Genomic DNA, 72,089 nt, shown 5'->3' with positions numbered 1-72,089 from the left:
ATTTGTAAACTAATTACTACAAAAAAAATCAAATAAGAAAAGAAATCAAATTGGCCTTACTCAAATACATCATTTTAACTTGAGAACTTTAGAAGAATCACCCAAATGTTCTCCAAATAACTCTAAGAAAACAAAGAGAAAGAAATTAGATTAGTCTTACTCGAGTAACTCAACCAAACAAACTTGTAATATGGATTTAAAAAGAAAAAACAACAAAAGAAAAAAAAATTAGATTATAAAAATATAAACATGAAGGACTTACTTCTTTTCTTTTTCAAAAGTAATCAATCTCCGGTTGTTATCAAAGCTTCCACCACATCAAGAAGCGAAGAAGCACGAGTCTCATCAATTACCCTTCCGCCAATGCTAAATGCTGATTCTAATGTCACAATAGTAGCTGGAATTGCAAGAACATCACAGGCCATCTTGCTAAGAACAGGAAGTTTTGGGCTATTCGCCTTCCACCAACCCAGTATGTCAAAATCATCTTTTCTTAGAAATACAGGCTCGTTCAAGTATGATTGCAATTCAGATTTTTGGCTGGCAAGAATAGTAGAAAAACGAGATTGTTAATACCATTTGTCAAAATCAAACAACTTATCATCATTATCTTGTACATCTGTATTTTTATTACTAGAACTAGAAGTCCCTTCTCCTATATTATCTCTAATATAACTGAAAGAATGAGCAAGGTCACCTTCATAGTCAACAAACAGATAAGCAATAGCATTACGAACTTTATCGATATATCTTTGACCACTTTCTCCATAAAGAGCATTATAATAATACTTTACTAAAACCAACTTAAATCTAGAATCAAGCACCACAGCAGTAGCTAGCACCAAGGAACATTCTTCCCAATATTTCTCAAATTTTGCTCTTATTAGAGTAGTCATTTCTCGAATAAAATCATGCTCATTAAGTTCCCATTGCCTTAACTTAAGATGAACATTACATATATCAGGAAAGAAAACATTTGCTGTGGGCAAATTAGAACCACTAAAATGACACCTGGCTTCATAATATTTTTTCAAACAACCATGAACAACACTAGCCACTTTCCTAATCATTTTCTAAAGGATCAACTTGTAATTTCTGTCCATTTGTTCTAAATGACAAAAATCATCCTTCAAAGGCAAAGCAGTTTCAAGCATCAAGAATGTAGAATTCCATCTATTTTGAACATCCATACCCACCCTTTTTTTATTTTTCACCTTGCATTGATTAACTGCATTCTCAAACTTTTGATAAGAAGGAGACTTTTTCAAGTATTTTAAAGTCTCCCGAATCTTATGAAGCACACGTCCAACAATAGCTAACCCATCTTGCAAAATTAAATTAAGAATATGTGTACAACATCGAATATAAAAAAGATCACCTCCTAAATAAAATAATAACTTATCCAACAGCCATGATTTCAAATATTTAACCACTGAATCATTTGATGAATCATTTGAAAATGCATTGTCAATAACAATAGAGGTCAGCTTCTTGTCAATGCTCCATTCTAAGATGATATCAGAAATAAATCTAAATATTATTTCACTATTATGAGGATATGGAACAGATTTAAAAGCAAGAATTTTCTTTTTCAATTCCCAATGTTCATTGACATAATGAGTTGTCAAACAGGCATAGGCAAAATTTTCGTGATCTGATGCCCAAATATCAGTAGTGAGTCTTATCTTACCATCAAAATCATCCAAATACTTATATACAGTTTTTCCTTTTCTTCTTTATAAACACTAATCACACCTCCAATGCCAATTGGATAACACAAACAGCAACATAAAATGGGCAAACAAAGCATAATAGTTAAAATTCTGATTTGAGATAAAAAGAATCCGTTTCCCTTAGTCATAATGGTATCTAAAAACTGTCTACTCAAAGTACTTAATTACGAAAATAGTGTGTAATTCTAATCACATATATATCTAACACAACTTAATTAGGCAAACAACAACTTAATTCTAATCATGGATATATCTAACACATAAAGACCTATTGATGCAGCCAATTGCAAAATCCAGAATATATATATATATATATATATATGTATATAGAAGCATGCCATGATGCCATGTCGTCTACACTATGCAGGAAATGACTTTGGGAACCAAGACAACCCAAGGTCGGCTACATTGACTTGCTATTAATTAAGAAAGCTATTGACTTCCTACTATATATATCAGGAAAGCTATTAATTAATCATGTATGGAATGACTAATTGTTTAATCAAGAATGAGCTGGTTATAGATCTGAATTAGAAAATATCAAGTGCAATCGTGTAGATGAAACAACCACCATATTTGAAAAAGACAAAATACTAGAATGGAGGCTTTCACCATCATTTTTAGAAACTTTTAGGGTATTGACAGATTTTAAAAAAAATTACCCATGAGGCTGTGAGAGAGAGAACTGGGCTGCTAGAAGCTTGGAAGAGCTGGAAATATGCTTCTTTGGAGCTGCAACCATCAGAGACAAAGAGCGTGTCACTAGCAGCCTCGCTAGTCTCTACTATGGCTTCGACAATCAACTGAAATGGATGACTGCGGACAATCTGGTGGAACTTGGATGCTCAGAAATGGCTTACTTGCATGAGAAAGAGAGAGATTGAGGGATTTCATCTTGGAAGCTTGCCCGTTTCATGGTGGACTGGAGTGACGGATTTCTTTTCACGGCGGATTGGCGGAGGTGGAGCAAAAGAGAGAAGAGAGTGAGAAGGAATGAGGGATGTGTGGCGGGGGTATTACATATTCGGGTTGGGAAAATTTGGGAATGAAAGAAGTATTATTGATCTGATGGTGTATATATATATTTAATTATTAATTTATGTAAATGAGTTTGGGTTGGATACGGGTCGAAATGGTATATTCCGTATCCGACCCATTTTTTATTAGATAAAATGGATTCGGGTTGGGGTAACGGACCTATATCCGTACTCGCACCTAAAAAAAGTTGACGGGTTTAGTACGAGTTTGGGTCCAGACCTAGACCGTTGACAGGCCCAGTACAAGGTCTATAAAGAAGATTGGTTAGAAGCTCGAGATACTTGACGTCGACAAATCTTGACATTACTTTTGGTGTTGGGTTAATTAGTAGGTCTATGGAGTCTCCACGCCAATCACATTGGCAGACAGCCAAAAGAATTTTAAGATACATTAAAGGTACACATTCTGATCGCATCTTTTATCCATATGCTAACAATTCTAGTCTTGTTGGTTTTACAGACAGTGATTGGGCTGGTGAGATGATTCAAAGGAGAAGTACATCAGGCTATGCCTTTTATTTAGGCAATGGTGTATTTTCATGATTTTCTAAAAAACAACAAGTGGTGGCTTTATCTACAGCAGAAGTGAAGTATATGGCAGCTGCACATAGTGCTACTCAAGCATTATGGTTGAGAAAAACCATTGGTTTTCTACTGCATGAACAAATTGGTCCTACCAAGATTTATTGTGATAGTAAATCTGCTATTGAGCTGTCAAAGAATTTAGTATTTCAAGGAAGAAACAAGGACATTGATATCAAATTTTACGTCATTCGTGAATTAGTTCAAGATTAGGAAATTGCCATTGACTATTATAAGAATGAGGATCAAGTGGCGAACATTTTCACGAAACCATTAAAGGTGGAGTTGTTACAAAGTTGAAGAAGATGCTTGGTATGATGCGATTTGATTAAATTTGTTTAAGGGAGGCAATGTAGGATTATTAAATCAAATCTGTTTAGAATTTAGTTTGTTGTTTAGTTGTGATTTTCTATTGGTAGTTTAGATTGCAATAGGATTTTGATACTTGGTAGTCTATATAAAGACTGTAGGTCTTGGTCTATCGATGTAAGAGAGAAAGAAAAGTTTGAAAGAGATAATAGTAAAAGAGCCTCCAGTTCTCTTTCTTCTTTTTTGTCTTTTGGTCTTGAGATTTATTTTGTCTATTTTTTATTTCATTCAATCGAGAAAGCCTTGCTGCTTATAAAATTATTTCCTCTCCAGTATAATATTTGGCCTTCCTCTATCGTAAGGGTGATTAGACAATTGAGAGCATGAAACATTGTTGAAGCTTTGTTGTTATATTTTTACTTCTCCAACTTATTGTTTTTGGGACTTGTGCTTATGACTCGTAGGTTTGTGGCTGTTTGTTCCTAAGGGTGATAATGGGGCAGGGTTGGGGCGGGAGATTAAACAATTGAGAGCATGAAACTTTGTTGTTATATTTTTCCTTCTGCAACTTATTGTTTTCGGGACTTATGCTTGTGACTAGTAGGTTTGTGGCTGTTTGTTCCTAAAGGTGGTAATGGGGTGGGGTTGGGGCAAGGAATCTATTGTCAAATAACTCCTCTCATCCCCTGCATTCCTGCCTCGATTTCCTCACGGTCCCCTACAGGGGAATAAATTAACTTATCATATTTAACAATCTGCTCATGTACGAGATAGTTTTATCATTTATTCTATCTCAAAATATTTAATAAAGACATGCTCAAGTACTCAATATTAGATCATTCAATTGTAAAGACCCAAAATTTTGCTTATTTTAATGGCTTAATAAATTGTCTATTCACCCGTTTTCTCCAAATAAATTTATTTTAACCATTTTAAATTCAATTTTATGGAACCATGTCTCATTACACTATTAAAACATCCTGTTAGCAAATTAATTTTTTTTCTGTGACTCGATTATTGAGGAATAAGTGAATATATATTTTTCGAGATAATATTTGATTCGACAGTGCAACAATCTTGGAGGATTAGGAATGATTACTAGTAGGTTAAGACAAGTTAATTGAGAGCTTAGATGTGATTGATTTAAATAAAGTTTTATTATGCGTACGTTGATAATTTCTCGAAAGTCGTACCGCACGACAAATTGGAGACTTGAGAAATTAATACTAGACTCGTGTGAGAACTCACAAATTTTCTTTTTTTAAACTCCTAATTCTAGCTTATTTAATTATTTATTTGGCCAATTGCTCTGAATATTATTTTCTAATCTTTTTAGATCTAATTACATGGATCTATAGCTTAGTTATATTTTTAAAGTGACTTGTTTCAATATTTAATTTTTGGAAGTTCGTTAAGTGTGAATAGTGAATGCACGGTTGGAAATAATAATTGAATCGAGAATACAATAAGCTTGAAAATTTGGAGACTTGTACCATAGTTTTAAAATAGGTATTTTATGTTTAAGTGTTCAAATGTTAGTTAGTTATACTATTGTTATAAGAATTTATTAGAAATTTCATTTTATTGCGCTTAAATTGGAAGTACGCATTTTTACGCACGCGATTAATTGATGGACTTAATACCATTACTTTTAGACTATTAAGAATGAATAATAATAGTATGAATACAAGTATATTAAAGGTTTAATGCACTAGTGAAACAAACTCGAGAGGAATTGAGCACGAAACGCGCGCGTGCGCGCACGAAAGAAGAGTTGACTTTTAGAGTAATTCTTGTCCACAAATTTATAAGTTTCACAAGGAAGCTTCTTCATCAGCAACGCCACTCTTCTTCTTCCTTGTTCTAGCAGTGCACCAAGAGAAGAAAAACAACCCAAAGCTCTCCAAATTTCTTGCTTCATTCCTTCATCAAATCTTCTCAAAATCATCACACAACTTCCACTTCACTTGGAGAGCAACTTAAGCTAGAAGAAGGGCATCATCTCACGGTTTTTCTTGGAGTTTTTTGTGACCAAAATTTCTAGTTTTATCATCTAAAGAGGTAACACACGATTGAACCTTCAAATTTTGATTTATGGAAGTTAGATTACACTCATGAGCTCTTGGATTCTCATGGGTAGCTAGTTATGTTGGAAAAATTGTTGGGTGGGCTCTATGAACTCCCACTCTTGGATTGATAGCTGATGTGATACTTGATGATGGATTTAATGTTGGTTTAGTGCTCAAATTGGTAGATTAATGGTGCATAGCTAGTATAAACTTCAAGGAGTGCGTGGATGTAAAGTTTCCAATTCTGCCCCTGTTATGATCGTGCCTCTTTTTGCAGAATTTTGAGGTTTTAATGGCTTATATATGATGTTTATATGTTGTATAGATGGTGTATAAAGTTTCATAAAAAAATATTGAGGTTTGGTTGGTCAAATGGATTAATCTCGCAAAGCTAGCAAACTTGGAAAAATTTCCCCGTAATGCTCAGACAGCCTTCTTGTTTCATCCATAACTCTGTGCTCCGACGTCAAAATCAAGTGCCGTCAGTGGCATTTGAAACTAGACATTCCCAGATTATCAACGGTATAAAATGTAACCCCTAATTCCACCTGAGTATCCCGTACCAACTGTTTAAAGATGACTGTCCTGTTTCTCTGTTTTCCTGGAACGAAATTCAGAAGTTGCAACTTGAGGCTCGAATTTGAGCTAGTTGTGTGCTGAATTTCAAAATGATTTCTTCTGTGAAATTATAGTTTTATGAATATATTTTCCAACGTCACCTACCATGCTCAATTTCGAGTTGAATTGAGTGATTTGTGATCAAAATACGAAACCTGCCCTGTTCTTGAAAACCCTAAATTTTGGGCAGAATTGATGCTAGACTTGGTGTGGACTTGCCGATTGAATTTCTTGGAGTTAAAACACTTACTAAATGTACCATGAATGTTCCTTAGGCTTTTCCTACACAAATGAACCATGTTTGAAGGATTTTCCTTGGCCAAATGTTTGGAATGGAAAACAAAAAGCTCAAGGCAGTTTTGCCTTAGGATTTTTCGAAACTTTGGTTGTTTGGTTGACTACCTTTCCGAAGGTATTTTTCCATGAAATTTGATAGAGGGATACCTTTTATATAGGAGTATTATATTGCTAAATTGGGTACCAATCTGAGTCCATTTCGCTGCTCGACTAAATTACCCAAGTTCATGACTCGAGTTTGGAAAACCCTTATTTCACAAGGGAATTTTGGTAACTTTGAGTTGCCATATCTTAGTGCTCAAAACTCCGTTTCTCATTCCGCTTGTTTTGTTGTAAACTTGGATTGCAACTCTAATAGAGTTCCAAATTTCAAGGGTTAGTTCAAATCAAGTAAATTTTGCCGAATTTTCAAAGTTGGCCAAAAACCAACCTAAACCTGTTTTCATTGCCCCAAAACAGCAACTTTGAGCTAAATTTTGGATACCTTTTATTTGGAATCCTGGAAAGGTGTCTTCTAGGAATTTTTAGTACTTTCTAAGAGTTTTCCAATGGTACCAAGTTTTCTAATTTTGGATTTGTAATGAGTGAGATACAAGTCTTTTCAAAGATCTCGTATCAAAACTGAAATTTCCGAATCTTAAGGAAATGGAGGTTTTCAAATTCTCCTTATTCCTTCGATATTACTTGAATGTTTTATACTTAATTTCAAAGATGAAAACTCGATTTCTCTTGTACTTTAAAACCCCACTTTTGAACCTTAGTTCGCGAGTAATTTAGGCTCATTTTAGGAAAATTTTCTAGGATTGTACAAGCGTACAATTTTTCTTGATAATTGGAGTTTATAAGTGATTATTCACTATTAATTACTCAGACTCGCACGAGGACCTTCAAGAGGATCTTACGGTGGACGCTTGAACTTCAAGTAACATTTCTCCTTGGTCGACTTGGTGAGTGTCAAGTGCATGAATTTTTTGCTAAGTGGTTAACTGTTTCTTATCCGTTATGTGAATTTGAAATTTTGAGACGAGTGAGTACGTTACCGCACTCGTTCTCTTTCGAATGAAATTATATTCGTATTTCGCTGTATGAATTCATATTCGACTTGTACATAGTAATGTGGATGTGATTCGTATTTGTAATTCTTATTTGGAATCGTCGATTGGAGCGATGCCTCATCGACCACTGAACAATTGTAAGTACCACACCGATTTGGTAGGAGGTATCTCTCGAATCGTCTCAGTATTCTAAACTATGCTAAGTCGATTCGAGCGATGCCTCATCGATCACGGAGCGATAGTAAGTATCACACCGGTTCGGGTGGGAGGTACCTCTCGAATCGTTTCAGAATTCTAAAGCATTCGAAGTCGATTAAAGCAGTGTCTCATCGACCTCAGAACGATAGTAAGTACCACACCAATTGGGTTGGAGGTACCTCTCGAATCGTCTCAGATCTATAAATTGAACGATAGTAAGTACCACACCGGTTTGGGTGGGAGATATCTCTCGAATGGTCTCAGTACCTAAACTACTGAACGATAGTAAGTACCACACCGATTTGGGTGAGAGGTACCTCTCGAATCGTTTCAGAAACATAAATGGAATAAGTGAAGTGCTACGAATTTGATTACCTACCCGGGTGACGGGGTGTCGTTACGAGAAGATATTAAATTAACCTTGGGCAAAGCAATTGAAAATTAGCTCCCGAGAGCTCTTTCATCCTACTCAAGTGTGTTTATTATAAATTATGAATTACTTGAATGTATTGCTTTCATTATTGTGTAAGTATTATTGCTACTGAATTACGTGTCTTTCATGTTTTCTTGGCCTCACGAGCATCCGCTCACCCCTTTAGATTTGTTTCCTTTAACAGGAGCCGAAATGGGAGGAATTATGAAGAAGCTTACTTGATAGCTCATTTGATTAGAATTTTGAATGTATTTGTTTAGACAACTTTTGGAAGTTGTATATTTTGGAAAAAGTAATTATAAGTTTGAAATTGTGATGTAAGATTGAATATTTACGCATGGAAATGACTTCGTACTTTTATTCCGATTTTCATTGTTAGTATTAGACTTTAAGTTTGAATTGAATTTGTATCGAGTCCTAGCGAGAGTTGGACAGGCGTTCCGCGGATATCCTTGAGTTCGCCCTTGGGAGATGTGGGGGTGTCACATCAATGAGTTGCAAATACTCATAACTAAAGAGGATTAACAACCTGTCAATACCCTGAAAATGATATTAAAACATCTGACTGAAATGTAATAGGACCAAGTCACAATTGTATGTTCACAATTATGTTATTAATTATATTATTAAATATAAAGAATTGAATTATAACTAAATTATTATATTGTGTATATATATGTATTATATATACATCTATAAATTTAAAAAAAATATATAATTTTTTTTTATATTTAGGAGACGGGACAGAGGATGGGGAGGGTATATGTTGCCTCACCTCCCGCCCTGTTCTAAGGCGGGGGCCATTTCTATCCTCGTGGGCACCCGTCCCGTTGACACCCTTATTTGTTCCTTCGTTTTTGTCTCAGAAAGTTCTTCATCCTTTGTTTGATTTATTTATTGATTTGTGAGATTCCAATGTTACTTCTACTGCATGATTTTTTGTGCTAACAAGTAATATCAGAGTCCTAAATTTAAGAGTTTGATCCTGGAGTATTTGTGGTGTATAAAGAGTGTGCAAAGTTTTTTGATAGAGGAGCCTATACCATTAAATGGTGCATAGGTTGTGATAAAGTACTTGAATATTGAAAAATTGGACCATGAGGGTTAGTATTGGAGTACTCGTTTGTTGATTGGAATTAGGGAAAAATGGCCCTAATTGGACAGAGGTATAAAAGGAGAGACTCTGTCGTGATTGTTGATATTGTGCAATGATCAAGAAAAAAAGGTCTTGTCAAATTGTTGATTATACACAATAGAATTTGATCAAGCTTGAAATCAGGAAAGCCAAGAAACTCAAGTAGGGAAGATACTTAAATCTTGTAAAGGTACATAAGATTGTTAATTTGTGAGTTGCCAAAGAAAGGGATTTTGTCAAAGAAAATATTTATTTGAATGAAGATTTGAATGTTGATTTTATTCACGGGATAGATAAAATTATGAAGAGTTGTGGAATTATTGGCGGAAGGACAGATATGATTTGTTTTTTTTTTTGGAAATTGCATGAATAATTATAATGTGAGAAAATATGGTGGTTCATTAGTGAATGGGTCAATATAGAGGAATTCTTTGACAAGGTAGAATTGGCAACAAAATTGTATGTGAAGTACAAGTTTAACCTAGTCCCACGTGTGAAGATGAATATGGGGAATAATCAAAAGTTGGAGTTATAAATTGTCTACACTACGATGGAACTTGCAAAGGCTATTCAAGCTAAAGATGGCATCAGACCCGATTACATGAAGAGCTTGATTTAAAGGAGGCAATATTGACAAAAAATATTAAATCAAGCTATTTAGAATTTTAATAGTTTTAGAAGTTGATTTGTTATTTGGTAACTAGATTAGCATTTGTTTCAAAGTTGGTTTAGAAAAGATAATTGGTTTACAAAATATAGTTGAGTTGCGTTTAGATATTAGTATTGAAATAGGTGTTATGGTTTTATGTGTCTATTTAAAAACTTGAGTCTGACTTTTGTTATTGAGAGAGTTGTGATATTTGAGTTATAAAATTATTTCCTTTCTAGCATAATACTTTGCCTTCCTCTGTCGTAAGGGTGATTAGACAATTGAGAGCATGAAACTTTGTTGAAGCTTTGTTGTTTTTTTTTTTTACTTCTCCAACATATTGTTTCCGGGACTTGTGCTTGTGACTAGTAGGTTTGTGGCTGTTTGTTCTTTCGATGTTTTGTCTCAGAAAGTTCTTCATCCTTTGTTTGATTTATTGATTGGTTTGTGAGATTTCAATGTTACTTCCGCTGCGTGGTTTTTTATGCTAACACTTTAAGCATCGGCCTTGTTTTGTGGCTTTATACTATAACTATTATGGAAAATAACAATGTTTCACCCATTTTGGTTTTGAAATTTATAGATTACTAGCTACTTGTTTTCTAATTTTTAGTTATTATTAATTTCCTTTTTCTTATAGTTAAGGCGTCTCCGCTCCTGACAATTAAACACTTTTTTGCAAATCTTTAAAATTGTTGACCATGCAGACTAACAATTAAGATAATTATATATATGCTTGTAACTTTTAAAACTAAAGTTGTTGTAGTGCTAGTAGAATGCTATTATTATGTTGTTATTATTAGCAAAACTATTAGGGCATTTACAATAGGGTGCAATAGAGCCTGTAATACCCTTTATTACACCCAACAATTATACTGTCTCTCATAGTAGGAGTGTAATAATCATGATACATATCATGGCCATTACATGCAGAATAGACATGTAAGAAGACAAAAAAACTGGTTGTGGGTCCCATTTGTTAAGTGTTTGGTATTTATTTAATAATTATATAATTATTTTTTAGAAAATAACAATGTATTATTTTTTAGAACCACAAAAATATAAATTATTTTGAAAAAATTAATAATATTATTTTTCAAAAATTTTGAGAGTAAATTTTTTTCAAAAGTTAATAAATTGTTTTCCAAAAATAATGAAATCATTGTTTAGAAAATAAATTTATTTATTTATGGGATAAGTATTATGAATTATTAAAATAAATATGTGATGGTGATTATGAGTCCATGCTATTATACTTCGTACAATGTAATCTATAGTGAGAGATAGCGTAATAAAGAAGGAATAGTAAAATGATGACGTGGCATATGAACTACACCTAATAGAGTGTAATCAATTGTGGATGCTCTTATATAAGTGATCATGTTTCTCATTCAAAGGGTATTTTTGTTATTTCATTACATCTATCTGTGAGGTTTCGACAATGATAGTGATTAGAGGGTAACTGTAATATGACCAAAACTCAAGGTTTAATCTATAGTTTGATCAAACGTGAAGGGAGATACCTTAAAAAAAATATACCGTAAAGGGAAGTAAATGTAATTAATCGTTAAAAATATGTTGCCCATCTCGATCTTGTAAAGTGCGGCTGTGGTAGGTTGTCGAAACCTCCAAAATAATACTGGTTTTTACTATCAAAACAAAGAAATTTTTGTAATACGATGGTAAAAACCAAGTCAAACCCAAGGAAAATTTAATTATAAATATCCTACAGGAAACTGAAATTAGGGAAGAATAGAAGGTTGAATCCAGAGTTTAATAAAAGGTTCAAAAAAATTAAAGAAATTAATCAATTTAAAATAATTCAATTCAAAGATTAAACATCCATTCTATTAACTCGGTTGATCATTGAAAAGCAAAATTATCCCCTCAATTCAAGTAAATAAATTCAATTGCCTCTAAAGCTAAAAGAAATTGAGATAGTTAGTGGTAAAATTAACAAGAAAAGCTTCCAATTAATTCCTTATTATCAAGCGAATTAAATATTGAAAAGCAATTTTCGTTCACTCAATAATAGTATTAAAACAAAGAATGTAAATTTAAGCTTAAATGATTTAATTTGTCTTATTTTCTATCAAATTAATTTACTTTGCATCTTGTTCTATCCCTAATAACAATTACCAATTGAAAGGAACTAGAAAACATGTATGCAATCATCAAAACTACATCAACAAGCAAGAAATAGTTATCAACTACACAAGAATTACAAGAAGGGAGAAACAAATACTTAAATATAAAGGAATTACAACTACTGAACATTACTTCTCAAAAATTGAGATGGAGAGATAGTTTTTCCCCCTGAACTGAACTAGAAAACTAGCAGCACATCCTTCTAAAGAAAATGTAGAGAAAGAAAGAAATAAAGGAATGAATAGGATGCTCCTGGTGTCTTCTATTACTCTCTATTTATAGTAAGAAAAGACCGCCGTAATGATAAGTTATCAAGGTTAAAAGATAAGAGATGAAACACTTGAAAAATCTTTTCAATCCCACCAAACATCTTTTCAAAAATTGGATTGCAACTGAACTCTTTTTTGATTGGCCAATGTGTAATCACTTGATAAGATTTCCAAAATTCAACTGTATTTCCTTACTGAGTGCTTCAAAGATATCTCCAAACATATCTCTCCTTAATTTCCACCACAATATCCTTGATTTTCCTTCATATCTTCCCAATTCAAGTTTTCGACATGTTTTCCTAAAAATCATAGAAAATATGAGTATAATTTGACAAATTCAGAGTAAAAACTAAGCAAATCATATCATAAATATATGCAAATAATGGATTTATCAAATTTCCCCACACTTAGCCTTTGATCGTCCTTGAGCAAAATTCAAATTTATTTTCTAAATAAAAGTTGTAATGCCATCAATAGTTAACAATAGGATTTTCAAAATATCATCACACATCATGAATACATTCTAAACAAATTAAAATTATCTATCAAGTATTTTCACTTGAACATAAAGAACCTGACATGCGCCGGGTATGCATACAACAATAAAGCTCAATACACAGTCAAATTTTGAATTTATAATCTCCTAAACTACCCCATATGTGATTTTCGACAAGTATACGGGTCGTGGGCGAGTTTAGGGTAATTAAGATCAAATCCACAGGGAAGACGAACAACTAGCGGCACTACTAAAGTTTCTCTATTATTTAGACTACCAACAAATTAAAATCAACAAATCTAAACTACTAATGGGAAGAAAATACAAATAAAAGCTCCTCGGGTAATGGAATCCCTATCTACTCATGCTAGTGCAACTTCTCGACTAATTGAGTACTAAAATCTTGGTTAAGTCATGGTGTAATTTCCTTGTTACGTGATACCTGCTTTCACCAGTATACCAAATGTACCTATAGTTAATCCATACCTACTTTTGTGGTTATGAAATCAACCATAAGCTGATTTGCTTTTATGAAATTACTACAAAACAAACCACAAAGGTGTACCTTTACTTCTGTGAATGTACTCCCTAGGTTTAATACTTCCATGATCTAGTGTCAAATTTCAATTTTCATTGCAAATCTATCATCTTGAGATTATCACAATCAATGGCCAGTTAATCATGATTTTGAGAACAAAAGTGCTAAATAACTCAATCAAGATAATAGCCCAAAATAATCAAGAAATCAACACAAAACAATAATAGATAGTTCAACCAAATACCCAAGGCATAAACTTTAAAACAACATCAACAATATAGTATCCAAACTAGTAGATTCACTAAATATGGAGTTAAATACAAGATAAAGAGTTTGGGAAAGAGGATAACCCTTGTCACTAGAGCCTCCACCATGCCCCTTCTTCATCTCAATCCTTGCTCAACTTTTACAAGAATGGATACATAATACAAATCCTAAACTAGTCCTACAAACTAAGAGAAATGGAAAAGGCTATGAATGTGGTGGATTTATGGCTTGCCTCAAAGGGCAAGACACAACCCCTTTTGTTTCTCTCTTTTGCTCCAAAGGTCTCTCCCTCTCTAAAACTTACTAGAAACTAAAGCTCCCCAAAAGCTCCCTTTATGGCTAAAGGCTTCTTTATTTATAATTTTCAACATTTCTCCAATCTTCCACAAGCAGCTTCATTTTGTCTTGAAGAGTAAAAAATATACAATTAAGTGACATAAAGTTGACAAGAATTGATATCTTGGACCAAATATGTAACTGTCAAAATGTCATAAATGCTGCAAGAAAAAAGGATGAAAAGCTGTGCAAGTTGCAGATTTTTCCCTCCAAAGTATCTGACACGATATCTGAAGCGAATTTCACTATCCGGTACCGTATACTGCCAAACACTCTTTTTCGAAAAATTTTCTGATGAGTATCTGGCGCAATTATCCAACTTCACTTCTTCAATCCGACGTAGTATACTACTCAACACTCTTTCTCTTGCAAAACATTCTAGCGGGTATCTGATTTGATATCTGACTCGAAATTCACTATTTGGCCCTGTATACTCTCATCCAATCCGGTGATGACTTTTTGTAAATGGCCCTGTATTGTCCTTGCTCCTTCATCCCTACTAAAATATGATAAACATTAACAATTAAAAAGGACGAATTCACAAGTCTTCTCAATGTTAGTCAAAGACATCAAATATTGCCAAAATAGTCACTCACATTATCCTATAAGCTCAGAATTAACTATAAATAAACTAAAATATGCAAAACTATTAGGTAAAACAGACACTTGTCATACCCTCACACTTGAACTATTGCTTGTCCTCAAGCAATGCAGAAAATTAACTCAAAACCAATGATTCAAAGTAGTGGAGTAGTATATAATGGAGACTCATGTGTAAAGGTACAAAAGAGATGATCACTATGTAAAGTTTGGATCCCAATTCTAGTACTCCATAATATCAAACAGAAGAAAACTTATCATACTAACATTTGATCAAATGCAATACAATGCATCATCCCTAATCTAATCATGCTTGTTATGCAACTAGCATAATTAACAAATGTAAAAATTAAACTTGTAACCACCCCTTAAAACTTATACAAACAAGGATAAGAAACTAAGAAAACTTTCACACTTTGATCACATGCTTTCTTTTTTTTTTTTCTTTTTTTTTTCATCAACCTTTACTCGAGTAGTGAACTTGTCTTTTGTCGTGAAGACAAACACTAATAGATGCATGCCCCCGGTTACTGGATCAAGTCACAAACTCTCGTTGTTTTGTATACTCTTAATTCTAAGACTGTTTTACACGAAGATCAACATTTGTAAATGCCAAACCCCGGTTACTAAGTATTTCGAATCATTGGAGTAAATGCATATGTGATCAATAATCATAATATTTTCATTTTCTTCTTTGTGAAAACAAAAACACATTACTTGATCCTTACAAAAACTAGAACTAAGGAAAAAATCACAAAAGAAGTTTCACATTCATCAATCATACCAATCACACAACTTACATAAACAGATCAAGAACAATACATTTCATGAACTTAAGGAAATCTCAATATGATAAACTGCACTTTATAAGACATTAAGTTTACCAAAAAATGAAAATTTTTTACCTACATAACAACAATCTCAAAACACCTTACACATAATCTCGTACAATAAGCACGACACAACCATCGACACTATTGGTACTAAAGTTTTTGAAAAAATTTTGACAAAGTTTTTCCTTATATTTGGGCCATTCTCCCTACCAGCAATCTCAAAATTCAACATTTCAAACCTACCAATACCACCAACTACCAAATTTTTTAACAAATATATCAATTTTCACATGAATACCAAGAGATGCATTCAATTCCAACCAACTTTACCCCCACACATAAATTACACATTGTCCTCAATGTGAATAGATAAAAGGAAAGAAAAGGAACACTCCCCTAGCATAGTAGGTGATTTGTCGTGGTTGGGCTTAATTGATTTCCAAATTTCTATGGAATATTCTCATTTTACTTTTATTCGTTAAACCTACAAAATGAAAACAAACACACTTAAAACACACCAAAAGATAAAAAATTTAACAAATTGTTGGGTTGCCTCCTAACAAGTGCTTGTTTATAGTCATCAGTTTGACTATTTTGCCTTATTGTCAAGGAGGTTTTGTCAAAGAGTAGTCCACCAACTCAGGTCGTGGTGGATCTATAAATGGTGGTTCTATTATATGAACCACATATCCAATAGATAAGAGAGTAGGAAGGAGTTTATCTATCCCAAATTTTTTATAGGTATCACGTTTTTTTGTACATTATTTGAGAACTCACCAAAAGATATGTCGTAGGAATTATTTGTGCAATCCTGTTTTTGGAACCTGTAGGTACTAAATATTCCTCAAGAGAGCTAACAAATGCATCATTCAAAGTTACCTCTTGAATTTCAAGATTAAGTCCAAAAACATTATCACAATGAATGGAAGTGATATCATAATCATTTTCTAAACACAAGTCACTTCCACATGTAATACCCGTACCATTGTCTCTAGAAGAAAATTGCATAGAATTAGATGAAATAACTTCACACAATTCATGTAATTGGTCATGTATTCTACCAAAGTGCAGAGTCAATTCTTCTATTCTATTCTCAATCTTAGCAAAACGGTCGGATATCACATTAGTTAGTTTTTTTATATCTAAATCGACTTTATTATCAAATTTTTCAATAGCTCGCTCCCAAGGTGGTTTAGATCCAAAGGTTATTTTTTAATGGTTTGATTTGAGTTGTTCATTAGCCTTTCTATAACTAAGTCCCATGATGATTTTGAATCATACTGGACAAGTTGGGGTTGAAAATCATAAAAATTGAGAAAATCATCATAAGCACAATGATCATACCAATCATAATCATGCAAATTACCCTAATTAAGATTATAGTGATCAACATAAGAAGTGCAATACCCAAATTCATCAAAATAACCCACATATTATGCTTGCATACATTGATAATTAGAATGGTAACCTCCATATAAGTCACAAACCACATTATTTGAATTTCAAACATTAACATTCCTATGCTGCTCAATCAAATACATCAAATTGTCCAATTTAGCATTTAATCTCAACATACCATCATCAAGGGACATACTTGCGTGATTATCATGAATTCCTCTATTGTTATAGTTTTGAAAGCTCGAAGGATTCAATTCTTCTGTTCCTTCTCTCAATCATTGTCCTCCAAAAGGATCTATCTTTCTCATTTCCTAAAAATACTTTCAAATATCTCAAAAGCAAGATTAGGTAGGAAAGATAGATACTAGTAACACACTTGATAAAAACAAAAACAAAACATATCAAAATAAAATACACACAAATAAACACACCAATACACAAACAGAAAAAAAGGACAAAAATAGCACAAGGGATCAAATAAAATATCTAAACTAATAGAATAACTCTTCACGTCGATATTGTCACAAATTTTCCCTGACAACGGCGTCGAAAACTTAACGTGCGCGGGGTATGTATACACCAATAAAGCTCAATACACAGTCAAGTTTTGAATTTATAATCCCCTAAACTACCTCATATGCGATTTTTTGCAAGTATACGGGTCGTGGACTAGTATAGGGTAATTAGAGTCGAATCCATGGGGAAGACGGATAACTACTGGCACTACTAAAGTTTCTCTATTATTAGACTACCAACAAATTAAAATCAACAAATCTAAACTACTAATGGGAAGAAAATACACCAACAACATAGTATCTAAAACTAGTCCCACAAACTAAGAGAAATGGAAAAGGCTATGAATGTGGTGGTTTTATGTCTTGCCTCAAAGGGCAAGACACAACCCATTTTGTTTCTCTTTTTTGTTCCAGGGCTCTCTCCCTCTCTAAAACTTACTAGAAACTGAAGCTCCCCAAAAGCCTCCTCTATGACTAAAGGCTTCTTTATTTATAATTTTCAAGATTTCTCCAATCTTCCACAAGAAGCCTCATTTTGTCTTGAAGAGTCAAAAAGATACAATTGAGCAGCCACGGATTTAAGGGGGGGCTGGTGGGGGCTTAAGCCCCCCCCCAAGCCGCCGGAAAACTCGTGTCCAATATCCCAGTGCTCCCAGCATCTCCTCATCTTCGTATTCACCCTGGCAAACCACACAGATTTCTTCAAAGCCTTCATCATCATCTGCAACTTCTTCTTGACGACGACTTCTTCTTCTGATCTTTAGTTGCTGGATTATGTTATCTTCTCGCAACCCACTACTTATCATAAGATTACCAGTACTATAACCATCGTCTTGCCCCATTAGTCCTTCCTCCTCCAAGCTGATCAAGTCATCCTCCGAAGCATAAGGAAAGAGATCATCTGCAAAAGAAATCAGTTCCCTTAAACTAGCGGTAGGATAGAGAGGTTGCAGAGCCATTAATTGCTGGTAGAGCGTGGAATTAGGTCTCTCATTATGGTCGAAATCCATTGCTGATTCCTCAGTCAGATCAGTAATCGGTGGTTCTTGAACGTGGCTAGTTGTACAACCCTGGGGAGTATTGCAGCAGTTTTGATATCTGAAGAATTGAGGAAGAAACAAAGGGCAAATTAACGGGAATCCGCAGAGAGGATGGAACGATTAAATTCAAGAAACAGGTTTTACTGCAAATATTGCTTATGTTTGTTTATATAGTGAGGATTTAACCGACGTTACAGAATCCGAAGTCAAGAAGGAAAGGGAATTTGTCTGGAGTTAGAGTATCTTCCCCACACGTAATATTTGTACTTTTAGCGCACTTTCCTCGCGAGACAATCGGATAAAAACGTGCATTTAGTATTCTTGTTGGCTAAAATGATTTCCTTTATTTGGTCCTTTATATTTTTCTGGATTGGTTTGTGAATTAAGGTAGTTAGTCACATAAGCAGGTGACTGCATGGATTGTCTCGCGACGAGATTTTAATTGTACTTTGCACCCCTGAACTATTTTCAAAATGATTTCAAGTGTTAATCAATAACAAATTTTTGGGTATGTAGAATTATATGTTTTTATTATTTTTATAATTATTGATTCCAAATTTTACTTATTAAATATATTTATTTTGTCACAAAAAAAATTTTTAATACATTTCAGCCCCCTCAAAAATAAATTTCTGGCTCCGTCCCTGCAATTGAGTGACATAAAATTGACAAGAATTGATGTTTTGGACCAAATATGTAGCTATCAAAATGTCGTAAATGCTGCAAGAAAGAAGGATGAAAAGCTGTGCCAGTTGCAGATTTTTCCCGCCAAAGTATCTGACGCGGTATCTAAAGCGAATTTTACTATCCGGCACCGTATCTGCTAAACACTCTTTTTCAAAAAATTCTCTGATGAGTATCTGGCGCAATTATCCGATTTCACTCTTTCAATCCGATGTTGTGTACTGCTTAACACTCCTTCTCTTGCAAAACATTCTAGCGGGTATCTGGTTTGATATCTGACTAGAAATTCACTTTTCGGTCCCGTATACTCTCATCCAATCCGATGATGACTTTTTGTAAACGGTCCCGTATTGTCCTTGCTCCTTCATCCCTACCAAAATATGATAAACATTAATAACTAAAAAGGATGAATTCACAAGTCTTCTCAATGTTACTCAAAGACATCAAATATTGCTAAATGGTTACTCATATTATCTTAGGAGTTCAGAATTAACTATAAATAAAGTAAAATATGCAAAATTATTAGGTAAAACAGACACTTGTCAGAACCAAATTCATAGACCTGATACAAGTAAGCACTCAACTCCTATGTGTCTGTAGAGTTAGTGTTTCGCTCAAATTCCTTTCAATGGAAACGATCTACCATAAGCTTGCATATTTTTTCATTCTCCACTACTTAGACTACATGCATTCCACAAATCATCAGGTCTTTCCAAAGGTTGTAATGGGGTTAGGAATGTGAAAAAAAGGGAAATAGAATTGGGGCAAAACAAGAAAGTAAAATAAAATGTTGTTTTTTGCAATGGACTTTTGTTTGTCAGGCTTGAACATGTTGTATAAGTAGGAATCTTTTGATTATTATGATTCAAAATCACCAATTCAACCGAACATTTAGCATAGACACATTTTATCTCACAAGCGAAGCTAAACATTAGATGTGGGCACATCTTATAAGGGAAAGTCTTCTGCCGATAAAATTTTGGACTAGTAAAAAATGGCTCCTTTCTACTTATCACAGAATGCGCTTGTGGCCTATAACAAAATGTCTTTAGCCAAAAAGAAATGAAATAAAGTTAAATTTTTCACAGGTAAATATTAAACGAAAATACAAAATGAATGAAAAATTAAGCATAATCGCTTGGATTGCCTCCCAAATAGCATCTTTCTTTAATTTCATTGGCTAGACATTGTCATGTCTCAATCAGAATGTAACTCAAACTTTTTTGCAGCTTTTGAAATTTCTTCATGGTCCATTGAGTGCAAGTTTTAATGCATCTTCACCCAATTCCTCATTACAAATTATTGCTAATTCAAGATGTTTGGATAAACTCTTCAATTCTAAAGTCGGGGCTTATTCAATAGAAGGCAAAACCCTTTCATGAGAACTAGGTAATAGCAAAGATAACTAACTTGCTTGGCAATTTGGGTAACGAGTGCAAAGACATAATTGCTTTTTTCATGTCTTCATTATTTTCCAGCTTTGCATCCTTATCCCTCTTGCTATGTTTCAATAAAAAATCCAACTCATCTTTCACAAAATTCTGCTCAAGATCATCTTGCACAATTGGATCAATGACATCAACATAAAAAACAGATTCAGAATTTTCTAGCTATTTCATAGCATCAAAAAAGTTAAATGTTACTATTTCTGTAGCAAATTCCAAGGATAACATATCCTGATGCACATCAATCTTAGTTCTTATCGTTTTTATGAATGGTTTACCTAAAAGTATAGAAGTTGAATTTGAAGCAAAATCATCATTCATGTCAATGATATAAAAATTTAAAGGAAAGATAATCTCATTTACTTGAACTAGAACATCATCAATAATGCCTTCAGAATATGAATTGGATCTATATGCTAATTGAATTATCACTCTTGTTTTCTTTAAAGGTCTTAAATTCAAAATCTTATAATTGGAAAGTGGCATTACATTTATTGAGGCTCTCAAGTCAAGCATAGCTTTTTCTATCTTATTATTGCCAATCACGCATAATATGGTAAACATACTTGAGTCTTTGCATTTCTGAGCCAATTTTCTTTGGATTATTGTAGGCACATTCTCACCAATACGTATTCTTTCATCATTTTCAGCTTCTTTTTGTTGGTGCATAGCTCCTTGAGAAACTTAGCATACCGTGGCACTTGCTTGATTGCATCCAATAATGGAATGTTATTTCAACCTTCCGAAAAGTCTCCAAAATCTCCTGCTCCATCTCTTCTTTCTTTGTTTTCACTAACCTGCCAGGAAAAGGAGGTGGAATCATAATTTTTGAATTGGGAACGATGGGTTAACTACTTACCTCTTTAGTTGGTACATCTAAGATTGCTGGTTTTTCTTCCTTTTTATTTCCTTAGTTACTACCAAATTTGGTGTGGTAGTCTGCACTTGCTTGCCATTTCGAAGAGTCATAGCACTAGCATTTTCTCTTAGATTAATTTTTGGTTGAGATGGCAGCTTCTTTTGGTTAGTTTCCATTTTATTCAATGCAAACTGCAAAATTTGGTTTCCCAAGTTTTGATGCTGGCTCTTGTTTCCTGTTGAAACATTTGTGTGTTAGTGGCTAAAGGTATCACAATTTCCTCTAAGGACATACCTGAGATTGATGCTTGTTTTGGAGCAGGTACCGGTTTATTGTAACCAAAAGTCTGATGTTGCGGTTGGTTATTAGGTTTTCCATATCCCAAGTTCATGCGGTCTCTCCAACCAAGAGTATATTGGTTTGAGTAGGGGTCATATTTTCGTGGTTGATTAAAAAACTCACTTACCACATTCACTTGAGGAATCATATCTTCTTGTACTTGTGGACACATATCATTGGAGTGATCTTGTACTGAATGAATGCCACATACCCTGGAGTTTTGAACCTATCCCACAACAACTTGTCTAACAAGAGAGGTTAGCTTTGAAAGTTGAGTCTCAATGTTAGAAATGCTTACCTCATTTATCTTTTTGGCATGTGGTCTACCCTTAATCCTAATTGTTGTGAGTTGGCCACCATTTTAGAGATTAATTCTCTTGTTTCTGCTAGGGTCTTTTCAATGAGGGCTCCTTCACTTGTAGTATCTATCATGGTTCGGTCCATATACAACAACCTTTCATCAAAGTATTGCGGCAACAATTGATCAGAAATTTGATGACGTCAGCAACTCGAGCATGGTTAATTAAATCTCTCCAAATACTCGTACAAAATCTATCCATTGTTTTGGAGAATCCCGTTAATTTCTTTTCAAATTGTTCCTACCCTTGAAATTGAAAAGAATTTTTCCAAGAACTTATTTTTTAAATCATTCCATGTTCTTATTGATTCTAAAGAAATACAGTAAAGCCAATCCTTCGCTTTTTTTGCCAATGAGAATGGGAAAGCTCACAATTTTATTTTTTCCTCGGTCACTCCTTGAACCTTCATGGTTGAAAAAACCACGTGGAATTCCTTCAAATGTTTGTGGGATCTTTACCTACAAGACCATAAAAGATAGACAATAAATGAATCAATCTCGATTTTAGTTCAAAAACCACCTCTATAGTAGGAAACTCAATGATAAAGGCTATTGGTTCATGTTAGGAGTTGCTAACTCCCTTAGTATCCTTTGTTTTGCCATTTCTTTCTGTTCAAAAATGGCTTTTTCTTCACTTTCAAGATCACTATTCAAAGGCATTAAGGATGGAAGATTTTTCTCGTGTCATTTTGCCTTCTTATTTGCCCTTGCTAACTTCTCAATCTCTGGATAAAAAATTAACTCAAATGTACAAGGAGATATTGGCATAAATCAGCTTCCTATTAAAGGAAATATAGATAAAAACCTCTCCTCTAATGGTGTCAAATTTTTGGTTAGTTGCCAAAACTTCCAAAACTATACTGATTTTTACTATCCAAACAAAGAAATTTTTATAATAAGATAATGAAAACTAGGTCAAACCCAAGGGAGATTTAATTCTAAATATCTTGCAAGAAACCCAAATCAGGGAAGAAAGGGGGATTGAATCAAGAGTTTAATATTAAATTTAGGAAAAATTAAAGAAACTAATCAATTAAAAATAGCTCAGTTCAAAGGTCATTCACTCCACTAACTCGGTTGATCATTGAAGTGTAAGATTATCCCTTCAATTCAAGTAAATAAATTTAATTGCATTTAAAGCTAAAGGAACTCGAGACATTCTGTGGTAAAATTAATCAGAAAAAGCTTCCAATTAATTCCTTGTTATCAAGCGAATTCAATATTGAAAGTCAACCCTCATTCACTCAATAATAGCATTAAAACAAAAAATGTAAGTTTATTCCAAACAACCATTCAAAAGCTTAAATTATTTAACTTGCCTTATTTTCTCCCTAGAAAATTAACATGAAAGGGGTAAACATTCAAATTATTTACTTTGCTTCTTGTTTTATCCCTAACATCAAATACTGATTGAAAGGAACTAGAACGCATGTATGCAAACATCAAAACTACTTCAACAAGCGAGAAATAGTAATCAATTAGATAAGAATTAAAACAAAAGAGAAACAAATGCTTGAATATAAAGGAATTACAAATCCTGAACGTTACTCCTAAAAAACTGAGGATGGAGATGGTAGTTTTTTCCTTGAACTAAACTAGAAACTAGCAACACATCCTTCTAAAGAAAATGCAAAGAAAAGAAAGAAACAAAGGAATGAATAGGACGCTCCTAGTGTCTTCTGTTTCTCCCTATTTATAGTTAAACAAATGCCCTAATGATAAGCTATCAAGGTTAAAGATAAGAGATGAGACATTTGAAAAGTCTTTCCAATCCCACCAAACTTCTTTTCAAAAATTGGATTACAATTGAGCTCTCTTTTGATTGGCTTGATAAGATTTCCAAAATTCAACTGTATTTCCTTGACAAGTGTTTTGAAAATATCTTTAAACATATTTCTGCTTAACTTCCACCACAATATCCTTGATTTTCCTCCCTGTCTTCCCAATTCAATCTTTTAACATGTTTTGCTGAAAATAATAAAAAATACACTTATAATTTGACAAAAATTCATAATAAATGCTAAGCTAATCATATCATAAATAGATGTAAATAATGGATTTATCTCAAAGCTTTTGGCAACATCAATGGGAAGCTGCCATGGTACCACTACTTTTGACCTTTTTGCCATCCAACCCTCATTCTTTCTTTTAGGTTTCAAAGGTAGCTTATTGTTAATCAATATTATTTTTTGTGTCATTTTTTTGTGTCATTTTACATTTCAAAAGGGATAATTTTAGGAACCTCCCTCGAGATTTCTAACAATATCACATAAATACCCTCTAATAGTAAAAATTACATTGATCTCCCCTTGATTGACATGTTTAATAGCAAAATTAGCCCATGTTATATAAAGTAACCTTAAAAGTGAAAGAAAAGTGCTGACACATAATTTTCTTCCAAATTTACCCTCTTTGTCTCTAGAAGAAAATAATTAACACTTTTGATGAGGAAAATGCCAATAAAAAAAAAAGCAAAAAGATTGCCACCAGTATGATCCTCTCAGGATAGCCAAAAAAAAAAAAAAAAAACAAAATGTTACACTTTTGACCATTGAGCCTAAGAAGAGCCATTGGTAGTGCAACAGATCTTTCATGCCAACATATAAGGCTGGTGAAAATGCCAAAAAAAATTCATGCCAACTTTAACTGAAGATATTCTGCAAACAAAGTCATTTGTGATCATCATCAAGTAGCATAGAGGTACGTTCATAAGTGTAGCATATAATCTTCTAAGAAGTTGAAATTATATCTATGACAAACATTAGGTGCCATTAACATGATAAATAATAGTCAATGCTTAGAAAACTTGTAAGTAGGTTTAATAAACCAAAAACAATTTTGTCTTTCACCTCTAGTGATTTTGGTGGAGCCTAAATTTTGGCATATTAGTCACTTTTTTTGCAGAAATCCTTCACCAAATGAAGTATCATGAACGGCTGAGCCTCTTGTTTCCTGATTTTTTAAAAGTTATTTTGGTTTTTCTTAGATAATGTTATTACAAGTGCTATTTGGTGCCAAGTAGCAAAAAAAAATTTTTTTTAAGCAATTTCTTTTTCTCATATTTTCAATATTTGTTGGCGTAGGTTTTTGAGGGCAATTTAGTCATTTGAAAGCTCCTGATGGTGACATTTGGTCATGTCTACATGAAAGGGAAGGCCTGTGTAATTTCTAATATTAGATAGTATTTATGTGACATTGTCAAAAATCTTGAGGGAGGTTTCTGAAATTATCCTTTTTAAAAATTACAATTTAGCTCTAAATTAGTTAGTCATTTCAAAAGTTCTTACTAAAGTTGTTACTTCTTATCAACTAAACTATTATTACAATTAAAGTACCTATATTGTAGTCCAATTCTTGATGACTCTCTAATTTTTATTCATTAGTTCACAAGTTTTTATTCTTATAATCAAGAAATTTCACGTTTTATTAAAGTTACTTCATTTTTCATTTTCTTTTTAATTGCTCATGTTTTGTACAATATAATTTTCTTTATTGCTTTTGGATATGTTATAATCGTAAAAATGATTTATTTAATCTATATTATATTATTATTTCAATTTCTAAGTTATTTTCATCAATGATGAACTCAACAGTTTAATGATATCCATTAATCAGCTAAGCACGGATTTATAGGATTTTTGTTATTGGTATATATGATAATAAAAATAACATAATAATTCTTTATGTCATAATTATGATGTCACAAGTCAACAATGGCTTGATAGTGGTTAGTTCAACCATTGAACCAGTACCCTTTATCTAGTAAAATATCAGTTTAATGAATGGTCTAGGTTTAAAAACCTTGCTCATAAGCTTCTCATTACCTAATTTCTTAGGCAACTTTTTGAAAACTGATCAAAAAGTAATGATAATTGAAAGCCAATAGATGTTTTTCTTGCAAGGATTCTAGATAATTGAAAGTAAAGTTTGACATCATTGAAGCAAGGAAACAGAACACAAATCTTATTCGTAAACACTTTGGCAAGAAAAAAAATGACATTTACACATACAAAGTTTTATAACAGTGGCGAAAATGCTGATGAAAACCAGAGACCATTTGTATCTTCACAAAGTTTGGGTTGGTAGATCAGGTGATGGATCATACAGGGTCGCAAGCAGGCGAAGATTTTTTTTTGTTGGTGCAATTATTCGTACAAGATCTTCCATGTCGAAATCACTAGAGATGGGACCATTTAGGAGCTTCCTGTTGAAATGATAGAGGAGAAGAGCTAAAGGAAGCTCAATGTTGGCGAAACCAAATGGAATTCCTGGGCAAATCCTCCTTCCAGCACCAAATGGAACATATTCAGAGTGACTTCCATTGAAATCAATGGAATTGTTTTCAAATCTTTTTGGTTTGTTACTATCTAGATCATCCCAAAACTTGGGGTCTTCCAATTGCCCAGGCATCTTGTTTGTTGGGAATGATATATCCATCAATTTCACATTCCTCCCTGCATTCTCTAGGAATCTAGAGGAACACGAGGGTGTAACCTGAAATTTTCTTTTATCACTAACTTTAGGTACTCCAATTCCTGAACATCACTTTCTTCAATTGTATATTTTCGGTGAAGGTTTTCGTACTTTGATTTGTGCCTTAACCACTTGGATTTTTTATCATCTTGGAAATTTCCCATTCCACTGTTGCTTATGAAGTTTCAGTTCCGTGGAAAACACATCCTGCATGAAATGATAAAATTCAATTTGTTACCTAAACAAATGCAATGCAAGTCAATGTGCTTGATTACCTGAAGAGCATATGAAGAAAATGTGACAAGAAAGAACATCACCATCAAAACAGCTTTGATGTCGTCGTTGGTACTTAGAAATTGAAGGTCACCACGTTCTTTAACTCTGAGAAGAGCATCAGTTAGATTCTTATGGTCAAATTCTCCAGTGGCCGTTTTTGTCCATGCTAGATTGTCAATATGGTGATCGATTATGCTGTCCAAAACTGTATCTAGTTTATGGCGCACGTCTAACAACTTAGACTTCAGTGAAAATAGCGGATGTGAATTCTGAGGGATGGAAAGAGATAAAAAAAGTCAATGGTGCCAGAAAGGAACAATTGTTCCTTGTTCAACTGTAAGAATGCCTTGAATTGATCTTTGCTTACCCTGCCAAGTGCTGCTCTGCAAACATGGAGCTTGAGTATGAGGACAGTTTTTCCTTTAAATCAATTGACTCTCCAGCGTTAGTCAGAGCCTTAATCAATGTAATAAGATCTGAAGCCTCATCTTGCTGAATGGAGATAAATGATAGGACGCATTTAACACTAGAGTTCTGGAGAGCATAGCTTACGCATGTGTCTCCAATAGTCACCATATTCACGGACTGCAATATCTGAACATTTATAACATATGATCTTGGCTGATAGAAACTGTGTCCGAATCGCAAAGGCAAGATCATGAGTTTTCAATATCTCTTTCGCTAAACACGGTGATGATATAACAATTGAAGAAATTTCACCCAGCTGAAGGTGCATCAATGCTTTATGCTTTTGAGCTAACTTTCTGAGAGTATGATGAGGTTGGGAAACAATCAAACGGTTCATATTTCCAACAATAGGTAGCTTTGATGGAGAAGGGGGCAGCCTCTTTGCTGCGTTGGATCTCTTCCATCGCTTTCCTATACCTACAATAAAGGCAAGAAACAGGGAAAAAGCAAAGAAGTTAAAGGGAAGTTTCATTGCAGGGGATTCTCTGTGCTCTAGTTACATTGCCACCCCTTTTATTTACCTGATAGCTATCGATTTGAAAACTAATAATTGTTTTTAAATTTTGATACAACACGCCTTGATTTATATCGATTAGTTAGAGAGTATTTGAGTCTGATGAGTCTTTTATGATAATGGTTAAATCAGAAACATATTCCGAAGACCACTCAAATCTTTGTCTAATCATATATTCCTCTGATCAGATGCTATTTGTCACCTTCATATATGTGGGACAATTATCCATACTGAACCGAAATTGAGGAGTTTCAAAATGTACCTCAAATTCCATGGTAAACGAACAAATGTTCAATAACATTAGCTAAGTAATAATTGAAAATTTCATATATGTAGTGTAGCTATCACCATTGATTATGCCTTAGTTGCTTATTACGAACTATGTTTGCTTGACTTGCATGCACAATAGTCACTGGCACATTTGATTTCTTCTTTTTTTTTGTCTTTTTCTTAAGAAGCTACTATTCCAGACTGCAGTCTATTTCATTATAGAACTTCAAAAATTTGCTATCAGTAATTATACAAAACTTCTATAACTATTTTACAGTTCCTAATAGGGCTGCTGGCAAGTTGAACTGCTCGCAAGTAGCTTGCAAGTGGCCCGGTCAAATGCTCAGCTCGAACTCAATTTGACCGAGTTCAAGTTTGAGCTCGAGTATCTTGATACATATATCAAGTCGAGTTCGAGCCTCCATTTATCTTGATGCATATACCAAGTCGAGTTCAAGCCTCCGTTTGTGCTACTTGAGTGCTCGCAATGTAGCTTGATTATCAGTATATTATTTATATTATATGTTATTTTAATTATGAAATGACTAGTAAGGATTTATGTTTTAGATAATTTATCATAAATATTGTCTACTCAATAAAATTCATAAATGGAAAAAATGTAATATGGTAAAAACAAAAAAGCAAATGAGGATTTTAGATAATTTACCATAAATTTTTGAGCCTTTTTTTGAGCCCTGGAGCTTGTTAAGGCTCGCGACTAACGAGTCGAGCTCAAATTTGGAAATACATATTATTCGAGTCAAATTACATAACTTTCTACTCGTTCGAGTCGAGGTCGAGTTCGAGTAGGCTTGTGTAGGACTGAGTTCGAACTTGATTATAGCACTATTTGAACTCGACTCGACTCGTTAACACCCTAGTTCTTGACGCATTAGTTGTAATTTTTGTCATAGGCAGGGCTAAAATGATAAGAAATTTTAGTTCTCTAACATTTCTTCTGAGATTCAGGCCAATACATAAGCATCGCATTTAGCTGATGAGATCATTACAACTGGCTCGGTTAAAATATTTGGCCTGTGTAGAACAACTACAAGCAGTCATCCTACATATGTAAAAATGGAATTCTGCCTGATACCATTTATGAGGTGAATATAAGTTGGACAGAAAATGTGATTTTGACTATTATTTCTTTAGTTGAAAGGTTACTCTGCTTTTACTCATTTCTGTCATTACTAGTTTGGGAGGACTTGCAATGTACTTCTTATGTGTTTTCTCATTGTCACAGTTTTTCGTATATACTTTTTCTTATCAACATTGATAAGAAAAGGGAAGAACCGTTTAGCTATGTAATGTCTTCTTTAAGTGTGTCTAGCTGATTGGTAATTTAGATAAAAGCTACAAGCATTGCTACACTATAATAAACTAGTACTGCAAAACAAAAACTACATGATATTGAATAACAAATGGAAATATTATTAGCAAAGTCATAGCTAGGTAGGTTTTTCACTTGTTGCAAATCATTTCTTTACTAATTGTTGGTACTGGTCTAGTAGTATAGACGATCTTAAAAAATTACTGTATGCAGCTGAAAAATATATTGGTAAATGAACTAACTTGAATGTATACCAACATGATTGGATACATCCTCACAGGATATGTTATTTGTCTCTATAAATAAACACCAATTACATTGCAAGACACAATTGCAGCAAAGCACTATTACGGATCTATTAGTAAACAGTACCTCAACTCTCTAAGCATTCTTTCTCTTCCAAAAACTCTGTAAAATTATAGATTTGCATACCTAACCTAATTACTTTAAATTTGAACCTTAAAAATTGAATCCTTTTTACCATAATAATATCAAGAGCTAGCACACAAAAGTAACACCGTGATTCTTTCATATCGGGGGTTCAAATGTAACCAATTATGTTGGTCTTTTTGCACCAATGTTTGTTGTGCGATAGTGAATAAGGTCACCTTCTTGACTGATTTGTTTATCAAGCATTTCCTCTCATTTGCTTATCTCTCTATCTATCCAAATATTACTGAATCTCTTAAGTTACCATAGCTCTAGCTAAAACTCACGAAGAAAGAGTATGGAGAAATCAATGTTGTTGTTGCCCTTCTTGTTGGTATGTTGAGGGTGTAGAGCAAAAGAAGGTGCGGAAGTGATTTCTCAATATTTATGTGCAATGATCAAATTAGGTTGGTGAGTTTTAGTCAAATAAGTCAATGATTTTAGCTTTTTTAGCAATGATACGAAGGAGGATGAAATTCGAACTCTCATATTGTAACAAAGCAGTTCTCTTATCCGATGACTAATGCTAACCATAATACTACACTAATATTTTGGTTACGTATTTTATGTTATTACTCTGGAAATTAATTTGACTCTGAATTTATTCCTTCCTAATTCAACAATTTTAATTACTTTGAATATCCCATTAATTATCTACAAATTAATAGGACAACTATTCAAATAAATTATTATTCAACTACTTACATATTCGACATCCCTGGAAAATACCAGAGTACCATTTATATACCATAGTTCTTTCTAATAAAGTTTATATTGAAGCATTATCATTCTTTTTTTCTCAAAATTTGAATCAATTAATACAAATTAGTAATTGCAAAAAGAATTTCCTTTGAGCAAAAATTGACCAGGATGACAAGATTAATAGGACAAAACAGAGTTATTTCATATCGTGAGAATGTGTGCACTAAAAGAAAAGGAATTGGACCATGCATTCAAAGTTTTAGAATGACAAAACCAAAAACTAAAATAGAAATTTTTGAAAAAGGAAAAACATAAGCTATCCTCCAACTGAAGTCTAACTTAATAACATGAAATTAGTAGCTTAACTACATGCACGAAATTCATAGGGAGTAGCCACAACAAAAATGTAAGTAAATCGTAACCACTGTGTACTGTAGAACCTAATATGTATCATCTTCTCATTCTTAAGTAATAAAATAAAATGAAATTGTTGATACTTATGATCTCAATATATGATCATCCATTTTAGTATAATACTCAATTGCTTGAGATTGAGATTTTCGTTGATATTTAAAGTTTTAGAATCTCTAATTGGTTATTAGTTTTCCACAAATTGTATTGGGTTCCAATTTTAGCTAGTAGGAATATTAGTTACGTTACTGTGAGGACCTAATTCAACTCTTAAGTTTTCCTTTTTCATGGTAATGTTTAGAATCTTTTCTTGAGCAACAAAAAAAAAAGTTATCTTTTTTCTAAAACTATGAGGATGAAAGCAGATGCTGCCCTCCCTACCATCCATATTTGTAGAGTTAAATTCTATAACAACAGGGAGATGAATTACAAAGAGTAGAAATAGTAGGTTTTCTTAGTCGCACCTTTTTGGAGTAACACCTTTAATGTATTACTAGAGATCTTGGTCCTTACAACATCAACTTTTTCTACAGTTGTATTCTCTATATTTATATATATTTAGATCAATAATATGTTAACCTTTCTAATTTTTTTATAAGTGTACAATTTTACGATCAAAACCGTACAACTAACTAGAGATGATGAATACAAATGTAATAAAACAAACTAACATTGCAAAATAATTGACAAATATGATAAGAACAACATCTCAGGTATAGTGGCAACATATTAACTTAGCCAAGGCCGGAATTTTAACTTCTAATCATGGTAAGAACACCTTAAGGGTGGCTTCCTTTAATTCAATCAATCAAATTTATTTATACAATTCAGTTAATTGCGTAATTCCATCGCAACTTAGATTTTGCTATTATGTGGTGAAAAAATTACCCATTTTATTGCTATGCTTTAAATTTTTTAAAATGTTAGAAAAATTGATCAATGTCAAAAATTAGGGTTTTCGGTATTATTTTTATTTCTTTTAGTATATGATTTTGTAATCTCTACAGGCATATGTAGGACAGTTTTGTAACACATTTTTCTTTAATTATAACATATATCTTTGGTTATCAAGTTTTGAGAGTTTTCTCACATTTTCTTTGAATCTTTGATTTCTTTTTTGGGGTTTGATCATATATCGCCTCTGAATTATTTTCTTTGAATATTTGATTATTTTTTGAGATTTGATTGTGTATCACCCTTGGATTACTTAGATGGAGGATATTCGTATAACCCATTCTTCTTACACGCTTCCACTACCATATCACAACAGCAAGAGATTTACAAGAACAACTGTAATCCATTGATACAACAGCAAGAGATTTACAACAACAACTATAATCCACTAATACAACAACAAGGAAAAGGATTCATGACTAGATGTATCTGACCATTCCTCGACTGATGTCTTTTCTAGTACAGAGATTTAGTCTCCTTTAGGGAGTTGAACAGTAGCAGAGTTTTATATAAATTCAGTCTCCTCCTGGGAGTCAAACAGTAACAGTGTTTTATTTGATAGGCAAACAGTAACACGAACAGAGTTTTATATGATAGGCTATATGTGTTATTGTAATTTGTTTTTGTTCAATAGCATTTACCAGTTCCTCGTTGTGTCTTTGTCTATGGTCTTTTATGGTATTTTTCTAAGAATGATTGAATCATATCCGTCGAACTTGCAGTTGCTAATAAGCCTGTAAGCATAGCACATAATTTTGTAGGTCCAACAAGATCCCAATGAAGTGTGTACATTCAAAGAGGAAAGGAATTCATAGTCCAAGCCTGCAACATAGCCCTGTAGGTCTAACAAGATCCTAATGGAATGCGTACAGTTAAAGTGGAAAGGAATTGATAGTCCTATGTGGTTGAATTGGTCTGTGTTTGATTTGCTTGGCTAATTTCCTTTTGACATTTCTGTTATTTTAACTTTTGCGATGTGAATAAAGTTGGTTTCATTTTTGTAGCGTGTTTCATTTGAAACAATTCGATGATGATTACCCTTTCCAATCTATCTAAACTTTGCTGTGCATAACGGATTATGCATTTGGGCTTAAAAGTTGGACTTATCCGAAAATGAATGAGCGATATCTAACATTTGCTCTGCGTAACAGATTATGCATTTGGGCTAAAGAGTTGGATTTGTCGGCAAATGAATGAACCAGAGAAAGCAGGAAAATAATTAAAAATATGTCCATAGCCTACTCTAAACTAGTCCGGGCTAAACTTTTTCCTATACCAAAGGAAAACAACACTTAACCCGTTCCCATATTGGTTGACCTGTAACTCAATTCCGACATGCGCCATAGCGCGCCTGTAGTTGTTCAGCTACAGTAGATCATCATTGAGCTTTAATGCAGTATGGGCCATATCAATTAGTGTTTGAGTCCATTAAATAATGGTGTATCCTGTGCAATAGAGTATTACGCTGAGTTGGCAAGAATTGCTTAGCCAATCAGTAGAAGGATAATTTATTAGGTTAGATTGCGGCCTTGATATAAAAGCACGTATGCACATCGAATCTACAATCTCCTTATGTCCTCCGATTATTCAGTTTTGTATAACTATCAATACATATCTATTCATGTAATTACTTGTGGCAAAAAAAAAATGTAATTATATATCCCTTAGTGACAAAATATCTTAGTTAATATGACGTGTATTATATATGGTGATGTAGGCCACATTGAATTCTAACATTCTCCTATTTGGACAAATGAACACAAATAATGATAGTGCATAACTGATAAATAGAGTTAGAGTGGCCACAATAGTAATTATATTTATCCTATAGAGTCATTAGGAAGGATTATGGCGATTATATATCAATTTGACAAACACATTTCCTTCCACGTATCACAAACCTAATAATTTATGTAGATACACCTAATAAGAAAGAAATGAACAACAGGAATTAATGGTCTAAGTATTGATCATGTATATATTTTTTATAATAATGTGTACAAATAACGGGAAATATATTTCACAATTATATGTTCAAACATCAATAATACCAAAATCCCATAAAACTTTATTAGTTCAAACATGTTCACAAATTATATGTTCAAACATGTTCACAATTTTTTTTGGCGCTAATGCCTTCATTATTAGTATAATTAATGGACACCTGAAACTTTAATGCATTTTGATGACCTAAGGGTACTTTTTGGCCTTTTAGCTAACTCTATAAAGGAAAGTAATTTTTGTCCTTTTGACACTTTAGTTCAAAGTATGGGAGGTTATGTTTATCTTTTGAAACCCCAAGTGGTTTATCTGGAAAAAAAAAATGCTAGCCTAAAGAGTAATTTATCTTTAAAAAAAAAATTTGCAAGAAGGTTCAAAAGGTTTGCGCACTAATCCTATGTCATGAAGAGAAAGCACTTATACCATAGTATAAGCAAAGATGCTCATGATTCTGGAATTGTTGGTGAGTTCTATTCTAGTGTATAACACGAATTCCACTGACAATCACTAAATTCATTCCACAACTTATAACGAAAATAAGAGCAAAAATGTGGCAAGGCAGCAAACAGGTAAAGAATTTCAACAACTTTGGGAGAGTTTGCAATTTAATGCCTCTGTGTGCAAGGATAATGCTGTGCCATTTTCCAGGTCAATACCAATGTTTCCCTCTACCCGAAGCCTAGGATTTGTTGAATGGAGAATTGCAATTGCCCTTATCATTACAATATTAAATTCATTAAGACGGTTCTTGAAATTAATTAGAGTCCATAATTAACACTAAGTTCCATTTCTTGGTCAATGTTAGTTGGCATTCACAAATAGCATTACTTAAGCTGTAACCAACCAAGACGAGATTCTAATATTTTAGGGACAATAGCAGCTAACTCATCAGCGCATTTAGTATTCACAATTTTGTTGCTAATTTATGTTCTAAACATGGCTCGTATACCTAATAATTTTCCCAGTGACAATGATTTGCACATATTTTATTAACAATAGTTTAAGAATCAACAATGTCAAGTAGATAAAATAGATAGCAATTGGTCATAGTTCATCGACTGAAAATGGAATATCCCTTCTACTTCTTTGCTTTCTTTCTATTGTTGTCCCTTGTTATAGGTTTAGTCAAGCAATGGAAGAGATCCAAGACAGTCCATAAGCTTCCACCAGGTCCATGGAAGCTACCAATTGTTGGAAACATGCATCAACTGACAGGTTCTCGACCACACTATGCTCTCAGAAAATTAGCTCAAAAACATGGACCTCTGATGCACCTACAGCTAGGAGAAATCTCAACAATTGTCGTATCATCGCCACGTTTAGCAAAAGAGATAATGAAAACCCATGATCTGGATTTTGCAAACAGGGCTGAATTTTTAGCTTGCAAGATTGTATGCTATAACTGTTCAGACATTGTCTGCGCCCCATATGGTGAGTACTGGAGACAGATGCGCAAAATCTGCACTCTGGAACTCCTCAGTACTAAAAATGTCCGATCTTTTGGTTGTATCAGGCTAGATGAGGCTAAGCATCTCATTTCATCGATTCAAGCTCACGCTGCAGCTGGAGAATTGATCAATTTAACAGACCATCTTTCCACGTACACAAGTTCTATGGTTTTGACAGCAGCATTCAGGAAAGTAAGCAAAGTTCACCAAATGACATTCTTGCGGCTTCTGAACATGGTTCGAAGACTCGGCCGAGCCGTTACCGTCTCGGCCTAGGCCGAGAAGATACCGCGACAAATCGAGACCGAGATACTCGTCTCGCCGAGAAATTCGCCGAGATGTCACCACGACGGGTTGTCACGGTCGAGTCACACCGAGTGATCCCGAGTCAAGGTGAATTTAACAAAAAATCATTAAAAAAAAAGGATTAAAAAAGGGAAATTCGGGGACCTCTCTACTGCCTATATCGAACCATGGATAGTACTGATGATCCTTCATACGGGGAAAGAAATGCGAGTGATGGACAAGTTATAAAAGAATTCGCGGGACCTTCTTTAGATTAATCATAGTGGTTCCCTATTCTATTTCCAGACATAATTGGGACAAGCTCATCCGAAACACCGGACATAATTGGGAGAAGCACTGGGACCGCAGCTCAATTACATCGACCCTTGGAGTAAAAACTACAGCTAGATCCTAACACATGAGAAGGAGAAGTCAAAGGTTGAAATCATTCATTGGGAAATAGAAACAAATTTGCCACAGTACTATCACGTGAAAAGATGTGTTTTCTTTTCCACCTTGAAGGTACTACCTTCACTTTACTTTGAAGGTACTACCTTGAATTTGCTATGTTAAACATTCTACCTTCACTTTACTTTTCTTTTCTTAGTATTGTCTGATTCCCTAAGCTCTTTTGCTTTGTTTTCGAACTTTCAAGCGGACTTGGTTCTTATTTGTTAGCTCTAAATAAGAAAACATATGAGTAGGCAGAAGTAAGCACTGCGGGAAATCCTCCGGGCAGCTACAAGGAACCTGGGATTGGTTGGATGACCAGTTATCTCTGTGCAATTAGTTTCATTGATCTTTTTGTGTTGATTCCATTCCGAAAGGTATATGTTCACGAATGTATATGACATTTGTCTTTATTGTTGGTTTTGTTCATTTTCCTATATCTTTTTTTCATCAGATCTGCTGCAATTTGTTAACTTTAACATCTTTTTTGATCAAGTTTCTAAAATTTTAATGCCAACAAGTCCAGATTTCCAAACAAGAAAAAAGAATCAATAAAATCGCAGAAGTTCCACATATAACTCTTAATCAGGTCATTATCTTTTTTTTTTTTGGCCATTACAAACTATGGTATCTATATTGGTAGCTAGGAAGAGAATTATAGCCATCACAACAGACAATAGCCAGGGAAGGGAGTGCAAGGTATATCGGTATGGAGAAGATGTCCGGATGAGAATCACAACCAGACAATAACCTTACCACTTTGGTGACAAACCATTTGATGAATTAACTACATAATTGAACACTTCAATCAAGCGAATCATAAAGGTCCTTCCTACTGTCAATATCTTAAATTCTGCTATTATATTTGATCCCCGGAGACCAGAAGGCCATAAACAACGGATAGCTAAACAACGGAGACCAGAAGGCCATTATCAGAATATGGCATAAACAACCATTTGGCAAAGTACAAATTGGTATCATATTAGCTATTATTGATAGGGACAATGGATAGAGTTGTGTGGCTAAAAAAATATAATGATAACGCTATTTATTGTCATACCATCTTCATTGTTGGGCGGCATATATACATAACACAATCGAGAATTAATTGATTTTTTTTATATATTATTAACAGTTTTTAGAATATTAAATGCTTTAAAATTTGCATCTCACCGAGATAGCGACCGATATGTCGAGACCAATGTGGAACGTTCCGGGTCGCGACCGTGACCGCGACCGCGACTTTGAACCATGCTTCTGAAGGAATCACTGCCTATTTCAAGTGCATTTGAGGTTTCTGATCTGTTTCCTTCATACCGGATACTTCATCCGTTAAGTAGAGTTAAGCCTAAGTTGATGAAGGTGCACCAAAGAATTGATAAAATTTTTGATACAATAATTGCTGAGCATGTTGAGAACCTAAAAAGAACGAAAAGGGGCATGGGCGAGTCTGGGAATGAAGATCTAGTTGATGTTCTATTAAGAGTTAAAGAAAGTGGAGACCTTACCTTTCCGGTTACCAACAATAATATCAAAGCTGTTCTGACGGTAAGTGAATGCTATTGTAATGAGCTTTTGCTTCACGCCTTACTTTTTCTTTTCAATTTCTGATTCTTTGGTCAAGGCAGATGTCAAGAGTCAAAGTTTAACTGCTATACTGTGATAAAGAATTGATCAATTGATGGCATTCCCTAACGAGAGTTTTGATATTGATGCAGGATATATTCACAGGTGGGACTGAAACTTCATCCACAACGGTGGAATGGGCGATGTCTGAGATGATTAGGAATCCAAATGTGATGGCCACGGCACAGAATGAAATAAGGAAAGCTTTCATGGGAATGAAAACAATTGAAGAAACTGATGTTGAGAAATTGCCATACCTAAAATTAGTGATAAAAGAAACTCTTAGGTTACATCCGCCTATTCCTTTATTGGTTCCCAGAGGATGCAGGGAGGAATGTGAAATTGATGGCTATATCGTCCCAGTTAAAACACGAGTTATGGTCAATGCTTGGGCAATTGGAAGGGACCCCAAATATTGGGATGATGCGGAGAGTTTTAAACCTGAGAGATTCCAGAACAATCCTGTTGATTTCACTGGAAACAACTTTGAGTATCTCCCATTTGGAGCAGGGAGGAGGATTTGTCCTGGAATTTCTTTTGGTTTAACGAATGTTGAGCTCCCTTTAGCTCTTCTGCTCTACCACTTTGACTGGAAACTCCCCATTGGCCTCAACTACAACGACTTAGACATGACAGAGACTATTGCGGTAACCGCATCAAGGGAAAACAACCTTCTCTTGTTAGCCACCATGTGTGATCCTGATCTAGCACTCCAACCTCCAAAGGAATATTGATGCTTTTTGGTTGCGCCAACATTCGTACCATCTTATGCACTTTATCGTGGTAATTTGCATTTTGATGTATGATAGATACTTGCAGTTATTCTGTTCTGTTCCTTCTTTTATCTCAAAAAAGTGTCAAGTGTCATGGTCTTCTGAGTTTCTGGAAATTTTATCTATAGACAGAAGATCCTTGTGGATTGCTTCCTCTGGTTTAGTGAAATTGCTTATTCTGGCTATTTCATTGACTTTCCTCATGCTCTTCACTTTCATGCCCAAATTCTGATTGTTGCTAAAAATTTTTTGCCAAAAATTTGTTGATTAAAGCTATGAATGGAGAAAGCTACAAAAGTTGACCATTAAAGCTAATCACAGGTTTCTTTAACATGAATCATCAAGACAGAACTTTGTCTTTTTAAAGTATCTTCATGTGTGCATAAGCAAGAGCAAAGGTTATTGATCAACTAATGACACTTGTAGTTGGCCCCAAATGATTCCTTTGCAGTATGAGCCAAGATGCTTGCATTTTACCACAAATTTGTGGGAAAAATGTTCGAGAAGATAAAAAGTTAACAATAGTTACATTATCACCATGACAGAAAATATACAAAAAGATGCATCAGCAAGATAACCCCATGGACTTGGCTTCTTCTGCCATAAAAAAAGAAAACAAAATGTCAGGCTTCTTATGGTCCCCTAATCATCATTGTACTATCAATTAGTAATCTAATAGTAAAATATTCTGCAATAACACAAATTCTGTAGGTAAGTTTCTACAATTATGACTAAAGAAATTAGTTGCAGTCAGTATTGTAGCTTTGTGTCAAATTCCATTAAATAGACAAAATGAAAACTAATAAGCAACTTATCCGATTGGCTAATGAATTATTCAATATACAATTGAAAATAGGGATAATTTTAGAAACCTCCCTTGAGGTTTCTGACAATTTCATTGACCTCCCTTGAGGTTTCGAAAATAACACTGACCTGCCCTCAATTGATTTTGGAGCCCATTGCTGATGTAACCTGGAATGAATTTACTGCTTTGCCCTAATGCATAAAAGGCTGATAAGAAATGAATTTCTGGAAAAACATAATTAGGTCATTAATTAAATGATATTAACCGTGGTTCTACCTCTAATAAGCCAATGTAACTGCACTTAAGAAATGGCACTAATTGATGCACAAATATGATGCCATTTTCTTGTGATTCGACATGACTTTAGAGAGCAACACAAGGACAGTCTTATACAAAAACTTGGGGAAGATAGAAAAATCGAGGGAAAGGAAGGAGAAAAGCATGACTCCCTTCAAGTTAAAATCTGCTGATTTGCATTAAGATTATTGACATGCTACCCACTCATGCCTTTGTATATGGTTGGCATTAGTGACAAACAATCAATGGTCATGAAATTTGGCTTTGCAATCCTTATCACCTGCTTCATTCTTTTGGGGCAAATGGTGTTTTGAAACTATCTTGGATTGCAGCAATAGTTATGTAGTACTATAACTGCTACAATTATAGCAATTTTGAACTAACGTCAAGTGGCTTATGTTGTCTTACTAATTAGTTCAACTAATATGTTGTAACTTATTATCTCTTAGTAAAGTTACAGTAGTAGTCATCAAATAACAGTCATACATTTCTTCCAAATATAATCTAACTGACAAGTACTACTGGTTTACTTCTTATATAATTAGAAAAAACTTAAAATGGCTGGTACAATGTCGTGGCACTTTTACATTTGTTACAAGAGTTTATTCAGTTGATTTTATAATTTGGATGAATATAAATACAACACCTAGTGTGATATTTATGATGAGTATCATGTTAACTATAGACTTTGGTTGTTCCAGCCTTGCCACTTTTTATTACCTCAAAATCAGATAATCACACAAAAAATAAATTATTTCTTGAGTTGCTTGAGCTGTTTATATGCCTTTGAAAGAAACTAAAAATATGGCCATTGCACTAGACATTGGTGCAAACTGAAACTTCAAGTTGTTACTACAACACTTTTTCTAATAGCTCTTACACTTGCTAGAATTTACTAATTATTTATGTCTTTTAATATTTTTCATTATTTACTAATACAAGTTGTGTATAAATAAAAAGGGAATATATGGAACACAAATATCACCTTACTCTTCAAAATACTTTTTTAATGCTCATTTTTCTGACATGAGCTGATCATGTTACTATAACTATGAGTTCAGGGGAGGTTTATGTCATTTTCAAAACCTTAAGATAGGTCGATGAAATTGTTAGAAACTTCAGGGGAGGTTTCTAAAATTATCCCTTGAAAATAACATTATCTACCATGCTTAAGTTGACAATCCTACTTTAAAACAGTTGAAACCTTATCGAAGAGAAACTATTCTGGTATTAATTATTAGGAAAGTGATATACGTGTTTAAGTAACTTTTGAATCTAGTCAATTTCAACAACCTCTAAAAGATACTTTAGCTATCAACTTAATTTGTGGCTATCCAGACTACTGTCAGCATAAAACTGGAAGCAATCAAAAGATTAGAGAATAGAAGATTACTTGAAATGGATCTTCCCTTCAACTTCATTGGCTTCTTTGCTTTACTATCGTTTGTTTGGATTTTAGTCAAGGAGTGGAAGAGCTTCAAAGCAGCTCAGAAGCTGCCACCATCTCCATGGAAGCTACCTTTGATTGGAAATATGCATCGTCTGATAGGTTCCCCACCCCAACATGCTCTCAGAAGATTAGCTCAGAAACATGGATCCCTTATGCACCTTCAGCTTGGTGAAATTTCGTCAATCGTCATATCATCCCCACGCTTAGCAGAAGAGGTCATGAAAAATCATGATCTTGCCTTCGCAAGCAGGGCTGAGATTCTAGTAACCAAGATCGGAAGATATAACTGTTCAGATGTTGTTTCCTCACCATATGGTGAATACTGGAGACAAATGCGTAAAATCTGCACTCTAGAGCTCCTTAGTGCTAAACGTGTCCGATCGTTTGGCTCTGTTCGAAAAGATGAGGCTTTTCATCTTATTTCATCAATCAAGGCTTTGGTTGGCACTGGGGAACAAATCAATTTGTCAGAATTAGTTTCCTTGTACACAAGTTCCGTGCTTTGCAGAGCAGCATTTGGGAAAGTAAGCAAAGATGACCAAAATGCATTCTTGCAACTGATCAAGGAATCACTACTCCTATCAAGCGCTTTTGACTTCTCTGATCTCTTTCCATCACTCAAAATTCTTCATCCCCTCCTTTCAGTAAAGTCTAAAATGGTGCATGTCCATCATATGATAGATATGATGTTGGATGGCATAATTGATCAGCATATTGACGACCAAGGTAGACCAAAATTGGCAAGTGGTGAATCCTACCAGGAAGATTTAATTGATGTTCTACTACGAGTAAAAGATGGTGATAACCTTCAGGTTCCAATCACCAAAGATAACATCAAAGCTGTTCTAATTGTAAGTGCCATTGAAATAAACTTCCTGCTTTTTCTCCTGTAATCGTGTGTTTCACCAAAAGAAAATGGTTCTGGATTGATGTAGGATATGTTCGCTGGAGGAACTGAAACTTCGTCAACTACGGTGGAATGGGCAATGGCTGAGATGATTAGGAGTCCTGATGTGATGGCCAAGGCGCAAAATGAAATAAGGAAAGCTTTAAAGGGCAAAAAAGCAGTTGAAGAAACTGATATCCAGCAAGCGAGATACCTGAAGTTAGTGATTAAAGAAACTTTAAGGTTACACCCTCCTCTTCCCCTATTGGTTCCCAGAGAATGCAGGGAGGAATGTGAACTTCATGGATATGTCATCCCTGTGAAAACACGAGTTATGATTAATGCTTGGGCAATTGGAAGAGACCCTGAGTATTGGGATGATGCTGATGGTTTCAAACCTGAGAGGTTTGAAAACAGTGCTGCTGATTTCACGGGAACTCACTTTGAGTATCTTCCATTTGGTGCAGGAAGGAGGATGTGCCCAGGAATTTCATTTGGTTTAGCCAATGTTGAGCTTCCTTTAGCTCTTCTGCTCTATCATTTTGATTGGCAACTTCCGAATGACCTCAACTCCAATGATTTAGATATGACAGAGACCATTGGAATAACTGCATCAAGAAAAAATAACCTTTGGTTGCAAGCCAGATTCGCAGATGAATTGTGAAATTTGATTTAATTATTCACAAATTTTCTCGGTTAATTTCACTTCATTCCTTCAATCACTTTTTGTACGAGAGTATCTGAAGTATTGTACTACAAATCCAGGTAAATATCATCACTTTTTGTTTTTATGAAAAGTTTATAGTCAAAGAGGACCTGTGTTCTTCTTTGATCTAGCCTAATAGTTTATTTGCCAATTTACTGATTTCCCTGAGCTTCTAACTTTCCATGCCGCTATTCTACAAGTTGGAACCTAAACTTTTATCAGAAGATTTGTACATTGAATCAGTGCAAGTCAAAGAGAAAGAGTGAACAAGCATTTTCTTACTATGAACTATGAATCATCCAACAACCAACCACCCAATATTGAATAGCCCTCTCATCTTGGATGTTGACTTCAACATCTTTCTTTGCATATCAGAAGCTCAAATATTTGTATGCTATAGTGCACCCGGGCAACCATGATACCATGATCATATTTTCCCCAGAAATCTTGCAAGGTTAAAGTAACAAAATGTAATTTCACTTCTTTCCTGCCTATGACAAAAAATCCGTTAAGTGAATCAGGATGAGCCAAATACTTTCCCCAACTGTAATATGAGCAAAAGGTTTCTATAATAACATTACTTGAATATGTACAGTTCTAATAAAGAAATGGACTTCAGTTACGAATACTAGTTTCTTGAGAAAATATAAGCGAAAGAAAGCAAAGCTACAAACCACTATGCACACAAGTCACACAGGAAAGGAAAAATGAAAAAGAACGATGTGCATTCAACAATCAAAGCATAGACCTAAAAAGCAGCATAGATCCTCTATTCAACAGACTAATATTCTCTAATGACAAGGTTCCACAAAGTGCCTTCATCAGGTGTCAAATTTGGCATTTCCATCCAAAATTAGCAGCTTCTAAAGAGTCACGGTGGATGTTAAATAGCATGCAGTTATTAAGCCACGGTTCGATTAATTAGTGGCAGATATTCTGTTTTAAACATTTGCAGAATAGCCCATCAGACTTATTTTCTAACTGATCCATATTATTCAGCATGTCTTCTGTTAATATACCAAAAATCTTATGTGTCAAGTCAACGTCGACACTCTGGATAAAATAGCAGATGCAATGTAAACTGCACCACATACAATCTAGCTATGGAACTAGAATTTAGCTTCATTGCTTTCTTCCTATTCTTAGCCTGTATTGTAGCTACTCTAAAACAGTGGAAGTGACCCGAAAACACACAGAAGCTGCCGCCGCCTCCATCAAAGCTACCTATTGTTGGAACTATGCATCATTTGACAGGTTCACAACGTCATCATGATCTCTGAAAATTAGCTAAAAAGCATGCACCTTTGATGCACCTTCAGCTGGGTGAAATTTCTACAATAGTCATATCCTCACCGCATTTAGCGAAAGAGATTATGAAAACTCTTGATCTTGCCTTTGTGAATCAGGCACAATTTCTGTCAGGCAAGATCATATGTTATAACTCTTCAGATATTGCTATCTGTCAATATGGTGACGACTGGAGACAGGTGTAAAATATGTGCTTTGGCACTCCTCACTGCTAAACGTGTCTGGTCATTTAGCTCCATCTGGCAAGATGAGGCTTTGCACCTCATTACTTCAATTAAGGATCTAGCTGTTACAGGAGAATCAATCAATCTAACAGAAAATCTCCTCTCTTATACAAGATCTGTGCTCTGCAGAACAGCAATCATTACGATGAATTTGAGAAAGAATGGTCTGCTATTTACGTTCTAATGTTGGTAAAGTCATTAAGGAAGTAATGCAAAGCCATTGACCACCTCCCAAAAAGAAATTTGAGGGAATTCTGAAGAATTTCGAGGATAGCAAGGCAATAAGTTTCAGTTTCACTACTGACTTGCAAGTTCAGTTTGTTTTAACGAACAATTTTGGCTTTTGATGCTGGATATGTTTTCTGCGGGAAATAAAACTTCATCAGCAACAGTTAAATGGGCAATCTCAGAGGTGATTAGAAATCCAAGAGTGATGGTCAAGGCACAAAGTGAAATACAGAAAGCCTGCATGGGAAAGAAAACAGCTGAAGAAAGTGATATTCAAGAACTAAAGTACTTAATAATAAAAGAAACTTTGAGGATACATTCCCCCCTGTTGATTCCAAGAGAATGCAGGGACGAATGTGAAATTGATGGGTATATAATTCCCGTTAAAACAAGAGTCATGGTCAATGCTTGGGCAATCGGAAGAGACCCTGATGTAAGACTTACCTCCTTTAGAGGCAAATTATGACCCACATGATTGATTGATATTCTAATTAATTGATTGACAATTAATTGATATCTCCCATTAGGCAATGATTGGTGATTGGTATCCTGATTAATTTATGGACATTTTGTCAATAATTAATTAGTATATTCCATTTGTTAGTGATTGATTGATATCTATTGTTAATTGATATCTTATTCAATCAGTTAATCAATCAATTGGTCAGAAAATATTAATTTCAGTTATGAATTTTGACAAGATTTCCTTGATGGAAGGAAACTCTAGGGATTTTTGTATTTGCCAGTAAGGGTCCCTAGCCTATCCTATAAATAGCCTGTGGTATTCCATCAATCGTACACTTTTGGGTTAGGCATAAGTTAGAAGATCCTTACTCTAAATTCTCTTTCTACTTTTCCTTCTTTTACATATTTTATATTGTTAGAATAGACAAGAAGAAGTCAAAGATACAAGAAGAGATCAACTTGTGCTTGACAACAATGGTTAGAGGTAAGTATATTTAAATTTCCGCTGCGTAGTACATTCACATGTACGTAGTTAGTTTAACATGCGGTATCAGAGCCAACCTCTAACCATGTTGTTTAGCTTATAATTTCATGGTTTATTGGCAATCTGATAAAAGTTTTAGAGATTCGTATCAAGTTTAAACGAATCGAATTTAATTTGCCATGGGATCTATGGTCTATTTTCTCAATAATTGAGATTTATTGACTAATCCTATGTATATGTATCATTCATATGATACCTTATTTGGTTATGCAATTCATCCAGATTTTCTCCAATAATCTGGTATGATTACAAGTAATTTGAATGTTTCTTGGACTTACATATTTGTGATTGTAAGGGTTATATGTATTGATTGTTATTATCAATACAATATAACAATTCGAGAAACATATAAAGAGTTGTTATATTCAACAATCAAAAGATTAATATCATATTAATCTATGCAAGATAATTGGTTGACTTTATATGAATGGATCTAGTGGTTTATTGAATCTTTGCTACCTTATTATGAGATAAATATCTGAAGGTATGATTTCAATATGAGTTTGCCTCCATGTTTCTATTGTTATTTGGAATTATGTAGTATTTTGTGCACTACACTTATGTCTATTTATCTCATATTATAAGGTCGACATTAGTATGATTGATTACATTTAAATTTCAGAGAATTTCCTTTATAAAGTGTGTTTTGCATCTCAATTATTTGATGCATGAAGTATTTTAATCACATAAAGGTTGGTGGTTAAAAATGAATATAAGAAAAAAAAAGGAAATTATGAAATTCTTTTGTCAAAATATAGACTTTTGACTATTTTGATATCCTTATAAAGTCTAGTACACTTTATGTTTGAGAGTAGCCATATCATCTCAAACATTGATGTACTACAATTTTGATCACATATGATTTAGTGATCAAAATCAAGGATTTTTTGGTCAACAAATTCACTACTGATTTTCTATGAATTTTTATTAAAAGTTTTCTTACATCATATTTGGGAGTAGGGGTTGGTTTTTTGAAAGATGAGCGAAAAACTCGGATCTCAGCAGGCAGCTAGGGTTTATCCTAACTAGTGCATGGCGGCCAACGGGTCGTCGGAGTCGTCTCCAGAGGGAGGGCCGCCGCAGGGCAGGTCGTTTGCGGCGGTTGTCTCGGGTGGGGCTGCGGTTGCAGCCTCAGATGCGTTGGGGGAGGTCTCCACCTTCAGGGGAGAACCTGCTCTCCGCCTCACCAAACAGGACATCGCCAAGCTTGCCGAACCTTTCCAGAATGCTCTTGTCGGGAGGTTTGCGTTCACCAGGCCTTCAATGGAACTCATCAGAAAGTTCATCACATCTCTAGGCCTTAAAGGGGAGTGTGCGGTGGGATTGCTGGATCAAAAACATGTGCTACTTCGGCCGGCGTTGGAGGAAGATTACACCAGGCTTTTCGCAAGGAGGGTGTGGTACGTACGCAGTTCTCCGATGTCAATATCCAAATGGTCTTTGGAGTTCAAAGCAAATCAGGAGTTGGCATTTGCTCCGGTGTGGGTGGCCTTTCCTGAGTTGCCCCTACCCTTTTTTCAAAAACAACAACTGCTGCGGCTTGCTGCAACATTGGGGAGGCCGTTGCGAGTAGACGCTGCTACCAGTGACCTTAGGCGCCCCTCGGTAGCGCGGGTACTGGTGGAGCTCTGCATCTCGGCGCCGCCAGTGCAGCGGGTCTGGATAGGTGACGATAACTATGGGTTTTGGCAGCCGGTGGAGTTGGAGGGATTGCCTGAGTACTGCTCCTATTGTAGTATGTTTGGCCACGGGGTTGGTTCGTGCTTTCGGAAGGACCCATCTCTGCGGCCAGTGGCTAATGGCCAGCAGCAGCGGCGGAGATATGTCCCACGGGTGATCTCAGAAATGGGAAGGATGGCGGTGACAGCAGGTCCACAGCGTCTCCTTCAGCAACCAGATGCGGTTGGCGAGGGTACGACAGCAGCTATCGAGGAGACAAACGGCAATGAGGAGTTGGACAAGATAACTATGGGAGATGCGGTGACTCCCACGGAGAGGCCTGGGGCTCCTACTCTGACTCCGGAGGTGCAGCGACCTGGGGGCAATGCCTTAGAGGAAGCTCTGGAATGCGCGCTGGAAGAGGGCGAGTTGCTGGTTGAGCATCCATCGGCAGGGACTGTCTCGACCCAACCCCAGCAGCCTGGGTTGTCTGTCGCTGCGTTAGTAGAGGAGACCATTGTTTCTACCGCAGGGGAAATCATTCATAAGTTGGCTGATCAGGTGTTTCGGGAAACAGAAGAGATGCGTTCGGGAAAGCCCCAAGCTACGAACCAACTTGATGAGGGGGAATTCACTGAGTCGGAGGCTGAGGATGGCCATTCATCAGCTAATGGAACCTTCACAGTGGCTGCATCGACAGAGAAGGCGATGGATACTAGCGACCCTTCGCAGCAATGTAAGCAAATTACATCTAAAGTGGGAAACGATGCACTTGGGAAGGTAGCCAAAAGTCATGATCCACATAATGTGGTATTAGTTGGAGACACACCCCTTGTGGGTACAATTACACGAACAGAAACGGAAAAGTCCCGGTTTGAAAATGTGCCACAGTTTAAAGATGTGTTCGAAGAGTTTCAATGGGAGAAATTACATGGTAAGATTCCTCTCGTTCATCTAAAACCTTTTCTTCATTCAGGTACAAATGATAACCAAAATGGAGAGGGAAAGGATGATTCGCAACGTGATACAGACGAATATCACGACCAGACACTAATTCACGAGCAATTTACCCAAGTGCTATCAAAGAAAACGAGGAAGCAGCTCTCAAAACAAGGTAAAACAATGCAAACACGTCAAGATGTTAAACCAAAGGGCCATGCTCACTCACAATCTCACAAATGTGGGGCACCCTCGTGTGGTTGATTTCGTTCAATTGTTCTTTTTTACTTCAACAGAGGTCAGGTTTGGCCCCCCTCTATTTTGCTATTTTTCTTTTTTCTTTTCGGTATAAATAAATTAGGGGATGGCATCCCTACCCCAATTTGGGGCTTTGCCAAAAAAAAATATATATATATATATTTGGGAGTAGCCACAGCATCTCAAATATACGGTGTAAATAACTTTAATCACATAAGATTGAGTGATTATAAAAGGAAAGGAAAATTCAATGAAATTCAGTCAATATAAAGTTTTTTGACTATTGATAAATAACAAGATGCCATGTTAAGAATTTCACTTTTACATTACTATTTGGGAATAGCCACAGCATCTCAAATATTTGATGAGAAAAGTTTTTCATCACATATAGTTTGGTGATTAAAATTATGAATTTTTAGTCAACATATTGACTAGTTGACAATTTTTCTTATAATGCCGTATACTTAAGAGTAGCCATAGCATCTTAAGTATATTGGTGCTTGGAGAAATTTTGCATTTCTTTTTCACATATTGTTGAGTGATTAAAGAAATTAAAAAAAAATTGGCATCTATATCAAGTTGCAATTAATTCATTGAGATAGTTATCCGGCCCCACAGGGAGGTAATTATTTTGATGAGATTAATGGACATAAGATGGTAAATTAGACAGTCAATTAAAAGATATTTCTATGCACACAGGTACGAATTATTTCTTTAATTCATTGTTCTAAATTACTAATCTTATGATTAAGTAAAGTAAATTCTATGCATATTTGCAACTTTTGTCCACAGAAAGGTTTGAATTTACTATTTGAATTGACATAAGGTTGATTCAAAATCAAGGTACAAATTTCATAGCTTTTTTTTTATATATAGTTATTGATTGTTAATTTAGTGTTTCATTCCAATGATTTTATGGTTCTTATTAGCTTGATTTTTAAATTCATTCTCTTTTGTTTTGGTGCAAGTTTTAAATTAGGACTTCCATGAGAATGAACAAACCATTCTCATAATGTGGATATATTTGCTAATATAGAGGTTGAGTATGAGAATTAGAAGCAATTTAATAGTTTGCTCATTTTGTCTCATATTCATATAAAATAGGGTTCAAACCCTAATTATTTATAGTTAAATCTTGCATGAAAGCCATAAAAGAAATTGTTGCAAGTTTTAACTAGCACCATTAAAAGGCTTTCTTTTGTGACACTTAAATATTGAAGTGTATTTTAGCTCATTTCTTAGAGTTGAGAATTTTGCTATATCATTAATTAAAGTCCCCTCAAATTGAGATTGAGTTATTTCTATCGCATTTCAATCTTGATTCTTTCATGTAGAATTTCTTAACCATTCAAACCTTTATAATACACATAAAGCTATATGGTTAATTACTTGTTTTAACCATGTGTATTAAGAAAGGATAAAGATGTTAAGAAATAAGAGAAAGTTAATCTTCATGAAAGAAGAAATGGAAAGAAAGGTATTTTTGTTCTCATTAAATCAAACAGCGATAAAGACCAATGTTGTTTGTAAGAGAATGATATTTGATACTCTACTTTGAGAGAAAGTAACTCAAAAGAAAATCTCAATTGTTGAGTGTTATAAATTGTGATATATTTGGTGAATTGACTAAAACTGTCAATTTACGCTGCCAGTATAATAAATTTCTGATTATATGAAAAGTGAACAAAAGTTTCTTTATAGAAATAAAAAAAAATGTTCACATAAAGATAAGTGATGTGTTATTGCTCATTTAAGAAAATTTGTTTTTTTTCAAAAAACATTATTTTCTTGTTACTTTAGAATTTCTATTTTCAAATTAATTACTATTGGGTATGATTATGAATCTCATTATCCAGTAGTAGATTTTGAAAATAGTAAAGTTATTAATTCTAAAGTTTCTAGTAATATCCTTTGAATTGAGCAATAAACTGCACTTGATCATAATAATTATATTGGCAGCAAGTATGTTTATCACTGGAGAAACTCCTTAAATTTTGGCATAAGAGATTGAGATACATCTCTATAAGGAAATAAAAGAGTTGATAAATCATAAATCTTTAAAGATTTTAGATTTATTGACTATAATATTTCAGGTAGACTGCATAAGTAAAGCAGACTATTCAACCATTATGGATGCCATAAGAGTTTCTTTATAACACTAAAATTTTGTGAATTATTTTCTATCATTTTTGATTGGTGAGAGATATTTATCTCATTATTAGGTAACCATTCATCAAATATAAAGTTCCTTTCTTATTTGATAAAGGATCAATATTTGATACCTTTGTAAGTGTTCAAACGAGAAAGGAAATTTGAAATTTGAGAGATAGAAAATGAAGGCACACAAAATTAGAGGACAATCCTATATGTGCTCATTTTACAAATTCCTTAATTATGAAGCATTGCTAATGAGTAAAACAATGCTTGACTAGTTGCATCCAAAATGATGTATCTTAAGGAAATAATAAGATAGTTGTGGATATAGTATTTTGATAATCTTTATATCTTGTGAGTAATGCCTTGAAATTGAACTATATACTTAAACAATTTCCTCCAATGTTGTTTAAAAACCACTTTGATTTTGGTATGGATGGAAATTAAGTTTAAAATATTATGTTCAGTTTTGTGAGGCTAATCAACCTACACATAAAGAAACTGTACAAAGGAAATAAGGCTATTTTACTTCAAGAAATTTAGATTCCTTTACACTTCAAGAATTATTAGAACTGAAGATTTAAATTTCTTAAGAACATGAAGTAAGTGGGAGTGTTTTGACTCTCGAATGGAGTTTTGAAATGGTAAGGATTCATATTGACTCCTTTGCATATGAAAAATTGATAGCTTTTCTCAAAATAATTATTTAATTATTTTAGATAAGCAATCAATTGAAAGACTCCTTGTCAAACAAACACATAAAGATAAATCCACTTTTAACCTACTGGTTAAGTTATCTTTGACGCAGTGGGAGGCAAAATGTTCTCTATAGAGAATTGAAGTTCTCTGGTTACTATGTTGTATACCTACAAGAGTTTAAGGATGAATTGGGTAATGTTTTCATAAGGTGCAAATGGAGAAATCTCCATATTCAGGAATAATGTCACAAATTACCACAAAATCTCTACCAAGTTTGAGAGGTTTTATTTAGGGTAATTATGACACTAATAACTCACTATTAGAGTTACATTAAATATGAAAACAAATATCCTTAACGTGACTCTTGATAATTAGGTGTACAAATGTGTCACCATAATACATTTGTAGAGAATGCAATTTAATTTTTTTTTTCCCAATAGTATTCTTCATTTGATCTTAGAAGAATTTTTTCTAGTAAATTAATATACATTAAGGTAGTGGGAGTAATACTATGAGAGTTTTTCTCAATCATGATATTTGTGAAATCCTTCTATCATTGATATTCACAAAATAGAATGTAAAAGATAGTTAATCTATCTTAAGACGTCCATGCAAGAATTCTTTGATTACTTTTAAGTAATAATAGTGAACAATTGCATAATGTTCACATCATGCATTGGAATGAATATAAATTCACCAAAGATGCTATGAAGTTATACCACAGGCATCTACTATTTGGCATAAAGTTTGTCAATATTGTATTATAGCCATTATAGTTATTTGATTTGACTATACCCTTTCATTATGTATACATGAAAGAGTGGGAGTCAAAATAGGCAAGTCGACATAAAGTATACAATAATTATTTGAAAAGCAAAAAGTAACTATTGAGTATTACGTGGTGGCTTTCCCCGGCGTTGTCTCGGCAGCAGAGGTTTGTGTTGGATGTGCTCCCTAGTCTCATTTGCTGGAGTATTTGGAAGGCCAGGAATAGAGCGGTCTTTGATGGTATCCAGCCGCAAGACCAAGGTATTTGTAATATGATTGCTCACGATGTCAAAGCTGCGTTTGAGATTCGGTTTCAGAAGGAGTTGGGTATGCTGACTTTCCCCCAATTTTATGAGAAGATCTCTTACCCATCCTATGTTTACAATATCAGCGTTGTCCGATGGAAGGGGGGAGGCCAAGGGGTGCTGACACTCAATACCAATGGATGCTCTAAGGGGAATCCGGGTGTGTGTGGAGGAGGGGGGGTGGTCAGGGATTCGAATGGGCATGCGGTGTTTGCGTTCTCGGCGTTCCTTGGAGAGGGCACGAGTCTACGAGCAGAGGCATTGGCTGCCTTGGTTGGCATCCGGTTATGTCGTGCGAAGGGAGTTGAACGTCTGGCTATACAAGCTGATTCATTACTGTTGATTGGGATATTACAAGGGCGGCTACATTGCCCCTGGCACATTAAGAGAGAGGTGGAGCAAATATTGAGCCTGGCGGGGGAACGTCCTATTTTCATGCACTGTTATAGGGAATCGAACAAGGTTGCTGACATCTTGTCCAATGAGGGGGTTTCTCACCCGCTAGAAGAGGTTAGGATTTATGACAGTTGGTACACTATTCCGTTGCTGGCTAGGGGGGAAATTAGGCTTAACAGATTAGGAGTACCTTCCATTAGAAGAATAAAGGGAACTAGGGATTTGGTGTGAAAAACATGGGCATTGCCCTGTAAGCGACGTAAAAGGTTGTGATGTTACGTTTTTATGAATAAAAAAAAAAAGAGTGGAATGTATCTACAAAAAAAAAAAAAAAAAAAAACTATTGAGTATGCAGTAAAGAGTTATTATTATTGATCAAACAACTAAAGATTGCCGGCTGAATTGTTAATGATCAAATAACTCACATGGAACTCAATAGTTCATTTCGTATTTTGCTTTTATTCTCAAACTATTGTTATTGTCTAGACACTCGAGATATTTATATGATTTTGTGCACATTGTTGTTCATGTATAAATTAAGGATCATGTGATCCATAAAGTTAGACCCTGAATAACTTATATGAAGTTATTCATAAAGTTTTTTAAAAGCACTTGATTAGGAAGTATAATACATTGTAATATATGGAAGGAAGTGTTTGCCATGAGAGCATAACCACCATGATTCGTGTATTATTATTTTCTAATTAAGCAACTGTTACATAACTGCTGAATTTGGTTAGTGACAAACAAGATTTATGGCCATTTTTAACTAGTTAGTCACTCATAAGTTATATGACTATGGCATGTGGGTCAAGTGGGAGAATGTAAGACTTACCTCCTTTAGAGGCAAATTATGATCCACATGATTGATTGATATTTTAATTAATTGATTGACAATTAATTGATATCTCCCATTAGGCAATGATTGGTGATTGGTATCCTGATTAATTGATTGACATTTTGTCAATAATTAATTAGTATATTCCATTTGTTAGTGATTGATTGATATCTATTGTTAATTGATATCTTATTCAATCAGTTAATCAATCAATTGGTTAGAAAATATTAATTTCAGTTATGAATTTTGGCAATATTTCCTTGATGGAAGGAAACCCTAAGGATTTTTGTATTTGCCAGTAAGGGTCCCTAGCCTATCCTATAAATAGCCTGTGGTATTCCATCAATCGTACACTTTTGGGTTAGGCATAAGCTAGAAGATCCTTACTTTAAATTCTCTTTCTACTTTTCCTTCTTCTACATATTTTATATTGTTAGAATAGACAAGAAGAAGTCAAAAATATAAGAAGAGATCAACTTGTGCTTGACAACAATGGTTAGAGGTAAGTATATTTAAATTTCCTCTGCGTAGTACATTCACATGTACGTAGTTAGTTTAACACCTGAGTCTTGGGATGATCCAGAGAGTTTCATACCCGATAGATTTTAGAACTCTTCGATTGACTTTACTGGCACTCATTTTGGATATCTCCCATTTGGTGCAGGAAGGAGAATTCGCCCAGGAATATCATTTGGTTTAGCCAATGTTGGGCTTCCTCTAGCTCTCTTGCTCGACCATTTCGACTGGAAGCTGCCCAATGGTCTCAAATCCAGTGAAATAGACATGACAGAGAGTGTTGGACTAAATGGAGGAAGAGCAAACAATCTTTGCCTTCTTGCCACGATGTATGATCCATCCCTTGATATGCCAACAGAAACTTTGTGAATGCATCAAAGGTTTTGGATAACCAGCAGCTTTCTTATCAATGTAATCAAAATTCCTATAAGTGAAGCTTTATTTGATATTGCCAAAATATTCCAGTTAGATTTGGTTTTTAGTTCCTTAATGATGTCAAGGATTTACTTTCGATTGTCTTGAGCCATTGAAGAATTGGTATGGTAATAATAGGATTTCTCGCTTGATGTCAATAGACTGTCTTATGGATTCTTGTGCTGAAAAAAATACACATAGGTTCAGCACTGTTTAACAAGTTCAGCAAATAGATTTTCATTTATCAAACACTCAAAACATCTAGATGTCTGAAAAAATTCAGATTCAGCACTTTTTTATGTTATCAAACATACCCTTAGTTTGATTACATGTGCCACGCATATTACCTATTTTCGGCTGATAAATTCTATCGAAATTGGACTCACAAACCAGTTGGACATAATTTTATAAATTTAGGGACCAAAGTGTCATTCTACAAGAAGTTTAGATACTAATCACTAATGGCATTCACTCCTTATCTTATACGCAATGTATTAAAGAACGTCATGGAGGTGCATTCCTTGAGGCAAGACGCAACTCACTTGCCTTACGCATGTCTACGGCAACAGAATCGTCGATTTTTAAAACTGATCGTTTTGATTCTTCTAAAAGGTGAAACCTGAATTGACCCTTAAAAGGACAGTTACGTTTACAATTCTTGAACCTCCAGTTTCGCTTTGATTTTGGTTCGAATTTTGTTTCGATCACAGTTCCGATTTCTGTCGATTATGGTTCCGGTTCTTTTAGTTATATTTAAACATTTGTTATTATAAAATTGATTTTAAGAAAATATAACAATTAATGTAGAAAAAAAGAACTTTAGGTATTATTATGTACAAGGAAAAATAAACAATGATGCAAATTTTATGAAAAATGCCACATTTTTTATTAGATTGGATTGATCTTGGACTTAGATTAGTTATGGGATAAAACAATGGGTTGTTGGATTAGGATTTGGGCTACTGGTATTGGATATTGACTATTGATATTAAACTTTAAATTGGCTTAAATAGATTTAAGTGGCAAGTGTTTTTTAGATGATTTGAACCGGTTCTAAATTGCCAATTCCAATTCCAGTTCAAGTTTTTGATGCAAACAAGAAACCCTTGATTGTTCAACCTATCATTCTACGTCGTTAGGGCAACCTGAGAGTTACTTAGGATTGAATAATGTGAGTAGTTGTAATATTTTATTAGTAGTTGTATTACTAGTTTTACGTATTTTATTAAGATTTTTATTATTATTGAAAATATTGGACCAAACTATGTTGGGTCCTATGATTGGTCCTACATCGAGTGCTAGACATTGTCCCACTCAAATACGTGGCTTTGCACTCCAACTGTTTCTTTCTCGGACACTGTCCCACTCAAATACATGGCTTTACTTATTTTGCCAATTCCAATCAAAATATATCGTTTGTTGGTTTTTACCGGTTGCGAGAGTTTCTCTCAATTTTTATGAATTGAACTGTTGATTCATGGTAGGGCTTTGTCTGTGTAACGTCTCCCGTGAAAGGGTATTCGTAAAACCCCTTCTGTTTCCACACTTCCATTGCTGTATTATTTTTGATGAATTTGAATCTGAATCTTTAGTTACAATTATGATTATAGTTCTAATTTTCAAAATCTGACTCCGATTTTGATTCAGCAAACGGCTGATTCCGATTCAACAAGTGGCCGGTTCGATTTTGATCCAGTTGTGATTCAAATTTTCACGGTGGCCACCCCTAAGCTGCCTCAGCATGTATATGTGCAAGGCATTTGTTTACTTGGGTGAATGCCCCACAATGCCTCAGATCTTGGGGCGTAGCCCGGGGCATAAAAAGCGTTTGCCTTGGGGATTAGAAACCGCATATAAGATTCAAGAAAGAGAGCTATGGGTTGAGAAGCTTTTGAGTCAGGGAAAGATGAACAATATAGGAAGATCCGCATGACTGTTTGGCTCCACCAATCGATAAAGAAGCTGTTGTTGAATCACCAATATTGTTTTTGACGATCGTTCAAGATAAAATTCTAATACTCCCTCCGTTCCTTATTAGATGGCCTGAATAACTAATTCTCTTAGATTAAGAAAGTTGGTTATTTTCTAAAAGTCAACAAAAGTTTAACTTTACTTCTCAAAATTACCCTTTATCTCTATTCATCTCTTCAACTACTTTTATTGTTAATGCTACAAATACTGCATTTAATTATTTAGAGTTCCAATTCAAGAAAGTTGAAAGGGTAAGCAAGGGTAAATTTGGAAAAAAGTTCATAAATGCTTTCTTGATATCATAAAATGACAGATAAAAAGAAACAATGGATTAGGACATCTAATAAGGAACGGAGGGAGTAGAGTTTTCAGGTGAGCTAGCTTGCATTTATGAATTAAGTCTTAACGACTTTATAGTCGTCAGTTTTAACTTTCCAATTTCCATTGGCATAGTACTGTTAGCGTGGGAATTTAGAAGCCCTATGCGTTTTCCAAGTAGTCAAAATTTTTGAAATAATACCTTTATTTCCGTGCCTTCCAGCTAATTTATTGCGTACTTTGACTTCATGTTTCTGTGAAATAAATATACGAATCATTTTTTGATTATAACTAGAACTAGAGGTGGTAAATCAACCCACCTAACTAAATTTACCCATACCCGCCCATGAATAGATGGGTATGGGTATCTTAAATTTTTGTAACCCATTTAGAATTCTCTTCCCCCCAAGTCTCTTCTTTTCCCCCACTTTTTTTTTTTCAAATTTTTCATTTTGTCATGATGTCAACAACTTTTGTTTCATTATTATTATTATTATTTGTTGGTTTTATCTTATTATTTTATTTTCTTTTAGTTTGTTAACTTGCTCATTTTTTAGCATTACCAATTTATGATAAATTTTAGCCTATTTTCTTATCTTTATAAAATGAAATTTTAAATTTATATATGAAAAAAATGTTAGGGGTTCAAAATTTTTCGATTAAGTTTTTATATTAATTTTTATAGTACTCAGTTCAAATTTTTATATTCTTATTATTCAATTATTAAATAATTGGTAATTTTGTGACATAGAGTATAAATGAAAAAAAATTGGTAATTAAGTTTATTGAACATTATAAGTAAATATTTAAAACTAATGATGGGTACAAAGAGTGGTATAAATTGCTAACTTAGTTTGCAAAAATGAATTTACAAAAAGTTAAAATAAATGGGTTATAAATGGGTAATTGGGTTACCCAATTCATTTTTTAACTTACCCATTTATACCCATCTAATTAAATGGGTATAAATGAGTTGACTCACTTATACCCATTATCCATTTTATCCAACCCAAACCCGTCCAAGTCACCCATCTTGACACCTCCAACTAGAACCTTCCCTTTTTTGGATCCATCTTATATCAATAACCCGATCGCCCCACATGATTATTATTTCGAGAGCTTTATCCATGATAGAGTTATAATCATACCACGTTAGTATGATTATGTGAATAAGGGATTTGGGGCAAGAACGGTTGCAGGAAGCAACCGTTCTAAAAGTTTGATGGCCAAAATTTGGCCAAAAAAATATAAGGTCCTGACCTGTTCAAAAGAAATATGTTCAAAAGTAGCCTGCATATTGTCCTGACCTGTTTCTTTGCTCTATTACTTGGCATCTACTACTCCTGTCCAGATGGAGATTCACAGATGCAGACTTTTACATTACGGTTAAGTTCAGATAATAATGGAAAAAAAGACATCAGATGTATGTTATGGAGCTTCTCTTAGCACAAAAGTAGGATGAGAAACTTTCACAATTGATCATGTCCATTGTGTCCCATTGCAGGAAAACCATTTGTTGGAGAATTAAACAGATACCATATGCAACAACAGTAATTACGTAAAAATCAAGAAACGAAGGTCCCATGGGAAGATGAGAGGGCAGGCAACAGCCCTAACACTTAATCAATTTACAGATTTTAGCAGGACTTTCCTTCGGATGGATCATAAGGCGTAGCCAGCAAGCGAAGTTTATCTTTTCTTGATGCAGTTATTGCAGTTGACTCTGACATGTCCAAGTCATTGGGATCTAGGCCGTTTGGGAGTTTCCAGTTGAAGTGGTAAAGCAGAAAAGCTAAAGGAACATAAACATTAGCTAAACCAAATTGAATTCCAGGGCACATCCTTCTTCCTGCACCAAATGGTAAATATTCGAAATGAGTTCCTGCAAAATCAACTGGATTATTTTCGAATCTCTCTGGTTTAAAACTCTCTGGATCATCCCAATACTGCGGGTCTCTTCCCATTGCCCAAGCATTAACCAAGACTCTTGTTTGCACAGGGATGACATATCCATCAATCTCACATTCCTCCCTGCATTCTCTAGGAACTAGCAAAGGGAGAGGAGGGTGTAACCTTAGTGTTTCTCTGATCACTAACTTTAGGTACTTCAATTCTTGAACATCATCTTCTTCAAACATTTGCTTTCCCTTGAAGGCTGTCCTTATTTCAGATTGTGCTTTGGCCATCACACTTGGATTTCTAATCATCTCGGACATAGCCCAATCTACCGTTGTGGAAGAAGTTTCAGTTCCAGCAGAAAACACATCCTGCATCAATGAATACAAAATGCAAAAATTAGAGATTGGAATCATAATTAAGAGTTAGAACTGCATAAAATTCAGGACCTGGTGCTTACTATCACAATAGCTTTGATGTTATCATTAGTAATTGGAATTTGAAGATCACCGCTATGTTTAACTCGCAGTAAAACATCAATTAGATCTTCATTGCCATATTCACCAGTGGACATATTTCTCTGCAGGTTGTTGGTGTGCTGATCGATTATATTGACCAAGAGTCTATCCATCTTAAGATGGATCTTCACCAACTGCCTCTTGACAGAGAGGAGGGGATGCAGCATCTTGAACGAAGGCAAAAGATCAGAAATATCAAAGGTACTTGAAAGGGGTACTATTTCGCACATTAGCTGTAAGAATTTGCTGTGAACGTCTTTGCTTACTTTGCCAAACGCTGCTCTACAAACCGTAGAACATGTGTATGAGTGTACTTTGTCTGTAAAATGAATTACTTCTCCAGCATCAGCTAGATTTCTAATAGACTTAACAAGATGCAAAGCCTCATCTTGCCGAATAGAGCCAAATGATTGGACCTTTTTAGCACTAAGGAGCTCCAGAGCACATATCTTTCGCACCTGCCTCAGGTAGTCACCATAAGGGCAGAAGCCAATGTCTGAGCTGTTATACATTATGATTTTGCTGAGTAGAATCTCTGACCGGTTTGCGAAGGAAAGATCATGAGTCTTCATAATTTCTTTAGCCAAATGCGACGATGATACAATGATTGATGAGATTTCACCTAGTTGAAGGTGCATTAGAGCTCCATGTTTCTGAGCTAATTTTGTCAAAGCCTGATGGGGTTGGGAACCGATCAAATGATGCATATTTCCGATAATAGGTAGCTTCGAAGGAGATGGTGGTAGTTTCTTGGCTGCCTGGGATCTCCTCCATTCCTTGAATAAAGCTAAAACAAAGGCTAGGAAAAGAAAGAAAGCAATCAAGTTGGAGGGAAGTTCCATTGTTCAGCAATGATCTTTGCTGTGGTTAAGTTGTCCCTCTAAGATTTTAATCCACGAAGTCGCATTGACTCAAAAATTCATTTATTCCAGTTGCATTCTAAAAAATATATATAGTGAGGTCATAACCAGATTTCAAAGATATGCGGATATGATATATTAACATTAACATTGTAGAAAATTAACTACACGTGATTCAGCTATTACATAATATCCTTTTCTTTTCTTTTTTGAAAAAATTATACAAAACATCCCTCACATTTTGTAAAATGACTTTTTTCGTTTCTTAACTTTAAAAGTATAATTTTACGTCATTTAAAAATTTCCATTAATCAAATTTGGTGCCTATCTTAATTTTTAGCTAGTTTTTTATCGGAATCCATCATGTGCTTTGCACGTGATCATTTTTTAAGGACAAAATTGTTAAATCACATTTCACATAAAACTGATCCATAGTCCCACACATTTCACAAAATTAATTTTTTCATCCTTCACATTTCATAAAATAAATTTTTTTTGTCCCTTACATTTCACAAAATAAAAATTTTCATCTATCATTGATCAAGTGCACAAATAGTTTTTTCTTATTTTTGAAAATCCATATATATGTCTATTTGATCGCACCTAAATAAGTTAATTGTAGTTGTAGATGAAATCAAATAAAAATATATTACATATTATTCATATTGTTTAGGTAAAATCAAACAGATATATGTATGGATTTTAAAAAAAAAACTACTCATACACATGATCAATGAGAGATGAAAAAATTCATTTTATAAAATATGAGGGATGAAAAAAATTTATTTTATAAAATATAAGAGACTATGGATTAAATTATGTGAAATTTGATTTGACAATTTTGTTTCTTAAAAATAATCACGTACAAGGCACGTGGTGAATTTCATCCAAAAACTAGTCCGAAATTTATGTAAAGGTCAAATTTGATCAATATAAATTTTTAAGGGACGTAAATTTATGCTTTTAAAAATAAGAGATGAAAATATCATTTTATAAAAAGGGATAATTTCATAAACCTCCCCTGAGGTTTTATGAAATATCACCTAGCTCTCTTGAGGTTTTCAAAATCTCACTTAGCACCCCTTGAATTGACATTTTGGCAACATTAAAAGCCCTTCTAACCAAAAGATATTAAAAAATTCATGTTTGAGGAGATAGATTATTTTAGTGCCTTTAATACCCTTAGACTATAAAAAAAAATGAACATTTTATAAATCAAGAAAAAAAAGTACTAAATTGGAACCATCTTAAAAGTGAGGAAATGAAAATTGGTAAGATTTTATGTTACAACCAATAGTCACTTCTACAGTAGGAAGAGATAGTAAAAGTAAATACTATTTTTTAAATTATTTCTACAAATAGAACCCTTCATAGTGTTGAAGGTAATTAGCATGTAAAATCATACATTTGAGCAAAAAAAATTTAGTAATAGATGAAATTCAACTTCAATATCATACAAAAAATTTATTCAAAATAGACAGACTTTTTTTTATGGGTGTGAAATATGAAAATTTTATTATAGAAAAAGTCAGAATTTGAAAAACTATTCGGAGTTTCAATTACTTTTTTTCTCTTGCGCTCTACATGAATAGGAAATAAATAAAGTTGTGAAATACCAAAAAAGGAAAAAAATAAAAAGAACCTGCAGCTATTCTTCTCCAAATGCACTGAATATTTCATTCACATTTGCAATTCAATTATACATACATATATATATATATATATGTATGTATGTATGTATGTATGTATGTTTGTATAGATATTGTTAAAGAAAAGTAGAAAATTTAGAGAAAGAAAAAAAAGTTTAGAAAATTTAAATATGAGGGTATTATTAATAATTCATCACCTTTGATATTAATATATGGCCCTGCTATCACTTCAAGGATGCTAAGTGAGATTTTGAAAAATTAGGGGAGTTAGGTGATATTTCATGAAACCTCAAGGGAGGTTTCTGAAATTATCCCTTATAAAAATAAGGACAAAAAATATCATTATACATAATATCACTGGAAGTCAACTTTGGCATGCCGACATGTTGATTTTGGCGCTGATGCTCAACAATTGAAAATTTCCTGACAGCGTCTTTTTATGACCTCACAACAATAAACAACGCATTGGAAAATGTCTTGGTTGGCAACTTCCAGAAAAAAATGGTTCCCTTGTCTATTTTCAAGTTAAGATTAGACACAAACAAAATAAATAAAATAAATAATGCAGGAGCCAGCGAATCAACGACATTGTGGGGCCCACATGCCTGACGTGATTAATAAATGACCAGTGTCCTTCGATCGGATCCTGCACGGTTAAGGGCTAAGATTTATCCTCAAAATTTTGTGCGGCTGAAATTACATCATTTAATTCGATTTTCGTGTCAAGTGTGGAGTTCATTATTATCTGTTCTGAAAATACATCTTGTGAAAAAAAAATTACATCGTGTTTAACCAATGTTATGCGCAGTGCAAAATGAGGACAACGGGCACCCGTATCCCCTTCGATCACGTCCAAAATATCCGACGCCCATCTGCCGTCCATCCTTAAAATGAACAAACACGTGAACCCCTATTTATCGTTAGACATGAACGATCGGTGGAAACTAGGAATCTTAGCATATCGTTTCCTATTGATACTGTTGAAGCAAGACAACTCTGTAGTTTCCAGTGTCTAGGAGTACTTTTTATGGGGATAATTTCAGAAACCTCCCTCAAATTTCTGATAATTACAGAAACCCCTTCAAGTTTATTAAATTACACTTACCTTTCTTACTTTTACTGTTTATATAACAATATAAATCCAAAAGGCTATATTTTTTTTTCAAAAATCCTAAACTACCTTTTTTGTTCAAAAATAAAACAAAAATTATTTTGTCAATTGCTTTCTTCCATATTTTAACCAAACCCACTATACTAACAAACTAGCCTAACAAATAGTCAAATTCCAAATTCTAAACTCAAGCAATTTCATCATCATAATCATAAAATTGCTTCTCCCAAAGTATGCATTCAATTTTGAAAATTTGTTCCATTCTACAGAAATATTCTCAACACATGGTTCCATGGAATGGTCAAACTCACAATCAACTGCTCTTATGTTTGCATAATTTTCAACATAAGATGCCATGGTATTGTTCCATATAAATGGCTTAACTCTTACTACATGAGCCACATTATATCTTTGAAGAAAATCCTTAGGGGAGATTTAGACATGGATGGGACATAGCACCTGCAATAAGCACATCGGCATGGAGGTTAACACATGACGTAGTAGGATAAACTTACCACCCGAGGAGAGTAACCGCAAGCTCCAGTGAAATAGCCGATCCCGCATCTTTGCCACTAGGCCATCAAATAAACAACAAGTAGCTCTTCCCCTCGAGACTGGCGCACCTAGGTAGCGGAATGGAAGCACCTGCTGTTGGAATTGGAGCTTCGCCGTCACCAACCGCGTTCGGTCCTCCGAGGCTCAGTTCGAAATAATGAACGAACTCTTACCCGCATTAATCCGTTGGCCTGAATATGCCTGATACCTACCAAATAGGTCTGAGAGCGCATCCAGACAGCCCTCCGAGCACCTAGCAAAAATCAGAATGCCATCTGCAAATGCTTGGGGTGCGATCATACCAGCACTAATGCACCGGATCCCATTAGAACTCCGAAATTAAGCGTGCTTGGGCGAGAGTGGTACTAGGAAGGTTTCGGAACTTAGTAATCGGTATGAAAGCAGTCGTGTAGTTAGAAATTTAAGTTGTCAATCCCTTTTACAAATTTCTTTTTTCACTCTATACTACATCTGACTTTAGTAATAATTTGATAATTCTCGATGCCAATTTAGTCTTTGATACAATAGTTTAAGAAAATATATATGTCTTGTGTCTTTGTTACTACTTTAGAATTTTTTATATATAAGGTCTTTCATATTCTCATTAGTCTTTAATGAATTAGACTATATGGATTGTTCTTATTACAAATAAACTTTCCAAATAATAATGTGTACTATCTCCTTTAACATAGGCTCAAGATCGATATCAACCTCTCAATTGATTCTGCTACTTCTAACGATTGTTGCTTTGCTAACAACTCAAATATAATATGAATTTAGCACCAGTGACCCTTTTTAGTGAAAATTTTATCTTTTCATGCCGTTATTGTCTTAGCAATATAATTTCAATATCACGTGTTGTGGAAATAGCTGTCTAGTGGACATTCGTTGAAATTGTTACTTAAATGCTTGACTTGCATTAGAAGGTTATAAAGCAACCATATTTGCTAAACATTATCAGTTTCATTTGGTTTATGCACGTCTAGTCCATTTTGATGCTTAAGATAGATATATCACATTATAGTGGCAACCCTAATGTTTAGATCTTAGAGAGCAAAACTTTCTATCATTCACTTATCCTAACTCCTTAAGTTTTGAAGTTCTTACTATGTTATGTTACTTTGCAAGAAATCAGCCAAAACTTCTAATACTATTCAAAGGGAGATATATTGTTGTCCAAACACGCATTTCACTAAAATCTTTAACAATTTTATTTGATGGTTTCCTTTGCTACTCAATGATGCCTTTTAGGGAACTATTCTTATTATTTCATGAACTGCAGCTTCCTATTATTAAAGTGTACTTTTGAATACTATTCTTTGAAGCAGAAGAATAGTTGAAGGTGTGGAATTTATAGTTAATCTTGAATCTAATAGAACTCACCATTTTCAGAGTCAACTTATATTTTCGCATATTTCCATGCATTTTATGGCATTTAAGAATAAAATTTTGGGTCTTAAATAAAAACATGATTACCAAAAGTTTTTGAAAAAACCTATTCATGTTGAAGGTGAATGAATTATGTAGTTATTAACTCATAGCATCCACGTTTAATGTTTTTGAAGTATCGAAATACAACTTTACCATTCAAATATCTATTCCTTTTCATCTTGAGATTATTCTTTCTTTTGTCTTGCTCCTTTTCTTGGTTAAGTTCATATAGATTCCAGATGCACTTGTATCCAGTCCTATTTGGATTGCAATTTTTTGGAGTTTTTGTAGAAATTGTAATGTAACAATTTGATATATATGAGGTAAAAAGATGATTGAAAAATGTATTCACAAATAATATAAAAATTTTTTGATGAAAAATTATTTTCCAAACAAGGTATTTTAATTTGTTCAAAACTCTCAGAATAATAGTTAGTGTACCCTTTCATTTTAAAAGTTTGAAAGATAAAAACACCATGAAAGTTTTTCAAATTTATCATACAATTATCATCTTATTAATAAAGAAAAATTATTTAGAAGTTAATTAAATTATTCTTCTCTCATTTTCTCCAACTTCTCTCTACTTCATCTCTTTTTCTCATAAGACTTTTCTTATCGAAAAGGAGTGTATCTCTCATAAATTTCATTTAATTTATTTTTAAATAAAGTCTTTTGTAAATTTTGTTAGTAACAAATCTCTATTTCTCCTAAGGGTTCTTAGTGAGAATTTTTCATTTCTCCTAGGGGTTCCTAAAGACAATTTTCTATTTTCTTTTCTTCTTTTGTTGTTAGATCCAAATTTATTTTAGATCTAGTTGTTGGATCTGAAATTTTTTTGGGTCTTAGATCTATCTTGACTGATCTCATCATTATTAATTGAATTTAAAACTATTGATTAGTAAATCTAGCGATTACAACAAGCACAGAAGGGAGAAGTAGCGATTTATCTTGTTAGAAGACAAATTGGAAATTTCTTATATTTTTTAGATATGTTCAAAATTGTTTAGATCTATTATATTTGTTAAATTGCAAATCTGACTTGTTATTTCTAGTACACATTTAATTTGCCATTAAAACAGTGATGTAAATCAAATTGTACTGGACATTTTTCAATAATTCATTAATAAAATTTGCTTTTCACAAAAAAAGAAGATAATTAAATTATTTAAATACTACACAATCTAATTTAAAAGCCTTATCTATTGTCAAATTTTAATGATGGTGCAATTTGAGATGAAAAGGAACTGAGTTTAAAATAGCAAGATTGCACGTGGACAGAGGAAACAGCACATGTCATAGGAATTACATTAAATTAACACAAAAACTTTACATGAATCTTATGGAGCTTTTTCTTTTTCTTTCTAATTGAATTGGTATTTTTAAAAAATTTTCATATAAAATAGTTGTATAAGTTTTATATTGTCAATAGTTCCAATGTCATAGTAGGAGAGAGGTGAAAGTAGATTACAAAATAATGAAAATCTTAAGGCTTGGGTTTAAAGTTTTTTTATCTAACTTGAGAGAATGTTTACCGTTGATTAATACTCATATGTCTTTCTTCATCAAATTTGTAATTGTAAATTTTAACATGGAATTTTATCAAATTGGACAATTGTAGGTTGTTGTTATGCTTATTGAAATATACTAGATATATTTTATGTTTTTATGTCAATACTTTCATTTCATACAAATTATTTCAACTTCTAATTTGTTATGCACATATCTTGAGCATGAAAAATAAATTGCCAAAAGGTCTTGTGATTTATTGATTAGATGGGGGATAATGATAAACGTTCTGAGTCTTTAACTTTCATACTAATAAATCTGTCAAAAAATAATTTATTCAGCGCTTGTGCATTTGAACTAAATAATCATGATATGCCAAAAAATCACATTCAGATGATTAGTAATCATGTACTAAAAATTGAATCCAAATGCAAATAGAGTTATCCTTGATATAAAATTATGAGAGACCAAATTGCAAGTTAAGTCCATTCTATCACTATTTTCAATTAAGAATGTCATTTCCGACTCTCAAAAAGTAGAGATTTGTTCACTTTGACTTAAATGAAGTATTGTATCATCTATGCAAATCTTATTAATAAGGTTTTTGGTAGCTAATTCTCATTTTCTTGAACTATCATAATAAGCCTAATTGAATTTGTCGAAATGCTGGTTCTATAAACTATTCCAGTATTCTGCCTAGGATAGAATGGCTAGAGGTTGACATCAACACTCGATAAGACACCGTACCCTTCATTATAACGACTTTTATGGAGCTTCCCATAATGAGACAAAGTATGTTAGTAGTTTGTCACTAATTTATGTATTAGAGACTTTACTATTATGGATTTTATTTAACTTAATAAGACAATTACTTAAAATCTATAGGTTGCTTTTATCATTGTAAAGAGAAATTTATCAGATTTGTGACTCTCATCAAAAGAGATATTTCAGTTTCCATAGTTAACAAATGTTTCTCTTCATTGGTGTCTCAATAGAGTCTATAATATCTCAATCAATACGTATGGACATATACTTTTCATATACTTTTTTGATAGAGTTTTATTAAGGTTTTGTTGTATCCTGGTGGTATCAAATACCTTTAGGAAAGTGAGATCACGCCTCAAAGCCATTACTGTACTAACAATCTAAAGGTATTTGATAATGGCAACTGAGGCAAATTCTGAAGTGAAAGTTCATATTCAAGATCAAGAAGTCAACAAGCTGGACAGGTTTGATGGAACAAACTACACCAAATGGGTGGACAAGATTGTGTTCCTTCTTGCCACCACGAACATTTTCTATGTCCTGAGCCTTGATTTGCAACCAATTCCAAATCCAAAAGAAGATGAAACTCTGGAAGCCAAAGCAAAGTCGGTAGAGGAAAAGACAAAACGTGATGTTGATGAATTGAAGTGTCGAGGATACATTCTCAACTCAGTTACCAATAGGCTCTATGATCTTTATAGGAACATGAAGACTTTGAAATAAATTTGGGCTGCTTTGGAACCGAAATATAAACATGAAAAGAAAGGTATTGATAAATTTCTGACATTTAAATTTTTTGAATTCAAAATCTCTGATGATATGCCAATTATGGATCAAGTACATGAATTGGACGTTTTGGTTTCTCAATTGAGTGAATTGCAAATTGTTGTTCCTGACACTCTCCAAGCGCGAGCAATTTTGTCAAAATTGCCTCCTTCTTGGCATAATTACAGGAAAAAAATTATGCATTCTATAGAGAGTTTTACTATTGAACAAGTTACTACTCATATGCAAATTGAGGCAACCAATCGTGCAAGAGAGGCTATGATTTTGAGTTCTACTTGTTGTAAGCTAGCAAGAAGTCTAAGAAATAGGAAATGGAAAAACTACTAGTAACAAATTGTATTGCTAAACAAGTTCAAATCATCAATATGATAAACCAGAATAATGTTAATAACAATAACTTCAGGGTTAAAAACAAAAACACCCCCGTGATATAACTAATACACAAAAAAGTCTCTCGTGGTTTCTAAATATACAAAACGACACCTTATTTTTTGAACTAAATTGTAAACTAATAGAATTCGTTAAATTTAACGGAATCCGGTAAATTTAACGGAAAACTTAACGGAATCCGGTAAAGTTTAATAGTACAGACCGTCATTTTCATTAAGTTTAACGAATTTTGTTAGTTTACAATTTAGTTCAAAACATGAGGTGTCGTTTTGTTTGTTTTGAAACCACATGGGGCTTCTCTATGTATTAGATATACCACAGGGGTCTTTTTTGTTTTTAACCCATAACTTTACTAACTTACAAATCACAGAGGCTTGATCTTTTATCAATGTCCTAAAAGAGAATTTTTGCTCCTTCCCTTTGTGTAGAAGTGCATGAGCAATATATTCCCAGGATTCAATTGTGAATTCTCCCTCAAATTTGCACAAGAATTTAGGAAGTCTATGAACTTTGTGTTTTCACTTTTCTCTCAAAGTGGTTCTACGGAAATTTTGCAGAAAACTTTTATGCTAAAAAAGGAATAATAATGATGAACTTTCTCTCCTACTAACATATATTTATAGATCAAAACAACAAGCGGCAGTTTGAAACTGTTGGTAGACGGTTTTTTGATCAAAAGCCACGACTTTCCAACCAATAGTCAAGAAGAAACTTATCTGAAAAAAATGAAGAATCACAACTTTTTGGGAAGACATTTCCTAGACCAATGATGGTTTTAATTCAAACACCTTTTCCTCATTTTCAACAATACCCCACATTGGAATTAAATCTTCAAAAATAAATATAGTAATAATACACCCTTGAGAGAAAATTTAACATGTAATGCATCAGGTGAAGTGTTGTAAATGACTTGAATTTTACCTTAGTGAGAGTATACTGGAGTTACTTAATGATGCAGAGAATATAGCTGATCTTGAACTGATCACCGTTTGTAGTAACCAAGACAATATACTACACACATAACTATGTCTAAATAGCACAGTAGTTCACAACGTTGTTGTTCAATTTTGGTCCTGAACAAATCCCTGTTTCATGATAGTTTTAGAGAATTTAGCCATTATCATTCTTATAAATGCAACCCCATATTTACTATCACATAGGTAACTCTACCATAGGTTCTGAAGAACTCTTATAGTCGTCATTAAATGATTACGCATACCCTACAACAATCAACAACAACACACGTTTATCATAAAAATGAGCAACTCATGTGCTTTACTTATTTGAGTATTATCCAACTAGTTTGCCTATTGAACCTAGGCCATGGGATCTCCAATCTGCTAGGTTAGGTTTCCATCAGATTTTACTCATTGATTAGCTTTAGACTCATTCCCTTTGATAAAAACTTGACTTGTTCTCTTGGTAGGCTTTTAGTCAAAGCATCCACTAAATTTGCCTTTGATTTTATGAATTGAATGGAAATAACTCCATTCGAGAGCAATTTTCTAATTGTATTAGTCTAATATGCCTTGATTTACCATTATATACACTATTTTTAGCTCTAGCTTGAGCAGCCATACTATCACAATGTATACAAATGGCTGTGACAGGCTTTGGCTATATTGGAACGTCCTCTAGAAAGTTTCTAAGTCATTCTGCTTCTTCAACAGCTTTATCCAATGCTACAAACTCTGATTCCATTGTAGAACATGCAATACAAGTTTGTTTTGAGGACCGCCATGATTCTGCTGCTCCATCTAGTGTAAATATATATCCACTAGTTGACTTGGTTTCTGTGTTATCTGAAATCCAGTTAGCATCACTGAATCCTTCTAGAACAGGAGGATACTTTGTATAGTCTAGTCCATAATTTGAAGTAAACTTCAAATATCTTAGTATTCTAATTAATACTTTCCAATGGTCATATCGTGGACTACTTGTATATCTACTTAGCCTGTTTATTGAATAAGCAATATCAAGTCTAGTAGAATTCATCAGATACATCAAACTCCCAATAACTTGAGAGTACTCCAATTGTTGAACTCAAAAATTTCTTAGTTGAGTTTATTGCATCCTTGCTAGTTCCTATTATGAGCATATCATCAACATACAAGCATACTAAAACACAAGAATTCTTCATTTCCTTGTAGTACACACATTTGTTACATTCATTTATCTTAAATTCATGTCATAACATCGTGTGATCAAATTTCTCATGCCATTGCTTAGGTGCTTGTTTAAGTCCATAAAGAGACTTGACAAGTTTACACACCTTATTCTCGTCATTTTTTATCACAAAACCCTTCGGTTATTTCATATAAATTTCTTCATCTAATTCACCATTCAGAAAGGCTGTTTTAACATTCATTTGATTTATATCCATGTTATATATGGCAGCTATTGCTATTAACATCCTTATAGATGTAATTCGAGAAACCGGAGAATAGGTATTGAAATAATCCAATTCTTCCTTTTGCCAATAGCCTTTAGCTACTAGACGTGCTTTGTACTTGTCTATAGAACCATTGGCTCTGAGTTTCCTCCTGAAAGCCTGTTTACAACTAATTGGTTTACTTCTTGGTGGAAGATCAACCAATTCCCAAGTATTGTTTTGTGAAATAGATTGGATTTCACTATCAATAGCTTCCTTCCAGTAAGGAGCTTCAGGTGACCTCATAGCTTCACTATAAGTTCTTGGCTCTTCTTTAGTTAGATAACTGATAAAGTCTGGACCAAAATCCTTGGAGATTTTCATCCTTTTACTTTTTCTTGGTTCCATGTCTTGATCTTTAACACTTAATTTAGGAGACTTATTTTGACTCTCGTCATAACCTCTTTTCTCTTTATAAGGCAAAATTCCTTCAAAAAATTCAGCCTCATTGGAATCAATAATTGTATTAATATGAACATTTGGATTCTCAGATTTAATCACTAAGAACCTGTATGCTGCACTATGAGTTGCTAAACAGATAAAAACACAATCAACAGGCTTAGGTCCTAACTTTGTCCTTTTAGGTATAGGAATTAAGACCTTTGCTAGACAACCCCACACTTTAAGTATTTTATATGTTGGTAACCATCCTTTCCATATCTCATAAGAAGACTTATTAGTCTTCTTATATGGTATTATATTCAAGATATGATCGCAGTAAGTAATGTCTCACCTCACAAATTATGAGGTAAACCTGAGCTATTTATCATGGAATTCATCACGCCTTTAAATGTTCTATTCTTCCTTTCTACTACACGATTTTGTTGAGGTGCAAATGATGCAGTAGTTTGGTGAATTATTCCATGTATAGCACAAAATTCTGCAAAGGCATCACAGTCATATTCTCCGCCTCTGTCAGATCATATTGCCTTTTTCTTCCAAGTTGATTTTCAACTTCAGCTTTGTAAATTTTTGATATTCCCAAAGCTTCATCTTTACTTATGATCAAGTATACGTAGCAATACTTACTACAATCATCAATGATGTGATGAAGTAATATTTCCTACCACGTGTAGGAAGTGACTTAAAGTCACATATATCCATGTGAATTAAGTCAAGTAATTCACTTTTTCTTCCTTGGATAGATTTATAAGTTTGTCTAGCAAATTTCGATTCAATGCATACTTCACATTTGCTTTTGATATCAAAGTCAAATTTAAGTATAAGTCCTAAATTCATCATTCTATGCAAAGATCTAGAATTAACATGCCCTAGCCTTGCATGCCACAAGTCAAAGGAATTAGCGATATAAGCAGAAATATTATCTTTATTCACAGCATTTGTAACCATTACATTTAGTTTGAACAAACCATAAGCCAAATAGCCTTTT

At 34.0% G+C, this 72,089-nt stretch overlaps 4 protein-coding genes and 1 pseudogene across 4 annotated transcripts; 3 read left to right on the top strand and 2 right to left on the bottom strand.

The window, feature by feature from the left end:
- Positions 1-26,305: 26,305 nt before the first annotated feature.
- Positions 26,306-28,245, bottom strand: LOC113705920 (premnaspirodiene oxygenase-like). The gene is made up of 5 exons (XM_027227824.1): positions 28,203-28,245; positions 27,542-27,874; positions 27,357-27,409; positions 26,989-27,258; positions 26,306-26,734 (listed from the first exon to the last, which is right to left on the bottom strand). Exons 1-5 carry the CDS (start codon positions 28,243-28,245, stop codon positions 26,306-26,308), a joined length of 1,128 nt encoding a protein of 375 aa, XP_027083625.1.
- A 6,890-nt stretch (positions 28,246-35,135) lies between these two features.
- On the top strand, positions 35,136-38,856 carry LOC113705922 (premnaspirodiene oxygenase-like). The gene is made up of 3 exons (XM_027227826.2): positions 35,136-35,756; positions 37,518-37,802; positions 37,973-38,856. The coding sequence occupies exons 1-3, from the start codon at positions 35,136-35,138 to the stop codon at positions 38,612-38,614; spliced, it is 1,548 nt and encodes a 515-aa protein (XP_027083627.1). The 3' UTR covers positions 38,615-38,856.
- Positions 38,857-41,088: 2,232 nt separating this feature from the next.
- LOC113705923 (premnaspirodiene oxygenase-like) lies at positions 41,089-42,935 on the top strand. The gene is made up of 2 exons (XM_027227827.2): positions 41,089-42,056; positions 42,141-42,935. Exons 1-2 carry the CDS (start codon positions 41,154-41,156, stop codon positions 42,753-42,755), a joined length of 1,518 nt encoding a protein of 505 aa, XP_027083628.1. The 5' UTR covers positions 41,089-41,153; the 3' UTR covers positions 42,756-42,935.
- Positions 42,936-43,826: 891 nt separating this feature from the next.
- On the top strand, positions 43,827-54,534 carry LOC113705924 (premnaspirodiene oxygenase-like; annotated as a pseudogene).
- Positions 54,535-58,260: 3,726 nt separating this feature from the next.
- Positions 58,261-60,155, bottom strand: LOC113705415 (premnaspirodiene oxygenase-like). The gene is made up of 2 exons (XM_027227266.2): positions 59,158-60,155; positions 58,261-59,068 (listed from the first exon to the last, which is right to left on the bottom strand). The coding sequence occupies exons 1-2, from the start codon at positions 60,055-60,057 to the stop codon at positions 58,439-58,441; spliced, it is 1,530 nt and encodes a 509-aa protein (XP_027083067.1). The 5' UTR covers positions 60,058-60,155; the 3' UTR covers positions 58,261-58,438.
- Between the last annotated feature and the right edge of the window lie 11,934 nt (positions 60,156-72,089).

Source organism: Coffea arabica, chromosome 8c (assembly GCF_036785885.1).
Source record: "Coffea arabica cultivar ET-39 chromosome 8c, Coffea Arabica ET-39 HiFi, whole genome shotgun sequence".
Classification (NCBI taxonomy): Eukaryota; Viridiplantae; Streptophyta; class Magnoliopsida; order Gentianales; family Rubiaceae; genus Coffea; species Coffea arabica.
This window is presented reverse-complemented; position numbering and strand designations above follow the sequence as displayed.

Bases quoted from the DNA above. Each gene is read 5' to 3' on its own strand.
- LOC113705415 (XM_027227266.2), bottom strand. From the start codon at position 60,057: ATGGAACTTCCCTCCAACTTGATTGCTTTCTTTCTTTTCCTAGCCTTT. The intron at 59,069-59,157 runs GTAAGCACCAGG...TCATTGATGCAG, and splicing joins ACATCAAAGCTATTGTGATA to GATGTGTTTTCTGCTGGAAC.
- LOC113705920 (XM_027227824.1), bottom strand. From the start codon at position 28,245: ATGGAATTTGAGGTACATTTTGAAACTCCTCAATTTCGGTTCA. The intron at 27,875-28,202 runs GTATGGATAATT...CCTTTATTGTAG, and splicing joins AACTCCTCAATTTCGGTTCA to GTATAGGAAAGCGATGGAAG. The intron at 27,259-27,356 runs GTAAGCAAAGAT...TCCATCCCTCAG, and splicing joins GCAGAGCAGCACTTGGCAGG to AATTCACATCCGCTATTTTC.
- LOC113705923 (XM_027227827.2), top strand. From the start codon at position 41,154: ATGGATCTTCCCTTCAACTTCATTGGCTTCTTTGCTTTACTATCGTTT. The intron at 42,057-42,140 runs GTAAGTGCCATT...GGATTGATGTAG, and splicing joins ACATCAAAGCTGTTCTAATT to GATATGTTCGCTGGAGGAAC.
- LOC113705922 (XM_027227826.2), top strand. From the start codon at position 35,136: ATGGAATATCCCTTCTACTTCTTTGCTTTCTTTCTATTGTTGTCCCTT. The intron at 35,757-37,517 runs GTTCGAAGACTC...ATGCTTCTGAAG, and splicing joins TCTTGCGGCTTCTGAACATG to GAATCACTGCCTATTTCAAG. The intron at 37,803-37,972 runs GTAAGTGAATGC...ATATTGATGCAG, and splicing joins ATATCAAAGCTGTTCTGACG to GATATATTCACAGGTGGGAC.